The sequence below is a fragment of the Phaseolus vulgaris genome, chromosome 6, assembly GCF_051622355.1.
Source record: "Phaseolus vulgaris cultivar YP4 chromosome 6, ASM5162235v1, whole genome shotgun sequence".
In the NCBI taxonomy this organism is placed as follows: Eukaryota; Viridiplantae; Streptophyta; class Magnoliopsida; order Fabales; family Fabaceae; genus Phaseolus; species Phaseolus vulgaris.
This window is the reverse complement of record NC_143503.1, coordinates 24,161,094-24,233,182: the sequence shown is the minus strand read 5'-3', so window position 1 is coordinate 24,233,182 and position 72,089 is coordinate 24,161,094. Positions and strand designations below refer to the sequence as shown.

General features: G+C 30.4%; 6 protein-coding genes across 12 annotated transcripts; 3 read left to right on the top strand and 3 right to left on the bottom strand.

Annotated features, from left to right (window-relative positions):
- The first annotated feature begins 12,408 nt into the window (after positions 1-12,408).
- Positions 12,409-14,770, top strand: LOC137831453 (transcription factor DIVARICATA). Its single transcript, XM_068639135.2, has 2 exons — positions 12,409-13,570; positions 13,944-14,770. The coding sequence occupies exons 1-2, from the start codon at positions 13,143-13,145 to the stop codon at positions 14,458-14,460; spliced, it is 945 nt and encodes a 314-aa protein (XP_068495236.1). The 5' UTR covers positions 12,409-13,142; the 3' UTR covers positions 14,461-14,770.
- Positions 14,771-22,658: 7,888 nt separating this feature from the next.
- Positions 22,659-29,113, bottom strand: LOC137831452 (uncharacterized). Of its 3 annotated transcripts, none has more exons than XR_016521469.1 (10): positions 28,979-29,113; positions 28,672-28,846; positions 27,533-27,737; positions 27,206-27,296; positions 26,563-26,708; positions 25,914-26,157; positions 24,874-25,210; positions 24,610-24,792; positions 23,693-23,894; positions 22,659-23,355 (listed from the first exon to the last, which is right to left on the bottom strand). XR_016521469.1 is itself a non-coding variant. In XM_068639133.2 (10 exons), exons 2-10 carry the CDS (start codon positions 28,820-28,822, stop codon positions 22,877-22,879), a joined length of 1,806 nt encoding a protein of 601 aa, XP_068495234.1. In that variant the 5' UTR covers positions 28,823-28,846; positions 28,979-29,113; the 3' UTR covers positions 22,659-22,876. The 3 variants fall into 3 exon arrangements, 2 of the variants coding, with proteins under 2 accessions (XP_068495234.1, XP_090159464.1); XM_068639133.2 differs by having other exon boundaries at positions 24,874-24,978; XM_090303338.1 differs by having other exon boundaries at positions 24,874-24,978; positions 28,672-28,904; positions 28,979-29,063.
- A 4,359-nt stretch (positions 29,114-33,472) lies between these two features.
- Positions 33,473-37,936, bottom strand: LOC137833082 (uncharacterized). Its single transcript, XM_068641458.2, has 5 exons — positions 36,489-37,936; positions 35,333-36,213; positions 34,496-35,137; positions 33,720-33,923; positions 33,473-33,619 (listed from the first exon to the last, which is right to left on the bottom strand). The coding sequence occupies exons 1-5, from the start codon at positions 37,663-37,665 to the stop codon at positions 33,473-33,475; spliced, it is 3,051 nt and encodes a 1,016-aa protein (XP_068497559.2). The 5' UTR covers positions 37,666-37,936.
- A 4,513-nt stretch (positions 37,937-42,449) lies between these two features.
- Positions 42,450-53,253, top strand: LOC137831449 (ATP-dependent zinc metalloprotease FTSH 7, chloroplastic). 4 transcript variants are annotated; one of them, XM_068639128.2, is made up of 13 exons: positions 42,450-43,522; positions 46,806-46,871; positions 46,982-47,116; positions 47,264-47,329; positions 48,538-48,723; positions 49,122-49,208; positions 49,305-49,418; positions 49,533-49,657; positions 50,626-50,734; positions 51,042-51,167; positions 51,648-51,971; positions 52,041-52,164; positions 52,702-53,253. In XM_068639128.2, exons 1-13 carry the CDS (start codon positions 42,725-42,727, stop codon positions 52,812-52,814), a joined length of 2,373 nt encoding a protein of 790 aa, XP_068495229.2. In that variant the 5' UTR covers positions 42,450-42,724; the 3' UTR covers positions 52,815-53,253. The 4 variants fall into 4 exon arrangements, with proteins under 4 accessions (XP_068495229.2, XP_090159461.1, XP_090159462.1 ...); XM_090303335.1 differs by having other exon boundaries at positions 42,561-43,522; positions 48,557-48,723; XM_090303336.1 differs by having other exon boundaries at positions 42,620-43,522; positions 49,294-49,418.
- A 3,960-nt stretch (positions 53,254-57,213) lies between these two features.
- On the top strand, positions 57,214-63,506 carry THIC (thiaminC). 2 transcript variants are annotated; one of them, XM_068639130.2, is made up of 6 exons: positions 57,214-57,472; positions 59,036-59,358; positions 59,523-59,650; positions 60,489-61,315; positions 61,796-62,472; positions 63,308-63,506. In XM_068639130.2, exons 2-6 carry the CDS (start codon positions 59,048-59,050, stop codon positions 63,315-63,317), a joined length of 1,953 nt encoding a protein of 650 aa, XP_068495231.1. In that variant the 5' UTR covers positions 57,214-57,472; positions 59,036-59,047; the 3' UTR covers positions 63,318-63,506. The 2 variants fall into 2 exon arrangements, with proteins under 2 accessions (XP_068495231.1, XP_068495232.1); XM_068639131.2 differs by lacking the exon at positions 63,308-63,506 and having other exon boundaries at positions 57,217-57,472; positions 61,796-62,476.
- Positions 63,507-69,280: 5,774 nt separating this feature from the next.
- Positions 69,281-69,880, bottom strand: LOC137831451 (thylakoid soluble phosphoprotein). The gene has a single exon (XM_068639132.2). It carries the CDS (start codon positions 69,775-69,777, stop codon positions 69,502-69,504), a length of 276 nt encoding a protein of 91 aa, XP_068495233.1. The 5' UTR covers positions 69,778-69,880; the 3' UTR covers positions 69,281-69,501.
- Between the last annotated feature and the right edge of the window lie 2,209 nt (positions 69,881-72,089).

The following is a 72,089-nucleotide window of genomic DNA, read 5'->3' as shown; positions in this document are numbered from 1 at the left end:
TCAATACACGAGTCTTCCGGGAGTAGAGTCAAGTGTTATGTGTTGTGAGTCGATAGAAGTCTGACATGAAAAAGATGAATTCTGAAATTTTGATAAACACTTGAGGATTAGGTGGAAATGCGTGAGAATTGATAGTTTTATGTGGATATTTAAAATTATATTTATATTAGAAGTTTTTAAAAATATTTAGCTTACCATTTGCTTTGTTTTGTAGTTGTTTTCTTTAATTTGCGATTATCGTATATTTACATGAGAGCAAATGATGATGTTACAAGTGAAAGAGCTTCTCCGTAAGAAGCTGAATAATGAAAGTGTTTATTTTCTTTTGAATATTTGTTTTAATTTTATTTAAATATTTAAAGTGTTTATTTTCTTTTGAATATTTGTTTTAATTTTATTTAAATATTTAAAATCTTATAAAGAGAAATATATTTCGAATCACTATACGAAAGAATTATAAACATATTTGTATTATGTTTATATATTTATTTTAATATTTAGTGGTTATTAGTTATGGAAAAAATATAGGAATGTGAGATATGTTGTATGTTGAAAAATATATTAAAATTAATAAAAAAAAATAGAGTGTGAATGTAATTTATAGAATTTTATCTTAAAAAATCATGACACAAAACAATTATTAATCTTAATTTGATTGATAGATAATATTCATCATAACCACGAGGAAGTAAAGTAATATATATATATATATATATATATATATATATATATCATTTACATAGTAATTGAAGACAAGTCGTTACAAAATCGAAAATATTTTTTTATAACATAAATGGACCATCGTTTTGTAACAATGGTGTCATCCAATTTAGCAAACATTGATTCTAATGGACCAACAACATCTAGTTGTTTCCTTTCATGATCTCAATGCAGTTTGAGATTTCTCAGTGGTTTAGGGTTTATCCTAGGAGATAAGTTTCAACTCTTATTTATTGCTTTTCAATCAACATAAAGAAAACTGTGTCTAGAAGCATTCTTTAGACAATTATGAAGAACCTCTTTTAATCTCTTAAAATCTTTTTATGTATTTTTCTTTCACCAAATCAAATTGATATGACAAGTTTTGCAATCAGAATTCAATTTGAATGTTGGGAAAACAGGTATAATTTTCTCTCCTATCCTGTGTCTCCTTTTTCTTTTTGTTGATGTTGATTTATGGATCATAAAGAGAGGCAATATAAACAAACAGTGAACTTCACAAAAAAGAGGTTCGGTTGTTGAAATAGAGAAAATTTTTCATACCCATTTTTCGAACAATAATTAAATCTATTTTTATACAAAAAATATCGGTAAGAAAAGAAAACCATAAAAAATAGAAAAATTAATCACAATTACATTATTGATATTGTTTTTAAATATAGACAACAGACATGTATATATAGATAGATAGAAATTAGGATGATAACAACCTCCCCAGTATAAACACACATTTCACATTTTAATAAATTAATATTTTTTTTATTTTTATTTTATTTTATTTTATTTTATTTTTTAATTTCAAAATATTATTATATTATTATAAAAAAAATGTTAAATGTATGATTTCTACTATTCATGTTTTTTCTAAAAAATTAATACTAGCATCACTAGAGTCGACAACAAGAAATTGGAAATACTATATAATTTTATTTTATTTTTGTGAGATTTTTCTTATGAATATTTTCTATAACTTTAAAAACTTACAAATCAACTTTAAAATATTAATTATTACAAAAACTTGTAAAAAAAAGTGTAAACTTAGACCTATGAATCTCTCTTCACTTTCATCACCTGATAATTTCATTTATATGATTTCAATATACCAATAAAGTTAGGATATATTCTTCTATATGAATTTTTAATTCAATACATATCCTAAATAATCTCAACACATTGTTTTCAGGAAAGAAGATATGTATTAAATTAGAATTCGTGTGGAATGAGATTTCCTAACTCTACTGGAGTCATATAGATGAAAGTTATCAGGTGGTAAGAGTTGAATGAGGTTTATATGACTGAGTTTGCAGTTTAAAAGATAATTGATCTAGCATATCATCTGAATTTATCTTGTCATATGAGATAATTTAGTTCTTATGCTCATGTAGGTGCATAGAGAGATAACACGGTGAAGGTAGTATGACAAATGCACATCTTATAGTCAAATTCAATGCACGTGTCTTCCAAAAGTATAGTCAAGTATATATCTATGTATGTCAGTGAATTTCTGGTATGAGGGATATTGAAAGAGTTATTTATAGACACTTGATCGTGTAAGTACACTATAAGAGATGAAGTATGAAAGTTTAAGATGTTTGTAACTTGTTTGAATAGAAATTTAAATTCATGTTGATAATTCTTGTTGTGTTTTGTTTAAAATTTGTGATAATCATGTTTTACACTGAAGCAGAGGATGTTGTAGGAAATAGAACTCTATAGGTTTTTATGTTCTATTTTGACATATATGTGTATATTTGAAAATCCGCGCACATAATTGATGTTTTGTTTTTGCATGTGTATATATTTGAAAATCTTTATAAAGAGTAATATCTCTTTGTAAAACTTTTTTATAGTGATGTAGATGTTATGTCCACACACACGTGTGTATATATATATATGCTCTTCTTGTACGAGGGGTTGAGACACTAATTGTTATCAACTGAATAATTGATTTCTTTTCTTTCGTTGTGCTTCCATTCCTTCCTCTTCCTCTTCAGGCTTTGACTCTTGGTCGAGAGTGACCTGCATAATCTGACTCTCAAGTGAGTATTCAGGTGCAATTAATATTATAATAATAACGTATATTTATCTTAATTGTTACACTTATTTATAGTATCTCATATATCATTTTAACTTTTGGTCTAAATTAAGGCGTGTGTTACAAAATAAATAAATAAATATATATATATATATATATATTTTGATGACATAACTTTTTAAGTAATTTAATTAGGAGTTTTACAATATCTTTATTTAAAATTACAAGAGTGTTAATTACTATATTTTTAAATCATATATTAATCTGCATGTAAATTTTAAATAGTTTACCCATAAATTATAATTAAATTTACAAATAATTATAAAAAATAAATTATTCAATAAAACTGAGAAACATTTTTAAAGAAAACTGTTAAATCAATGAAATTAAATTATGAAATATCTTTAAAAAAAAAATTATATGATCAATATACAAGATCAAGAAAGACAAAACATATAGTAAAAGTAGCTCTTAGAAAAATATTATTCAAGAATAATTCATAAAAAAAAACACCCTTATTCATTAATAAATTCACGCACACTCTCATTCAGATTAAAGAGAAATAATTGTAACTTATAATATAAAATTAAGTTACTTACTTTTATACAAGTGGAACTTTATAATAAGAAAAAAAACATGCAATTATTTGAACTGCTCACACACATATGTACTCACCTTACATCATAATCAAATGATACTGAGAGTTGCAGACATACTTTTTATACACGTGATATATAAAATAAATTATGAAATACATCATCAACACACTTTACATGTGTCAATCATATAAAAGGTTAAAAACTAAACACAAACCCATTTCCATTATAAAACATTTTATTTCCCTTCAATTAATTCACCACCAAACCAATCCCAATTTATAAGTTAACTGTAATACAATTTTTTAACTATACTCTTCAATTCAAAAATTGTACTATAAATGGTTGAAACTAACCTTTATGTCTTACACTTTTATATTTTTTCATTTTTCATATTTCTTAATTTTAATAATATTTTTTTAATATGATAGAGATTGTGGTGTTTTTTTTTCAAGGTGTTAATAATGGTCAATGATAAACGTTGATAATGAAATGATTGATATAAATTTTATAGTATATTTATTTGTTTATTTTATTTATTTATTTGAAAATCATAAAATCCAAAAAAAAGCAGCAAGATATAAATGTAAAGTGGAATATAAAACTAAAAAAAAATGTTTTCACTTTGTGTACTAAAAAAATAACAAATACAATAAAAATTTTCAATAATTTTTTCACATACTTAAATGATAAAATTATTTTAAAAATAAATAAATAAATGAAAATGTTACGTCAAAAAATATATAAAATAAAGGAATATAATTGAATTTATTTAAAGAAATGATATTATCCTTACTCTCGAATAGGTGTTGGGGCCTAGAGAACGATTACTCTTCTACTCCTTTCATTCGGTCACATTCACTTCTAACCTCCTGCTCTCCTTCCTTTACTCGGTCGTCTGGTCTCATAGACTGGGATGGTACCTACAGAAGGTACTCCAACGCTCAAGTTAGTCAGAGTGCCGACACTCGGGTGTCAGAGTACTGTAGATAATGAAGTACCTGGCTCTTGAAATTTGTGCTATTTATATTACCTTAATGAGTCTTCCTTGGTGGGCCGAATTAGGAGGTTGGTTCATGTTTAGAGTTGCGTTAAACAACCCTTAATTGTGGATTAACTTGCTGACTTTGTCAACCCATGACTTGTCGTCATATGTCGGTCGATTGTGTGTCGTCACATGACATTCTCAATGTGGTTGATTGGTCAAATGGTCGAGTTTCTGACCGACTCACTGAGTGAATCGGTCGTCCCAGTGAATACTTTATTTTTGAATTATTTAAATTTTAAAAAAATCATTAACAAAAGAAAGGTATGAATAAAATTAATGTTTTATTTAATTTATTTACAGGCCCGTCGTGTACTCCAAGACCAGACGTAAGACAATTTGCATTTTACACAAAATAGACAGCACAACATGGAAGGTGAGATAAAGGATTTCTGATAATACCAGAAACACCCATGCAATGAAAATGACAATAGATTATTAAGATGGGTAAAAGGGTAAAGTGGAGTGGAAAAGCAAAATATAATTGGAATTAAATGGGAGAAAAGTGTGTAAGTGATGTGAAAAAGGGGAACGCGAGTAGGTGAAGACGCGTAGACTGATTTTCCAAAAAGAAAGAGACAAAGGCAAAGGCAGTGGAGAACTTGGTCACATCTAAAGGGGACCGCCACGCCCTTTGCCCTTCCTTTCCCAACCGCACGCGGTGGAGCAACACTCAACACCATGCCGCGTGCACTCCACGCTCCGCTCCCACTCTTACACATCACTTCTCCCACGCGCAGCTTTCTAGATAGTCATGCACATGCTCTGTTTACTTTTACAATAAATCATAAATAAAGGTTTTACTATTTTCCTATAACGGTTTCTTTTTAATTATCCATTTTAAGAAAAAGTTAATTATTTTTCTTTTATTTAATTTTAGCCTTAATTAACATTCAAGTAAATATAAATTTATTTAATTTTAATTAAATTTTTATTAAAAAAGTTATTTGTTTGATTACTTAAAACAATTTTTTTATTTTTTTATTTTACTATTAATAAAAAATGTGACTTTAATATTTTCATTTTTAACTCGTCGATAATTTATGTATTTCTTTATAACTTGTTCGTTGTTGGAGAAAAATAGTAAATAAAATTAAGTTACAAGATAAAAATTAAATGAAAAAAAATACTTAGACTAACATAAAAAATATTTTAAATAAATAATAAAACAAATTTTTTTTGAAAAAATAACTAAATAAAAACTCATAAAAATACATAAATTTTGTAAGTTACCTAAACTTTAATTTTATTTAGAAGTGTGATTTGTTTATATTTATGATATGAGTAGAAGTAAGTTAGTACTGTTTTATTGAATTATTTCAGTATTTTATTATATAATTATTAAATAAAAATACATATTTAATGTCTTGAAAATAAATTATTTCAAATGTTTTTATTTATAAATCAGATAATTAATATAAGACAATACTTCATTCGGTAGTTTTTTTAAAGAATAAATACTTTATTATTATTTGGAGTGATGGATAACCTTTTTAGAAATACTTCGTGACATTTACCTCGTTCAAGTAGCAAAATAGATAAATATATATGTATGATAAAAAAAATTAATACAAAACATTGGAAACAAAAATTAACTTTGAAATTTGCTTTTGAAATACTGTTAGTTTTATAAATTTTAATTGTTTTAATTACGTTTTATGTAAAATTTTATTTATATATATAATTAAAAACTAATATGTTATATGATTTTCTTTGGTATTTTTAGATTGTTTAAAAATCTAAAATTTTGTGTGATTGAATTGTATAGCAATGTGATATGAAATATGAATTATGTAAAAATATTAAAATGAAAATATCATGTTGAGATTGTTATGATGTGTATTGAACAAGGATTTGTTTAGAGTAATATATCATGACTCTTTTGTTATATTAGAATCATATAAATGAAGATTATTAAGTGATGAGAGTCGAAGGAGATTCGTATGATTTTGTTTACGTTTTAAAAAATAATATGGTCTCGCAGGTCATATAAATTAATATTCTCATATGAGGTGACTTGATATTGAAATTATTATGCACATAGTTGTGTGAATTTCACATTAGGTAGTATAATATATGCAACTCTCTAAGTCTAAGCCAATGCACGAATCTTTTGAAAGTATAAGTCAAATGTTTTTGTACGTTGATCAGTGGAGTTCTACTGTTACTGTAAGAAACATTGATGTGAATTATTTATAGACACTAGACACTTGATTATTTTGTTAAAATGTAATGTGTGAAAAGTGATGAAATACATGTGTTCCTGCTAGGGAGATAAGACCTAGAGAACTATTGAAGTCTTCATCTTCCTACTTCCGTTGGGCAGGTTGCTAAGTGCTTGGTTGAGATCCTTCTCGCCTCTGTGTCTCTTCTTTGGCTCTCGGTCTCGGATGAATATCGAATGGGAGTACCTGCAGTAGGCACTCCGGTGCTCAAGTCATTAAAGCGGGTGATTAACACTCAGATAGGTGTACAGTAATAAATGATGTACCTTTCTCCTTAAAAAATATGTTATTTATATTATTTTAATGAACTTATATTATTGGACCTAATTAGTGGAATTGATGACACTTATGAATGTATTACCAATAGAATTATCTATATTTATATATTTGTTATTTTATTTTTGATATATTATTTGACTAATGTATTGAGGATGTTACAAATTGAATCAATTATGCAAAGTATGAAAAGAGAGAGGCCTTGAGTTGATTGAAAAATAAAAAGGGATTAGAATGACATATGAGTGATGATGAGGACATAGGCCGAACACCTTCACAAAGGACACATGACCTTAGTGGATCCTACTCATTGTCCCTTCCCACAGTTGTCATCATCTTATATTTTAAATCAAACCTTAGAAAAAGTGTTTAATTAAACAAAATACCATGATTAGAGGTAGTTAGTTGGATTGGATAGTTTAATTGGAGATGAGAAGAAGGAAAAAGGAGAGATGAAAAAAATAGTGGGGGAGCTCAGGTGATGGGGGCCAATGAGAAGCTGACACGTGTGAAGGTCGGTTGTTTGTTGTAGGACCCACGTCCTAGAGATCCTAAAGGCACAATAATGGGGAAAGGTGGCGAATGAGAAAAGGGTTGTTGTGTGTTGTGAGTGTTAACTCTGGAACCGTACGTGGGGCCCACTGCCATCAACTTGCGGACTCTGTCACATTTTCCTATCCATCTCTCAACCGTTGCTTTGGCGGCTACCCCTTTTGATATTACCAAAATGCCCCTTTTTCCACACTTCAACTTTTTTAAATTACTCTCACCACCACTTCCATGCAATACAACAACCACATTCAAATTAACATTAATAAACTAATTCAAATATATAATTCAATATTTCTATACAAATATATATCTTCAAACAAACAAACACAAATTTAAAACTTTTGAATAAGGATTTTCCAACTTGAATGATTTTTTTTTTCAAAAATATTATTATGTGATTAAAAGTAATAAATACAATATTATTTACGTAAAAAAATACGTTTAATTTGTTGACTAGTGTTTTAAGATATTATTCACATTTTCCATAAAAAATAGTGGCATTTAGATTCTCATGGATCCATAAGATTTCTTCAAATTAACAAGAAAAGAAGCTTAACATCAATTCGGAGAACTGATTTATTCAAAACATATTTATTTATTGAAAATGCAAAATGCATTAAATGGTTTGCATAAAAAAAATTGCATTGCCAAAATTTAGAATCAATCATAAAATTGATGTTAATAAAAATCTGGTTTTCATATATTTCCTTTAAAAAATTTAAGATTCAATAAAAAAAAGCCATTATTAAAAATCTTCTTCAAAAGTTGTTAATAATGTTAAAAGTCGCTTAATATTTTTTTTAATTCCTTAACTATTATTCGTAAAACAATAAATAACAGCCGAACAAGGATTATATCTTTTTGTTCTACGACGGTAACTATTTTACAATTTTTTATGAGGAGTAAAGGAATATATATATATATATATATTATTTTTTTTTAATTTTTAATTTATGTAAAAATACTCTTAATTCTTTAACACGAGATGATTTTCATACTTGTTTTTTTCACCCAATCAATAAGTTTATTTATGTGAAAATTTGAATCACAATATAACGATAGTTAATATTTCTTTTATTTCATAATCTAATTAAAAACTATTATTTATGATAATTTTATTAGTTTTATAATAAATTAAAAAGAGAAAAAAAATAATGTTTTTTTATTGTGAGTATAAATATTTTTGCACCCTGTACAATAACATTAAATTTTTGTTTTGTTTTTTGAGCCGTGTTTTAATTTTTGTATAATATTTAATTTTTTAGTTTACTTGTGTTTAATTAAATATTTTTTTATTTCATTAAATTCATTATTTCCTCAGTTTCATTTATGTGACATTTAAGATTTTTCTCACACATATTAAGAAAATTAATAAATAAGTAAATGATTAAAAAACTGTTTATTAAACAAATAATTATTATGTCTCTATGTAAATGCATGCAACTAGACATGTTTTTATGAATAATTAAGATACTGAGTTATCCTCTATTGATTATAGCTTGAAATGCATAAATAAATATTAAACACCATTTTCTTAGATTAGTGTGAACATTTATTTTTAATAAATTAAAGTAGAGTTGTAATTGTTATGTTGAAAAATATAAATAGCAAATAATTTTAAAAAATGATGGAATAATTAATACTATTAAACTTTTTAATTATCATTAAATACAATAATTTATAAATATTTTTGATAAAAATAAATTATAAATGAGTTATCTTCATTGTAAAATCATACATAATAAAGTCATAAATTTAAAATTTAAAAATTATAAGAAATTTGATTAAAATATATTTACATCACATAAAATTTAAGATTATATATTTTATTATTAAGATAAGTTATTTTATTTAAATTAGTTAATTTAATATATGTTAATCAACTTTAATTTCTATTTTTTTAAAATTATTCCTCAATTTAAGTTGTTCTTACATTTACAATTTTATATATGTAATTATATTTAATAATACATAAAAATAAACTAAAAGTAATATGAAAATATAATAAATAATAATAAAAATTAATTAAACAAGCTACAAGTCATAAGCTATAAAATTAGGTGAATTAACTTATAACTCACTAATTATAAACTTTTAAAATAAATTATTTTGATATAACTTATTAGAAAAAATTATATTAATTTAATTACCTTATAAACTAATAATTAATCTAATTGAACCTATAAAAAAATATTTTCACTACAAAAAAATCATTAAATAATAAATAATTTAGAGACTAAAAATAATTAATCGTTAATTAACTAAGTTAGATATTATTTTATAAACTACACTATTATTGATATCTAAAGTAGTTTTAATTATTAATAAAAATTTATAAAATATTTTATAAATTGGTATCTATCATTAACTACAAAATTTTTAACTACTAACTAGATTAGATTATAAATTAATCACTAATTTATAGTTAAAGATTAATTTAGAATGTAAAATAATTATAATAGCTAAAATCTTAGTAGTTAAAGTTAGATACCAATTTAAAAACTAATTTTTAAATTTATATTAATAGTATAAATTGTTTTAGAATATCAATAATTTCTTAATTTATAAAATAATATATAAGTTAGTTAATATAATTTTTTTTTTTAAAAATTAATTGTTATTTTTTTTTTTGAAGTGGTTAGTGATAGACATTTAAAAAAAATAATTTTAATGATGATTTTTTTTTAGGAATTTAATATTCTTTTATCCATTAATCTAATTTTTGAGTTTTTAAATTTTAAAAAATCGTAATAACATATGATGTTATAGATGAATTAAAATATAAAATTTATATTTTAATTTATTTTTAAGATTTTATCCAATTTAAACACTTTATAAGAACATACTCACAACAAGAAAAATTAAGTTTAGTTGTCAACAAAAGAGAAGTCACTAGTAAGGGTGAAGTCTACTCAAGTTGAACACAAAATAAATGTCAAATATTGTGTCCACAATGAAGACCTTTAACTCACTAAAAATTATTAATATAATAATAAGTTAGTGCTTAGAATTGGGCGACACAAAGTAAATGCAATAAAAAAATTAAGAGACAAAATAATATTGAGTCTAGAATATAACACAAAGTAGATGCAATTAAAAAAAGTTTCAGAATGATACAACATCGAGGATGGGGATACAAAGTGAATGCAAGTTAATATTTTATTACATTTAGCGTAGGTCTAAGCGACACTAATCTTTGTTTCCTAGACACTGTCTCAAATGACGACAATTTACTCACATTTGTTTTCTCACGTAGTGTCCTCAACAGCGACACTAAGTTTAATTATTGTTGGAGATCCCACATCAATTATGACATTTCATAGTACATAAGTGGGTGCAAACCTCACCTTATAAGTTGATTTTATGAAGTTGAGTTTGACTTAAAGTCTACTTCTTAATAATTATTTAATTTTATATACCTTTTTAGTGTCCTCAAACCTACACTATAGTTAAATAATATATTTTCTTTATGTAGGCTTAGTTAACATTACTCTTTTATTTTTTACATTACTCTTTTAGGGACTCTACCATCATTATTTTTTGTAGTATCTATGAGAAAAAATTCAAGAGATTTAATATTTAATTTGTTCAATTTTAATATTTTGTTTTTAATTTCATTACCATAAAATAAAAAATCCGTATCATGATAATGTAACAAAAGACAAGACATATGTCAATGGGAGTACTATTTTAGAAAAAAAAATCATTTAATAAAGTAAATGTAGAAAAAGTTTATTTATATTTGAGAACAATAAAAATATTCTTTTTACATAAATGTCAATGAGGCAGTATATTTAAGTGTGTATATATTATATAGTAATTTTAATTGATAATAATTTACATTTTTAATGTAATAATTATAATTTTAGTTCAATATTATACGTAATAAATATTTTGGTAATCTAAATTATTTTATTATTAGTCATAAACTAAATATAATTATTTTAATTACTTACAAGTTAAACGAGAAAAGAACTCACTACCTGGATTATTTACAGAACATGCATTGTTAAACGCTTTTATAGAACAAATATAATAATAATTGTTTAAATATGTAGTAACTACAAAAAAAAAAAATGTAGTAAAAATTTTCTATTCACTAATTTATTCACTATATTTCTGAAACAAAAGATAAAATAAAATGGAGAAGAGAGAGTATAACTTTTTTTGAAACAATAAATGATATTACTCAATAATCATAATGCCAATAAATTATAGTTATAGTGGTAGTAAATGAATTTTTTTATAATTAGTAAATAGTAATTAGTATCATTGATGATAATAATTAGGATGATTAATGAATTTGCTTAGCAATTAACTCCTATACCATTTATATTTATTATGAATGTAAAAAGCTTCACACGGTTACATGAAAGGAAACTGAAATCTCCATAAACGAAGACTGAATATGAATGATGCATGTATCTGGAAGTGGGGTGTTACTTCACCATTGCAAAGCAACATAGCCAAGCTTGCTGAGCTGCGAATGAACGTCAATGGAAAAGACAAAAAGGAAATTAAACGAATGAATAAAATAATATTTAGGAGTAAATAATGCATTTATAAATCAGTAATTACTCATTATTATTATTTTTAATAAAAAAAAGTGCACAGAAGCAGGGGTGTGTGTGTGCATTATAATAAGAGGGAACTTTTTATATGGTTGCAGGATCCACACACACACATAGCACCCAATCACAGCTCACCACCTTCAGCCACTGCTTTTTGGTTCTCTCTCCCTTGGTGCTTCTCCTTTCAGGAGAGAGTGCCAAAGCTTGTTTTAAGATTCATTCTTTCAAGCTTCACCACTTTGCTTTTTCTGCTTCCATATAATTTCCCTCTTTTCCATTTGGGGGGGCTCCTATTCCGTTTTTGTGCTAAGTTTCTTTTCAATATTTCTTTCTCTTTTCTTTGTAGCTCAGCATCAAGGAAAAGGATTTTAAAAAAAAAAAAAAAAAAGAGTTTTGTTTTGTGTTTTTTTAAACAAGCTTTTCTTCTTTTTCTTCCACCACCCTCTTCCCTCATAAATTCAGAGTCTTTCTGCTCTTTCCTAATTGGGTCTGTACATTCATTGTCTCAGGCTGCACCCCTTTTGCTGTTCCTTGGCTTCTGATTGCTTTCCCAATTGGGGTAAACTCAAATTGAAGTGCAGAAAGAGTTGTCAGATTTTTCCGCTCTGAAAGTTGTCATTTTTGTTGTGTTGGGATTTGTTTTTTGTCTGGAATTTTGCTGTGTCTCAGTTCCAGTTTTTGGTATGAGGGAGGGATGTTCATTGGGTTTAGATCTCATCATAAATGTTTCTAGGGTTTTCCTTTGGACCAATTAGGTAATAATCTTGAACCTCAATTTGGAGCATTCCCTTTGATTTTTTTACAAAGTGGGTCTTTTGTAGATTCCTGAAGAGCACACCTCCTTTCCTACACATAAAAAAGGCTATTCTGATTCCTTTCAAAAAATGCTTGTTGATTTATCCTTGATAGTGTTGTGGTAAAACCTCCACCTCTGCTTCTCAGATATCTCCCTCTCTCTCCTGCTCTGAATCAACCCTGCTTCCCATAAAATTGTGTAATCTTTCAAGTAAAATCCACAGACACATACCCACACCAAACCAAAAAACCATCTTGAATTGGCTCAAACCTTGTTCTTGATGCTCCCATAGTTTGCGTGTTTCCTTGTGTTGTGACTTTGGTGTCATGAAGTGGGAAATGGAGATCCTCCCTCCTGCCTCACCTTACATGTACAACTCCAATTGGCTTATGGATGATAACAGGAACAACACCAAATGGACCCCTGCAGAGAACAAGCTGTTTGAGAATGCTCTTGCTGTTTATGACAAGGACACCCCGGATCGGTGGCACAAGGTGGCTGAGATGATACCAGGAAAGACAGTTATGGATGTGGTGAAGCAGTACAAGGAATTGGAAGCAGATGTTAGTGACATAGAAGCTGGCTTGATCCCGATTCCAGGCTACAGTACCACCACCTCACCCTTCACCCTAGACTGGGTGAATACTCCTGGCTACGATGGCTTCAAAGGCATCACTGCTAAGAGATCCTCCTCTGGCAGACCTCCTGAGCAGGAAAGGAAAAAAGGTGTGCCATGGACTGAAGAGGAACACAAGTGAGTCATCTTGTTGCTTATTCTTTATTATTACTGTTGCTTTTAAATTTTATTTCCATCTATGAATTTAGTTCTTGAAAATGGGAATTAGTTTGGCAAGAAAAATGATGTATACGAGTTCCGCAAGAATTAATGGATGTGGTTAAGTTTATGATGTACTTTATATGTGAACCTAGGAGTAGGAGCAATGATGCTGCCTACTTTGTTATCAGGAGTTGGATTTTTCTTATTTGTTTTAAGGTCATTATAGCCTTCATGAGGCAAGCTATGTGGGTGGTTAGTTAGGTCAAATAAATAAATTCTTGTGCTATTTATATGAGATGTTGAGTGTGAACTTGGAACTTGATTATGCTTTGTGAAAAATTCTCCACAGATTGTTTCTACTGGGGCTGAAGAAGTATGGCAAAGGTGATTGGAGAAACATTTCACGCAATTTTGTGATTACTCGAACGCCAACTCAAGTTGCTAGTCATGCGCAGAAGTACTTCATCAGGCAACTTTCAGGAGGCAAAGACAAGAGGAGGGCTAGCATCCATGACATAACAACAGTGAATCTCACGGAAACCTCCAGAACTTCTTCAGAAGACAGCAAAAGATCCACTTCACCCCGGCATTCTGTGATGCTCTCACACCAGCAGCCAATTTCCAGTGGTGCCTCATCAGGAATGAATTTCCAATGGAGGAATCAGTCAAATGCAGGAGTGGCCATGTCTCTGAATCCTGCACATGAACAAGTGTTCGTGTCCCCTTATGGCCTTAACTCATATGGGTTTAAGGTGCAGGGCCAAAATCTGCACAGAAGTTCTCTTCATGAGTCTTCTTACTTCGGACCTCAGACACCAAACATGGTTTTCCAAATGCAGCCCTCCCAACACTATTCCCATGCATGATGTGGTGGAGGTGGTTGTGTTGAATTATTTATGGCTAGAAACAGTGTCTTTTGCTCAGTGCACTCACTAGTACAGTGTCTGTGCCTTTTACCATGTTTTATGTGAATACCTTACATTAGACTATTAGTTAGTTATTGCCTTCTTGGTATATGAACTTGAAGGAAGGTGTTGAAATTTGTTTCTTCACCAACCTTACATTTGTGAAAGGTGAGAGCTGCTAGGCAAAAAGAAGTACCAAACTTTGGATTTTCGTTTAAGAATATTGGATTTGAAGCTAAGTTTAGAATGAAATGTTAACTTTAAACAGAAAGGGTCCCTTGTACTATGGCAAGCATTTATGTATGAACTGTTGATGGAAAATTGTATTTAAAGAGCAAAAAAATAGTAAGAAATTGAGAGATCCGTAATCTAGTACCTTAGCAATGGTTCTTCTAAGATAAGATTAAGATGCACGAACATATTTTACACAAAGTGAGATTCATGTGGATTAATTAGTTGTTTAATTAGAATAAACAGAGACATATGGTACAAGCGTGATTCATGTCGGATTAGATGGGTAATATATTCTTAACAAAGAATTTGGTCATGCACGATGTTGAGGCCACTGTTTGTGCACTGTTCACTGAGTAAATCCAAATAAAACATCATAGTCATTGTGATTCTATGTGTACGGACCCATTCTGTTTAACATAATTTTAAATACTTCACTGTTCTCCAAATCTTGCCTCAAATCGTTGATGCCATTTATGGAGACAACCTCAGCCTTTTTTATTTTTCCAAAAACAAATTTTAACCAGATATTATATTATATATTGTGTAACATGAACCATATTTTATTATCATGCTGTAGTTTCTCCCTGGATTATAATTAGATGGCCAAAATTTTATGATTAGATTTATATGTATGTTACTATTACATATCCTTACATAATAAATTTGAGTAAATCACATTATAGATATTGACAGTGGGATTTTAAAACTACCAAACATCCTCTTCATCAACCTTAGAACTTTAGCCAAAATCATTAATTTTATCTTATAAAGTCTATTGTACAAATACAGGGTAAACCTCCTTTCCAATGATATTCTGAACAAAACACATGCACAAAAATATCTCTAAAACATTTTGTATATTGTAATATAGGAAATGGTAATGGCATGGTTGAAAGCATCTTTAGTAAATATTTCATAATGACATTCTAAATAAAACATCTTAAAAATTTCATTGACTTTATGATAGTTTTATTTGGCTTTAATATATCATTTAACAGTACACATTTAATCGTTTATTATATACACAGAAACAAAAGGGTTCTGGATTCTCTCTCTGAAGAGAAAATTCATTGACCACATATTTATTTTCTTTGAGAATGAGAATGAAGAATCTTGCCATACTCATTCTTTTCCCTTTCCCAAAGAGTGCTTTGTGGAGATAATGAGAATAGTAAATAAATAAATAAATAAATAAATATGAATGATAAGTAAACATTGTGGCAGATAATCTTTGACATGAAAATGACTAAAGAAGTTGCTGATACAGTGTGTTTGTGGCTACCTTAAGTAAAGTCTAGATTTTAATATAATCTATTTTGAGGGTCTATTAGCACTTATTCTACTTGATTAGCTTTGCAAAGCTCAGATGATTCCAATATGTGTGCTCAATTGTACAAAGACACGCCTACAAACTTTCCTTGGAAGGAGAATCTACAAATTAATTAATTACACAATTGATTCACAACAACCAAGTAAAGAGAAAGGTGCAATAATTGAAATAGAAGCTTATGTGCATTTGATTAGAGATGCAAATCATCACTATAAGCTTTTTCTTCTTTGCAATAAGGTCATTTTGACCACATCTGCTCCACTTTCTACAAGCCTGCCTTTGGAAAATAGGATATGCCAAGACAAATTCCTTGCGCACAATTCCACTGTTTCTTTGTTTTGGACCAATCTCAGATCGATTTTTTTTTTCAAGATGTAAGCATATATGCTTCAATTTGTGCATAATGCAAAAGTCATGCAGGTGTGGACAAGTTTATTGGTCTGCAAAGTGTTTCGTCTGTTAATGACAAAGTGCTTCCTTCTCATAAAGGAGTGAATGATTGAATGTTGAACATAGCAATGGTGGTCTTCAGGGTACATTTTATAGGCCAAATTCATTTTCTATAAAGTTGACAGATGAATCTAAGTATATATTTATATCAGAATGAAAATTAAACTAGAACACTGAAGTAAATATCTGAAAATGTAAGATGGTCAAACTGAAAAATAAGTTAAATATGACATTCAAAGAAGTTGGTGTTACAAAAGCTTTTAAAAATATGGGTAAGTTAATTTAAATTTATAACATTTTTCTTATTTTTTTACCAAGTATTTATAGAAAAGTTTGAATTTTATCATGTTTTCCATAAAAATGAGAGGGGTGAAATTATGGAATCACATGAAGAGTGATGGAATACAATTCCACATGTAATTCTACCTGCATTAACCAAAGCTTTCTTTTGAAGAAAAAATGTGACCCTTTATGAAAAGTAGTACTTTCACTTTTTTGTTAACTTTATTGTCAATTATTCATAGAAATTCCAAAATTATTGATGCATTTTAAAACGACCCTTGTAACTTGTCCAAGGATATATATAAAATCTGGCTATTCAAGTATAATAAAAACAAGCATACCATGCATGAGGGTGTAAGCCTAAATGGTCCTGCTACTTGGTTTTGCTACAGTATGTGACAAGACTAACCACCATCCTTTACAAAAGGAAAACTTCCATTTTGCAAGTGGAATTAAAAAGCTCCTTCCCCACTTTATTCTTATTTTCCATCAACACTGCACTATAGTTATAGCCAAATTCACACAGTAACTTCAATTCTTTGTTTTTGGATTTTAATTATGGATGGACAATAAGTAATTAATTTAGTGGAGAAATAAAAAAAAACACAGAGTCAAACATTACCTACTACAGGGAAATTAATGATTCTCCTTTATTTGCACACATGGAAATTTCTTTGGTGGATATTTTTTACTAAATAATCTTTATATGCTAAGAAATAAAACCCATCTAGGTTGCTTTTGTTGATATATCTTTGTATAATGCATCATATTTGGTGTATATTTTCAATATTTATACTAACATTTTTGTTTTTATTAGAATATATATATAAATGTTATATATAGCACTCTTCTTTTGGAAATTATTTGGTGATATATGCCTATATATATTTCGGGTGTCTATCTTCCTAATCGATATCTATGTGATACATATTTCAACTTAAAAGGAAAAAAAAATTAATACCACTTAAATGCATACTATATGGGATTAATATAAATCGTAGAATCACCTAATAATTTATCTTTTTAATCTTTCTACTCTTTATTGAATTCTTCTTGAAAATATTTTTTTTTTGTGAACCACCCCTTTATTAAATTGATGATTGGAGAGTGACATACAATACAAGTTACATGAAAAACTTTTGGTATAAAGTGAAAAATTAGATCGATTAAACATGCATTTCATAAGTTTCACTTGTAGTGGTGTGGTTTTTAACAAACTTTAATCATAAAAATATGCTGAAAGATGTATGTTGGTAGCACTCATAGTTATTGTTGAATTAATCATTTTATTGAAGAGTTAGTTAACAAGTGTAAAAGATGTTATTTTAATACTATGGGGTGAAGCATCTTTACACATGTTAGATATTAAATGGTTGGCAGAATCCAAAGTTGTGTCTATGGGGCTATGATCAGAAAGTGGGTGGGATTCCCTCCATGTTTATTCATTGGCCCAGAATCTGAGAATGATGGCAGTTCAATAAGATTTGCATTACACACGTTGGAAAACAACAGAGAAGGACGGAAAGCTGCTGCATCAAATCTCATTATCATTAGGCAATGCAATTGTATCTCAAAGATTTCATATCCTTCAATGGGAATAAACCAGAATATTGGCAACAAAGTTCATGATTTGAGATTATATAGACAAATAGAAAGGGTAAAGGACATGTCTTCTCAACAAGATTTTCAGATCTACTGGGTTCAGAATAGAAAATTCAACAGTAGGTATGAAATATCCAAGTCATGACATGGGACCCAAACCTACCCAACTCTTGCACTTTATCTTTATTTTTTCATGGAGTTGTGACAATCCTCAAAATCCTCAAGTGTATGCACACAATGATCTTGTTCTTTAGAGCAAAAAAGTTTTAAGTGTGAATGTAGTTTCCATGCTAATTGTAAAGGGCAATCAATTTTTATCGTACGTGCATGCTAGGGATAAGAAAACTTGGTCTTATACATTAGCCTATTGGGTCCTTTATTTAGAATTTTGTAAAATTAATTGGATCTTTGAATTTGATTGTGATGTGTCAAAGTTAAGAGATTTCACATTAGAATGTGTGTAACGTGATCCTTGAAACTGATATTTTGAAGTAATGATCCCAAATAACAAAGCATGGATATAATTTATGTCGGTCATAGACTAGGGACATCAAGATATGAAAATAGCTAGGGTTAGGGTTTGGATTGTTAGCAATAACTTCTATTATAGATCACCAAGGGCTAACTACAACAAGAAAATGATTAATAGTATAATGAAAATACCTAAGTTTGCTATCACTGTCTTAGACTATAGGTCCTACATATATGATTAAGCATAGCATGTTAGTCTACTTCAAGAAATATATGAAGTTTTAACTAATACTTATGTACCCTTTATAGTTAATCCATTACTAAGCCTAATATTTTTGTCTATAACCAAACCTAGTATTTGAAACATTTATAATCAAAACAACCAATTTATCATGAATATAAAGGGAAGATGGAAATTAAACATTTATGTAAGAACAATATTTTTGACATCTGCCTAAACCATGGACATCAACATAGTGAAACTCACTACAATAATTTTCTGCATTATAAGCATTGTAATTTAACCCTAGTTTAGAAAAAGCCATCCTTGAGAGTCTACAATTTCAAACAATAAAAAACAAGATATGATTAAATTTTTATCTTTGTGATAACAATACAATGAGACTAACCCTCAACTAATTACTGGTTTTTGTTTTCAATTTCATACACACAGAGGCTTTTTTATTGTGAAAGGATTCTAATGTAATAGCATTTTAAAAAAGCTATATTTTTACTACATAGCTTTAGGTAATATTCTTTGAATTCATGGTTTGGGTTACCATCCATGATATACAATCTTATCTTACTATATACAATTAAGTTACCTGAAAAAATAATCTAAAGATAATAAGTATTAAATAGTGATGCTATTTATAATGATTATTTTAATATATTTTTCTTGTTTACAACCTATTTGAGAGATAGACTTTTGTAAAAGGCAGTGATTGTCAAATAGGACTTTCTCCCCCATCATCTCCAAAACATATCGACATAAAATTGAAATACCAATGCTCAATGGTAGAGCTAAAAAATGAAGGGAGTATAAGAGAAAAGAAATAAAAAGTAAAAAATGTGTGAAAAAAAATCATTTCGAAAAGTAATGAATGAAAAGAGAAATTATTTATTTATTATTAACAATTATTTATTATATTTTTTATTTATTTTAATAAGTTAATATTATAAAAAATAAAGATATAAATTAATTATAAGAGTCTTATAACTATTAGGGAGACTTAAAACAACTATCAACATAATCTTTTAAGTATAATATTATCCATTATGTATATAAGATAATGTGTGCTTTTTTTTTCTTGCACTTCAATTTTTTTTTTAAATACTCAAATTATTCTTGATAGTTTTGGGTGGTTCCAAAATAGGAGGTGTTGCGTAAAAACAAAAAATGTTTATGGAATAGAAAATCTAGAAGACAAAAGAATATATTTTTTGGAAAATATTTTTTTATTTCTAGATTGATAAATCCATAATTTATAAAACGTGTTTCTAAAAGGGTATTCCGAAATGATTATTGACTACCCTTTCCAGAAACAAGTTACGTATTGTACTTTCCAAAAATGTAATTTGCATACACTCCTCTATTTCATTCCAAATTTTCAATTTCCATAAATATTACGAATTATCAATTCTGGAAGAAAAAAAAAACCTAACCTTTCTCTCTGAAGATCAACACTTCCTAAACCATCTACTAATCACCGCAATGCTGTCAAAAAGCGCACTTGTCGATATATGTTCAATGAGAATGAACTAAAATCATCAAAATTACCCCAAATATTCATCCTCGCTTGCTCTAAACAGTAACAACGAAAATAGTATAGAAAAAAGAGTTGTTGTGCTTGAGTTCTTAAAACATCCTAGGAATAAATTTGTCAATTCACATTTATGATAGGGTGAAGGAAGAAGCACCCTAAGATAATTGAGGGTATTGGATTAAAAACCCATGTTACAGAAGCTCACGTTTGTGAAGAGATTTTTTTCAAACATATTTCACAAAGCTTTATTCTTATATTGTCTATGTTAAATCACCCTATTTCCTTAAACAAAACAACAACCACCGAGTAAACACAAAGTGAAAAAAATTTGGATATTTGAGACTTATGCATTGTTTATTTTCGATTATTTACTTGTGGAGATTTTTTTTAGATTATTTATGAGAATTGTGTATGTTTTAGTATAAGAAAAATTTAAAAAAAGGAAAAATAGTGTAAAATCACTAGAAGAAACTTTATTCTTATATTGTCTATGTTAAATCACCCTCCGCTGAGTAAACACAAAGTGGAAAACATTTGGATATTTGAAACTTATGCATTGTTTATTTTTTATTATTTACTTGTGGAGATTTTTTTAGATTATTTATGAGAGTTGTGTATGTTTTAGTATAAGAAAAATTTTAAAAAAAGAAAAATAATGTAAAATCACTGTAAGAAAATTATTAAATAGAAACTAATTTTAGAGATCAAAATAATTAGTTAATATTTGATTAAATTAGAAATTATTTTATAAACTAAAAAAATTATTGGTATGTAAAGTAGTTTCTATTATTAATAAAAATTTATAAAATAGTTTTTAAATTGGTATCTAACAATTAACTAACAAGTTTTTAAATTGGTATTTACCGTTTTATATTCTAAATTAATATCTCTTAATCTTTTAGAAACTAATTTATAATTAAAAATATTAGTCGCTAAAACTTAGGTAGTTAATTTAGATATAAATTTAGAAACCATTTTATAAATTTTTATTAATAATAGAAACCACTTTAGATATGAATAAATTTTTAGTCTCTAAGTTAGTATCTAATTTAGTTAATATAGTGACTAATTAATTTTTTTTCTTTAAATTTGGATATTATTTAATGATTTTATTGTAGTGAACGAGAAGAAAGTGGTAATTTTGTGAAAATTTTTTGGTAAATTATTTATTTATCCTTATATCCAACATTTGATTTTTTAAAAATAATTCTATTTATTGAGTCTTTTTTTAATTTTTTTATAATTATTATCAACAGTTAATAAATAATATTTTAAATATTATCATTTTTAAGAAATAATTTATTTTTATTTTCTCAACTAATTTTTTATTCAAAATAATATTTATATTTTAAAAAAAAATACATCTAAGAGATAATTTTAATATATTACACTATAAAACAACTTACCAACTTTCATTAATTCAATAAAATCAATTACATCTACCAATAATTTTTTTCTACTAAAATTCAGTGTCTTCTTATAAAAAAAAGTCAAAATTAATTTTAGGCTGAGTTTTTATCTTGAAAATTGATTGATTTGCATCAATTTTACTTATTTTAAAGCGGTGTTACATCATTATCATATTTTAACTAAATTGTATTTATGATATTTTTAAAATTTGTTTAGTAATTTTGTGTTGTCTCTTTTTGTTCCTAACTTTGTATTCATATATATGGTATTAAATATTAGTATGCTTAAACAATTACTTTAGATATTATGCTGGCAAAAAATTAATACTAATTATTTTTTTTTAATTCAGTATTTTAAAGTCATAATTCAGTATATTATTAACAAAAACAAAAGTTGATCAACCAATCCAATCAAACTGTGTAAATCTTGCTTAAACTGGTTATTATTTGTTTTCTCCCTGAAGCCAATCCATACTAAATTGTGAACATTTTTACCAAACACTTTTCATTGATATTGATATAAAATATGGGAACCTTTGGGTATATTTGGAAGCTCTAATCAAGTAAGCTTCACACCATTTTCTACCAATCTCAACTTAGCCTTGTACTCACTAATTTGGAGAACAACAAATACTCACAATTTATTAAAAAATAACTTTAAGTCTAACTCAACCTTATAAAACTGACTTATAAGGTGAGCTTTACATCTACTTATATATTATGAAATATTCTTATTTTTAGTCGATATGGATATTCAGCATAATGTGTTTCTATCAAGTCCTTCTCTATCTATCTAAGGGTGCTTTAGATAGCCCTTGTTCATGTTAATTCTTCTACTGATATGTCATACCAAAACCAAGAGGAAATAATGGTTCACATGAATTAACTCCATCAGTTGGCTGATCAAGCTGTTCAACTCTTCTGAACCAATTCACTGGTAATTTACCTTTGAACTCATGACTGCCAAAGATAACATCTGTGATTCCCTCCCCTTCACTACCTGGCAACCAAGCAGCAACAAGAGCATCAATCTTTTCCAATAGCCATGGCTCTAATAATAAAGGTCTTCCAGATATCAGAATAACCAGAGTTGGGATTCTGTCAGCAACTAGCCTTATGATATCAACTCCATTTAAGGGGATTGTAAGCTCTGAATTGTCACCTAAGGTCTCAGCATATGTTGCTTCACCAACAGCTACAATTGCAAAAGAGAATTCGTTACTTTCTATGGTGTCCTTTGACGGATATTTCTCGTATATAACTTCTGTTTCAGCTCCCACAGTTGCCTTCACAGCATCTAAAATTGTTGTCCCTATAATGGTAAGTGTAAGATACATGTAACAACAATGTTTAACAAAGAATACTATAAAGAAAGAAAGATAGAGTATTAACATTGGTGATTTATTTTAATCAATCTTCGTGTTCTCTGTAAATATGCATTCAAGGACAGAGAAAAAAACTATGGTTGAGTCTTGAGAGGGAAGGATGGACCAAATGAATTTCTAGATTTATAACATCAGAAACCATTACTCTACTACCAAAGATGTCACATAAGTTTATCCGAATACTAAACTACCATGGAGAAGCCATAAAGTTTCTGTTTTTGAGAGTCAACAAAAAACAAAAAGCAGCACAAAAGAATGTCCTACCAACTGTGATTCGCCCGCTCAATCCGTACCAAGTTTTAGTCCAACCTCCACATTGATATCCAAGATTATCCGCATGTGTTCCGGCAAGAAGGATTCTCTTAGCATTCTTGTTTAATGGAAGAAAAGGTTTGCTAAGATATTTTCCATTTTTCAACAAAACCAAGGACTTTTGAACTGCTTCACGTGCAAGATCTCTATGTGGCTGCAGAAATAGTATTATGTGATGAGTTAAAACATGATACTAGCAAACAATTAATCAAGGCACATACAACATCAACATGCCACGAAATGGGAACTTGGAAGAAGTACATAATTGTAATATAAATGTAAAATGGAATCCGAGTAGTTTTGTTAAAGCATTTATGGTTCCTAAAGCTCTCAAAAAAGTTTAGTTTCCATCCCTTTATATATTTCTAGTTTAGAATGATGAACCAATAGGTTGGTTAATCATAGAAGGTTACCATAATTGCTTGATTAATCATTTTCCTAAAATATGTTCAATGGCATACCATAAGTTGTAATTGTCACAAGAAAACTAAATATAAAGAAAAAAAAGAAAAACAGTCTGACTAAAAGTGTCATTCTTGAACACTGCAGTATTTCCACACAAGAAGAAGAATACAATATGGTATGGAGTGGGGCAAATTGAATCACTAACAGATACGGGTAGGTTTTTTCCATATATTAGAAGAATTTGTGAAAGCAATGAATACTGAAACCAGAAGTACTCCATCCATAAGTAACTAGAGAAAATAATCTTCCTGGTGATGTGGGAGAAACTCTTAAAACTCCGGCTACTAAACTATGATTATGATCTAACTTTCCTGATTAGAAATAGAAATATTGTAAATCTTCAAATGAAAACTTGGCCTAAACAATGGAAAAAGAAATTCACTATGTGCTGAGCTATTGATTACCTTGCAACCAACTGTATCTAACAGAGATCTATCACTAAAAGGAAACTCAAAAAGCCCAGCAGCGAACTTTACTCTCAAAATTCGCTCAACAGCATCATCAATTCTGCTTAGAGGTACTTCCCCTGATTCAACTAGAGAGGTCAACTCTTCAATGAAAACTTTGTATCTTAAAGCCACCATCACCTGCATATTTTATTGAATAGATTAAAACAGATTAAGAAAAGCACACTATGATAAAAGATTCCTTTAACAGAAGATTCACACCATGTCAATTCCAGCATTGACGGCAGAGGAAATGCAGTACCGATAATCTGACCCGTGAGGCTGGCAAAGTCTGTCAAGTCCCTCCCAGTCAGAAATCACAAATCCCTATAACAGCAATGGTCTAGGAATATGTTAAAACAAATATTATAATAAAACCAGAAACACAAGTGACAAGAATATGAAAAACAATTTCAGTCATTATTATCATATCTTATTACAACTTTCCAGATATTGTCAAGGTCCATTTGTTGTAAAAGCTTAAGTTGCTAGGTGGAGGAAGCTTGACAATTATTTTTAATTTAGAAGAATATGGGTGGTCCATTCGACAGCGGATGACCTATAAGACAACAAACTCTTGGTGAGATAGACAGTAAATAGCTCTGATAGCATATTAAGAAATGGACTTTAAGCCTAACTTAACCTCACAGAATCGGATGTGAGTTTTGCATCCACTTATACATTATGAAATGTTCTTATCTCTAGTCGATGTGGAATCTCCAACAAAGTAAAATGATTTTATGTTTAAAAAAATTTATCTCAAAAGAATGTTTGTTTGTAGTATAACTTAGTGTAAAAATCTGCACCCAACACAAAAGCTATAATCTTTTACTTATAGTCTATCATGATTTTAGGAACAAAATCACGATTGAAACAATCGAACATCCGTTTTAGAGAAACTCAGTGTAGTCTGTTAAACAGGGGTCTGAAGCTCCCTTCCACAAATCCAAACATGCTATTAGTCAATGCCCACTATGGTATTATGTTGAGGGACAACTATACTAAAAGCTAAACCTAATAAGTGGAGCCTCTTGAATAGTTTTTTATCTGTACTAAAAAGAAAACCTGCACATCCTCCATCTTTTCAAAAATAAAAAAGCAGAACATATAAAATGGAAAAATGGTTTGGGTATTCATCCATAATGTACTGAAAATATCTGGTAACACATAAAATCAGGTACATACTTTTCAAGCATATTGATACAAATGCAACTTGAAAGTTATCCAATGAGAAGGAGATAAATTTATTAGGGTTATTTTACCTTAAAACCTAACTTGTCCTTCAAGATTTCAGTAATAAGAAAACGGTCAGCATGGAGTTTGCGTCCATTCCAGCTAGAATAGGAGACCATAATGGTTGAAACTCCCCGAGAAATGCAGTCTAAGTAAGGTGTCATGTGAATTCGCTCTAAGTCTTCATAAGGTATTATTGTATTCCCCTCGTTCACACCTTTATGAGTACCTCCATCTCCAACAAAATGCTTGGCACATGCAATAACATTGTTCCTGAAGTATAACTCAAACACAAGACGACAATATTGATAAAGAAAATGTATGATCAATAATTAGGAAAAGTTATTCAAAATAATTACAAGTTTAAGCCATGAGCAGAATGAAGTAATAGGAAAATATAAAAATCAGAAAATAGGTAACAAAATACCAATAGCATAAAAATTTGAGGGAAATCATATTTTGCAACTGAGCAAAAGGGGACAAAATCCTTTCCTAAGATGCGAATTATCGAAAATGATACATAAAGAAAACAAATAGGAAGAAGATAAAACAAAATGCTGTAGTCATCCTGGCGTCAAATGTCAATAGAAATAGTTATTGGAACAGAAATAATTAGTTTTCAATACTTTTTTTGATGAAAATATTTTGTTAAAATTTTTATATATGCATTTTGCATACTTTCCAGCTACAAAAGGGTATCCATGTTTATGTCCTTCTGGAGACTGGCCTTGCAAACCTGATACAATGGAAGTCATCTTTCTAACTATTTCAGTATCCTCACTATAACACTCATAGCATCTTCCCCATCTAGGATCTTTGAGAACCTGCATATTGAACCAAGTATATTGTCATTCCTTTATTGTTTAGATACCGAAACTTAAATGGGAAAAAAATGAAACGAAAAATATGCAAAATATAGTTATATTTAGATCATTCTTTGCGTTTTAACTCCTACTAGAAACTGATTTTAAGATAAATATGCAGATCTTTTCAGCAAAATATAATAATACCCATCTAGAGTTTTTAATGAAAAAAATCTTAAATCTCTAGAACTGGTAAAATCTTTGAGAGTTGATTGAAAAGTTCAAGATTCTTGGGAAGTGGTGTCGTTGTCATGCTACCAGCCAAGGGTATGCAAAGTGTATACTAGAGTCACTTATGAACATCAAAGACTGATAAATAATGAATGCACCCGGGGCAAAACTTCATTAAATTGCAAAATTTTCAAAACTGAAAAAACTTGCACAAAATGGAGATCCAAGTGATTTTACTTTGCAAAAGCGGCAGGACCTATAAGGACTAGTTGATTGCAATTCCTTACCGCCACACATGGAGCAAAAGTATAGTGAATTCCACTTGCTTTAACTTCAAGTGCCGTAGCAGCTCCAATTCTTTGAACTAAATCACTGTCCCTATAAGCATGCCAGCAGTGAAACTTAAGAATTGATTTCGAAGGCGGAAAAGAGTTACATAAACTCAAAGGCCAATGCAATTCAGCACATCCAGCAAACCATTGCAGCACCATTTCTCATGATGTTAGCATCTTTGTTTTTTTTATCTCTTCAGTACAAGAGAACCATTCCAGTAGTGTAATACTATTAAGCTTTGCTAATTAAGTTTAAAAACATAGGGAAAAGTGAGTACTAACCTAGTAGCTCCAAGACCAACATTGTGAGGAAATATGGTAGCGCCATAGACGCTATTATTTCCATGAACTGCATCAATCCCATAGATAAGAGGTATCTCAAGTCGCGACTGTAGAGCAAGTTTTTGAAAGCCATCAACCATATCAGCCCAATCACCCGACTGGGCATTTTCAAATGGTGAACTGCCCCCAGAACTGAGTATGCTCCCTATAATGTGCACATATACGTAATCAACTGCCAAAGAATGGTCCAATACAAGCACATACAGAGATATGGATAGAGCATTTGGTTTAAAGGAGGGAAGGGGAGGGAAATCATGAGAAGATGAAAGAAAAAATAAAAGCTCAATTATAGACCACTTTTCCTCTCCAAAATTTCCCAACATTGAAGGAGGGAGGCAAAGCTGGAAGCAGAGGGATTTTAGCCCCCTCGTTTTCCCTCTCATCTAAGTTGTTCAACCAAATACACTGCAAAGTTCCCATTTTTTAAGGCACACTCTCAATTGGGACCTCTCAAATTGATTTGAAATTCCAGCAAATTCAAAGTTGAACAAAATGTAACACAAATATAGCGATGTCAAAGTTCCCATTTTCAAGAGGCACACTCAATTGGGGTCGAACAAATAAATTCTTTTCAAATTCAAAAAAGTTCAAAACTTATACAGATGGGGGCATAAATACCAGAAATTTACATGGTTTGGGATCACCAGGTGCCCATGTTTCAAACAAATATGAGAAATTATCAGATGGCCTGGAACCACCAAATGTTCATCCGGAAAAGTCAGTGTTTACTTGACATAATGAGATTTTAAAATTACAAAAAAAAGTTATTAAGATTCAATTGTATGTTATGCAAAGATTGCATAGGATTCTAGTGGTCTTGAACTATGTAATCATTTCTTCACAAATACAAACATAATTGAAGTTCCCATTTCCTAGACACTCTCAATTGGGTCCCTCAAATTCATTTCAAATTCCAAAAAATTCAAAGTAGCAGAAACACACGCCAGCATCAAATTTTCCATTTTTAAAACAAACTCTCTAATGGGGTCTCTCAAATTCAACCCAACCTCCAACAAGCTCAAACCCTTAAGAAATACCAAATTGGAAAGGCACATCACAAGAGGTATGTTGAAGGGTACCGATGGAAAGATCTCTAATGGCAGAATCGCTTGCAACGGTGCGCTCAATTTGGGTCATCTGACCAATCTTCTCCTTCAGAGTCATGCGGGAAAGAAGATCCTTCACACGAACTTCAATGGCCTCGTTGGGATTCTTGTACACGCAAGCCATGGTTTGCTGCTGTGTGTTACGTTTCTGCAGATAACAAACAAATGATGAACGCAACAACACAACACACTAAGTTTGTGTCCTCCTAACACACAACAGAAATATAAGGTAGTTAGATCCAACTGCCATTAACGGATAACAAAAAGATACACTACTTACCAGTAAATATCTTGGCCTGGGATAATGTTCTTCCTCCAAATGTTTCTTCACATTCTACTTCGCTCTCGTTTTGGATTGAGTTGACCAAATAATCATTAGTCTTTTATTTTTCATATATTTTTGTGTTGTCATAATTTGTTTTTGTCTCACTGTTTTACAAGTTTTTAATTTTGATTTTTTTTATTTCAAATGTTCTTAAATTTAGTAAGTCAGACTCATAATATTAGTAACAGATGATATTGAGTGATGAATATTTGTGGATATCACTTTTATTAAGTAAACTTTAAAAGATAAGGTATATTACATTAATTTAACCAAAAATTTAATAGAATAACAATTACTAAAAAAATTGATTTTAAAAATAAAATTATTGATTTCTAAATTAACAAAATTAATCATTAATTTAATTAAAAACTATTTTAAAATCTAATAGTAACTTGGTAGTTAAAGTTAAAGATCAATTTAGATTCTAATTCCCAAACGAATTTAGATTTTGACATGCAATCAATTTAGTTACCATCATATAAAAATTAATTTAGTTACATAAACCATATATGAGTGTATAAGTTATATAAAAATCAATTTAATAACTATATTATATATAAACCAATTAAGTGACCATATAATACATAAACTAATGTAGTGATAAAATATGTAAAGACCAAGAGATGATCGTTAATATAGGTCTTTAAATAATAATAACTTATTTTAAATATTGTCTTATTTATTTACTTAATTTTTTATATATATTTATTTGTAAATTTGTGTTTGCTAATTCTAAAATAAAATATTAATAATTAAAATTTACTTTTTATTATAATTTAAATTATTTATCACAAATCTAAAATATAAGTATTCAAATATACTTATTTATTATTAATTTTAATTTAACTTAATTTGTATATAATTTAAAAAATATTTCCAATAAACATAATAAAACCTACCCAACCTTACTTAACTCCTTGTAATAATCTCAAATCGGGTGTATCAATCAATCTTTAATAACATATACATAAATTCAGTGTTTATTAGAAAGAATTAATAACACTTGATTACATGTCACGAGGAGATTGGTCGGGATCATAAATGAAAAGAAGTTAATTATTAAATATTTTGTTTGTACAATCACACATTAAAATTATTATAAATTGTTCCGACCTCAATTCCGAGAGATAACATCGATAAGATCAATTACCGCATTCGAGGTATTGTCCGTTGTTATTGGTCTCAACTCCTGATCGATATAGGTAGATCCAACAAATGTTCTAAATGACTTTGATATCATATTAAAAAGTAAACTCTCAAAAACTCAAAATCTCTCCAAAAACCAAATCACTGAGAATTCTCTCAAGCTTTGAAAACAAGTATGTATGTGTGTAGTAAAGAAATATTCAATTCAGAAACCAAGCCTTCCTTTTATAGATTCAAAACAGAAACATAATTCAAAACAATTTTAAAATATATTAGGAAAATAACAGGTTGAAAAAGGAAATAACATGTTGAAAAAGGAAATAAGAGGTTGATTTTCCAAAAAACACTTAGATTTAAAACATATTTTGAGTAGTTGAAACTGAAAATGAAAATTAAACTAACTCAATAACAGTTTTTAGAAATAAACTTCATCAGACAAAAATTAACAAATTATTACAAATAATCAATTGGTAAACTATACTTTTCAGGTAAGAGAAATTTAAATCAATTGAAAACAGTTTTAACCCATTGAAAAAGCTAAAATGTTTTTCAAAAAACGAAAGTTAAAAACACTTTTAATTGATTGGAAAAACTTTTAGTTAAGTAAAAACAGTTTAACTCTTTTGAAAAGATTTTGTGCTTGGACCCTTTCATCATATGTTTGAGATAGAAGATAAATCAAGATACAAACACTAGACTAAGCTACCTAGACTCTCATGAGGCAACAAGTCTTCTCTTCAGTGCTTATGGCTTCATTAAACATATTTAGTTGAGTAACTTGAGATATCCAATAGAGTCTGGTGCTCGTCTTCACCTAAGTGCTCGGTGCTGAGACATCTAAAGTGAAGACATTATAACAAGAGTTTTCCGAGTCCACCAACTTATTGAAAGTTTTCTTGGAAAAAAATGCCTCCTTCGACAAACCCTAAGAAAGTTAAGGTTGACCGAGATTCGATGGCTGTCGAAAGGGCTTCTTGAAGGGCATGATGACTTATCTTAGAGAAAAAGAAAAAGCTTTTGACTTTGAGGTTAATAGTATGTCAACTGAGATGAAGGAGATTGAGTAGAACCTTATCAAGATGACTTTAGCCCATAAGGAGGTTGTCTCTCAAAAGGCTATGGTAGAGGATAACTTTCATCCTTTAAAGGTTATGTACTTGGGATAAACGTCATGGGCTTTAATCAAGTCATTCGCCAAATGACTTTTCTATATGGCATCTCGACCACCAATGGGCACTTTGACATTGACAAAGATGTCTATTAAGGTCAGTTGATACCAATCAAAGATATTCCAACAAGTGTAATGGAAAATCTTAAGTAATCAATTGTCCTTAGGTTTATTTGGTGGTTGAGGTCAACTTAATTTATATTTTTCTTTAGGCTTCTCAAACCCACCCTCGGCTTGAACCTGACTTTGAAATTCATGAAGTTCTACCAGTTGCATGAATTTTGTGGCTCTCTTTTTCAACTCATCCAAATCGACATCTTTTTTACCTAGACTATCTGTGAATGATTCTAGTCTTAATGTTGTCACCATGTGATGAAGGGTCACCTCCAAGTTGAGGTTTCAGATATTTAAGGCTACCTTTCTGAACCTCACCATGAAGAGCCTCAGTGACTCTCCTTTCTCTTGTCGGATATTATTAAGGGTGATTGATGTCATGTGGTGTGGTCAACTTGTTGAAAACTACATTGTGAATTATATGACATAATTTTGAAAGACCTCACATACATACACATATGTTAAGAAACTGTAGTAAACCGAGCAAAATACATGGATGAAAAAATTGTGTAACTAGCCCTAGGGACGAAAAAAAATAAAAATAACACACTTCAAACACAGTTGGAAATGGTTCAACTAATTACATAAAACTAAATTTAACAACTCACCTTTAGAATATCACGAGAAACGTAAAGAACACCTTCCTAATACCTTTACCAATTTGGGCTAGTGCGAAATTAAAAACAATGAATTGATAATTTGTTAATAAGAAGAAATCTATTGAAATTAAAAGGGAGAGAATTGAGAGAAACATGTGAAGAAGGAAAGATGAGTGTGAAGAGAAAAAAGAAGGACTCAAAAGAGACGAATCCTATGATATCGTTAGGTGATGACATGAGGAGGAAGAAAGAGGGCTCTAAGAAGATTAGGAGATGTAAATACTACTTTATTGACATCCCCCACCTTTAATTTGCACCCACATAACTTTGATCTTTCACGAAAGCTTTTATTTCAATAAGAAACAATTGGTTTTGCAATGTTGGAATTACCTCATGGAGCCAAATGCTTGATGGTGAAAGGTTAAATTCTTGTTATGGCTTGCGTTAGTGTTTGCAATTTTTTAATTGATTTTTTTAATTAAAATATTGATTAATTATTTCATATAATAAAAATAATTTTGATATTATATTAAAATAAAATTAATTAATATAATTTTTAATTTAAATAACTTTTTGAATTTATTATTACTAATTTAAATTTATGTTCAAATGAAATGAAAATATTACTTTAATATTAACTATTTCAATGTTATAGTAAAATTAATAAATTATTAAATTTATTTCTATTAATTTAAAATATGTTATAAATTTAAAAAATTGAGAAAAAAAAAGTTTATAATTTAAAGAAGTTTAGTTACTCTAAAGTTAGTATGTAAATCTAGATAATATTGACTAACAATTTAAGTATGTAATGAGATGATAATTAAAAAAATAATAATAATTTTATTTTTTTTTATAAAAAAAGTAGTCTTTAAAATAAATTAAAAATAACTAAAAAAAATATATTTCTAATTCCATCTTAACGAAAGACTAAAAAAATTGTCTCTAAATAAACAAATACTTTTTATGATTATTGATTATTAAAAATATAGTATATAATTATATTATAAATTTTTATTATTAATAAAAATTATTTTACATACCGATTTTTAGTTTATAAAATAATATCTAACTTAATTAATATAGTAAATAGCTTTTTTTTCTTTAAATTAATTTATATTTAATAACTTTTTATATTGTATATATCATTATGTTTTATTAATTTATTTACAGTAATATTTATTTATTGATATTTTATCCAAAATATCAATTTATATAATAATTGAAGTACACACAAGTAAAGAATAAATAGAGAAGCCTAAAAGGATAAAAAAAAGTAATGGAACTCTGAATATGTAAATTTGCATTTGTGTTGTACATGTCATTTACCTCTATAGTTATCCTATTAATACACAAAGGAGATTAAGATAATGCATAATTATGACCATTATTTGTTGGTATCCCTAAAATTTGTCATTACAATCAATCAAATATGTCAGATAAGTAACCTGAATCTCTGTTTTGAGACCTTGCCTTATTGGTCCTTTGTTTTGACAACTCATCATTCACATTGTTGCTACTTGATGTTTTCTCATTCTTATCATCTTTAAGCATTTCTCTTGATGCCACCTATTCAATTTACAAAAAAACACTTTTATATCTAATTTCATATAATATAGGATAAATTAATGTACAATAATTATAAAAATGTTAAAGAATCAAATGTTACTTCATCATCCACTAAATCTCTTGATTTTTCATTCATGTCCTCCAAATTTGTTGTCTCACTTATTGTGCTTGTTGATTTTGTAGTAGCTTCTTCACTATTTAGGTGGTTAGAATTGTCTTCATTGTTTTTGATGTGTTCATCATTCATATTGCCAAAGATATTTGATTCTTCCCTAAAATTCTCTTGGGGACTAATCTGCTGCTCCTGGTCAATACAAGTAATATGCAAAATAAGGTTTAAAGCTTTTCTTATTTCATTTGATAGAGAAAATTTAAAGTTTGTTTGGTTTTAATTTTGTAAAACAAGTGCTAGGTCCAAAAAATAATCAGAGACTAAATTTAAGGAGGCCTAACAACAAATATTTTGTTGTCAATAACTAAAAAACTGAAATTTTGTAGGTATATTTAAGGAACCTGAGCATTTCTCTATTAAGGTTTTTGTTTAATTTGAGAAAACATTTTGTATTTTAAATTTTTGTTTTCACAAATAATTATGAAAAAATTGTCTTGTTTTTACTTGGTTTCTGTTTAAAGAAAGTAAAGTGCAAATAATAGAACATTTTGAAATTACTTGTGGAAATTTAAAAGGGAAATAATTTTTTTTATAAAACATATAAACTCTTAATTTCAATGACTTCTGAAAATTATAATTTTTTTATTTAGTTAGATGATATAAAATATAATAAATAATAAATAAATTTTTCGATTTGGTTTAATGTTTGGAAGTTAAAAAGTCTTTAATGATGAAAGTATTTAAAAATGTTCTAAGAGACATACCTCTGATTGATTGAAGTTAACATTATGTAATTCATCATGCGGAGTTTTCGTTGTTAAAGTTTCTGAGGTCACACCCTCCGTAGTGGATTGTTGAGGCTCTATATCCATGTGTTGATCAAAATTTGACAATGAAATTTCATCTATTATATCATCCATCATTGGTTGCATTGTTTGAGGCATGACATCATTTGAACTTTCGTTGTTTGAGCTTTCTTGGGTCATACCATCCACGATAGATTGTTGAGGTTCTATATGCCTGTGTTGATCAAAATTTGACAATGAAATTGCATCTATTACATCATCTATCATTGGTTGTCTGGTATGAAGCATGATGTTAGGTGAATTTTCACTATCTAAACTTTCTTGTGTTAAACCCTCAACAATAGATTGTTGACCATCTATATGCATGTGTTGATCAAAATTCGATAATGAAATTTCATCTGTCATTGCTTTCTCAGGTAACACAGACCTTGGTGATGATAAAACTGAGTAAATGGAGGCATCATCAATTGATTCTTGTCGCACTACTGATTTGTTAGGATCTTCATTATTTCTTGAGTTCTCTATATTATCTTGATTAGTGACTGCATCATTGATAAATTGTGCCTCATTTGTTACATTCTCAGTCATGTTGCACCATTCCTGAAAGTAGAAAAAAATAAGAAGAATATTTGTATCCTCCTATAGTGTCTTTCTAATGAAGCAAATAAGTAAAATGTAGTGATTAAATTCTCACAAACATAAAATGACATGTTTTTTTTAATTGTATGTGAATTTATAAACATAAAAAAAAAATTGCCAACAATTTTATTACAAAATAACATCAAGGTAACTTACGTTCGGATTTTCTGAGTGTGTTTCGTTTGGAAATTGATCTAGAGTACGAGAAAAATTGGAAGATTGTGGTGCTTCATTTCCCCCCATAAAATGTTTCGTATAACCAAATATGTTATGATGACTATCTATTGCATGGGTTGGAGTATTTTCAGGCACATCAGATTTTGAGGATGATGAGCACACATCAACTGCATTTTCTTCATCTATATGGCATGGATCAAAGGGTGAAACAACATCCTTTGAAGAATTGTTCACTTCTACGTTATCCCCATCATTTTTAACTTTTTGTGTTTCTTTTACTCCATGGAAAGAGGCTCCCCATAATTCTTCACTGCCAGAACTAATATCTCTATCAATGTCCCCATCATATAATATAGAGTCTCTATCAGTGGATGAGTTTATCTCATCATTCTCACCAACTGTTGATGTTGGTGAACCAATTTCAGAAACCTCTACTTGTAAGTCAGAAGCTACTGAATATGTTGGGGTGTGACAAAGTCTCCCACTAGTTAAAAACATATTTTCTTGTCTTTTATCAATTACTGATGTTACAGTCTCATACATAGCTTCGTTTATATTACTACTAATAGCACTAGTGCTACTTGTAGATATTGGTAAATTGAAAACTCTCTCATGAGGCTTAGGAAACTTAGGCCATCGTCCTGATTTCTCAAGTCCTGAATCACTTATTTGATTTGATATGGATTTTGTTTTATGCTTCATTGTCTCACCTTTCATGTCATTCATATCAATTTTACATTTTCCATCTTCTTCGTGTGTTGATTCATCTCCCTTTATAGATGGATTGGATGTTTGCAATCCACTTTCTTCACTTCCACTGTAAATCAATTGATCAATTAGCCAGTCATGAGTTCCCTTATCTGCACGAGTAAAATACATTTAGTTTTCTTGAACAACTTTCAACATAATTTTATTTTTTTTATTTGGATATATTGGATAAAAAACTTAATAAATCACTTATTCAATAGGAAATTAATTATGATATTTCAAAAGAGTTAAAAAAAAGGACTTAAAAATGGTCAAAAACCATTTTTCATAAGTTTATTTTAAAATTTATAGTTATCACCTTATTTTGAGAGTGATAGAGAAATATGGGGAAGAAAGAAAAATGACAAGGAGAAAATGTGACTCTTACCCATATGATTTCGTCTAAATCTTGAATATGAATATCTATCAGAATACTTCCTCCTTCTATTAAGGAAATAATGCTCTCTAGCACCTTCATCTTGTTTTGTTTCTGATGGGAAAGAGTGGTCTGAACTGAAGCTTTCATGCCTGCATAATGGCATGTCATTTTGACTTGAGAATTCTTGAGGAAAACTATCTCCTGTGAGATTGGGCCTCTCTTCAGTAAGATCATAAGGAATGTCATAAGGACTTCTTGGCATGAGAGAAGGGGCAGAACCTGGCATTTCTAAGTCATCGTCAAACTCTTTTGAAGAATTTAAAGGGTCATTTCTTTTCATAAGCAATGGTGCAATTGGTTTTTTATCATTTAAAACCTTCTCAGGTTGCCCCTTAAATAACTTTTTTTCTTTTCTTCTAGCTATGAGACTCTCTAGCCTTTTATTTCTCTCCATTTCTGAAATCCCAAGATACATTAAGTTTTTTTGATCATCTTCTGTCCATTGTATAGCTTTGTTCCTATCCTCTTGTGTTTCTTCCTCATCATCCCCATCCTCTATCTTTCTCTCTATATCTAAATCACCACATTCCACCAAGTCAACCATTGAAGGTTCAGATCTTAATGGTTTCCTTTTATGAACTTGAGTATTTTTTGCAAATAACCTATTTTTTTCCAAAGAACTTTCTCCTTTCTCAAAATATTTGCCCCATTTGTTCTCCACATTTTTTTTAGTGAACTCATTATGAAAAACTGTTGACAAATCCTTGGCATTTTCTTCTAAACCACCATACACATTCCAATTCTTATCACTAAAGTTTCTCCTTCTACTTGTGGCATTTTGTGATGGATACTTATAAAGTATATCTGGTCTTTTATAGTTTGGTATCTTTGGACATTTTGGTTCAACCTTCTTCTGCTCTTCTTTTTCATCCTTGATTTTGACATACTTGAGTTGTGTTTTCTCAGAACTCCAAAAGATTTTTATAAAAATAATAGCACATACAAAGAAAGGGGAGATGTAAACTAAAAAGTTGTAAATATATGAAAGGAATATATATAGAATAAAACATATCAACAAGACACTTGAAATTATTGGATGTCTTTGTATGAATATGTAACTAGACTTGCTTGAATCATGAATCACTTTAAACAAACAAAGTTGAATGTCCTTTGCATTCAAACCCATATCTGTTGCTCTAAATATTTGCACAAAGAACAAACTAAAATGCTTCTAAGCTTGTAGGCAAACGTATTTGTCAACTGTGAAAAACATAAATTATAAACACTTTATGAATTTCTAGGTTCAAGAAAGTAATCATAATTATTATAGTAATGGATGATAATCATGTTTGTTACAAACTTGATTAGAAAAATGTTCAAAGAAAATATATTTTTTTTTCAAAAAAAAAAATGGCAAACAAGAAGAACAAAGAAAGGTAACCAAAATTTAGCATGAAAGAGGTTTTTGTATAAGTTGATAAAAAACCATTTTGAAAAGTGAATGTTGAAAGAACAAAAGAGAAAAACAAGGTCAACTAGACCTCCAATAAGTGGTTAGCAATTAACAAATGTTTGATCTTCCCTAACAAATGGATAGTCATAGATAACTATGAATATTTAGTCTGTCTTTTTTTAAGAAAACCTTTTGTTGGCTAAACAGTTCATAGATCCTTTTATTTAGAAGCTCTACTTACCATAGAAAAAAAAAGGAGAGAAGGATTTTAATTTTACAAGTCTTGTAATATTCACTTGTTACATGTTTTAAAAGATAATAATAATGAAGAAATATTTTTTATCTGAATCAAAACCATGAACCATTTTATGTCTAATGTTATATATATAAATCAAAGATTGATCTTTGAAGTTGCATAATTTTTTATTCAAATAGATTAGATATATCACAAGTGGGGTTTGAAAATTTTAAAAAATGAATGTCTGTAAATCTAGAAAAAAATTATAATTTTATGTCTAATTTAAACTGTAAAAAAATTGTTTAACACATTTTAAATATGATGTTATATGAAATTTACATTTTTTTTTAGCTAATTCATCAAATTGTGCATATATTACTAGAAACGTTATTCTTTTTCCTTAAATTTAATGTCTCAAGACACAAAATAAAGTAAATGAACAAATCAGTTGTATTTACTATTTAATACCTTATTTTAAATATGTAATTTTTTATATTCATTAATCTAATAAGAAATTATTGATGCCAATGTACATTAAAGTGGCTCATTGACATTAAATGTCAGGTTAAAAGGTGAATCAAAATTTTATACTTAAATGTGTGGAAAACAATTTGGAAAAAGTGGAAGTGAAAAATTTGAGAGATAATAGTAAAAATAAAAAAATGTAATTAAGTTAAATAAAAAAACTATTAAAAATCACTCGAGTAACTTCTACTCAATAGAATGTCCTGTATCGGTAACTTCTACTCAATAGACATGTGTTAGATAACTCATAAGAACCTAAGATTGTAATAATTAATTAAATTACTTCATATATTATTAAGTTAAATGTTAATTTAGTGAGTTCTCCGTTATTAAATGATAATTTGTTAAGTTATCAAAATGTATTTTTAATTATTGTGGTTTAAATATTTGAATTTAGAAAATAAATATTTTGAAATATTTGTTTTATTTTATTATATACTTTTTTTAATTATTTATTTATGGATTTGTGTTTGATTTTATTAGAAATTAAATATAATGATATGAAACAATTTTTTTTAAAAAAAAAACATGTTACTTTCTTTGAAAATTTTATTGTAATTATTATTATTATTACTTATATTATTTATTATTATTATAAAATTATATAACAGTAAATTTTTATATATATTATTTGTTATATTTTAAATCCTTCTATTTTTATCAAACCATGTAAGGACAAAAAAAAATAATCTTAGATTAGAAGTATTACAATTAAAATGATGGAAGCTTTTATAAAAAAAATGTACAATTAAAATGATACCTAAATATTTTATTATTAAAGTGAAAAGGGTATATAAATAAAAAATTAGTTATTCAAGTTTCATTTTAAAAGAACCATCATCTCTCTAAAAAATCTTTTCTCCTTTCATCTGCCTTGTCTCTAAGATTCTGACGATCGAAGCTCGCCATTAGACTCCTTGACTTTGACAGTAGTGGATAAAATGTTATATTTTTCTTTCTTTTTCATTTTGGGGTAGAAAATTACAAAAGTTATTGGAGTTATAATTTCTTTGAGACTCCTTTTTGGTCTAGTTTTAGGATGAAAATACAAGATGTTGGATACGATATTTTCCGTGTAATTTGGAATAAATAATAGTAGATATGTTAGGTAATGGGTAAGTAAATAATATTGGAATGTTGATACTTGGATGATGTAACATTCAATTAATGTTTGTTGTTGTATTAATCCTAATGTCTTTGTTTTTTATAACAATTTTTCAAGACAAAAAGAAAAAAAAAATCATTCAATTTAAAAAAAAAATTAAAAAATTGAATGCGGGCTGGCCCGCAAACCCGCGGGCTAGTCCTTATGCGGGGCAGGACGAAAAATTTAGCCCGCATTCACTCTGCGGGACGGACTGACCCGCTTTGCCATCCCTATTGACACATAAGCAGCACTTGATGTCGTTTGGTGCGACTTAACATAAATGACCATTTTAGATACATTTTAAAAAATATAAGATCAAGTTGATTTTTTTAAAAGCCATATTTTTTAAAAAATAGGGTACTAAATTGAATACTGACCCTAAATATAGGAACAAATAAGAGAATTATACCTATGTAAATATTTATGTTGAAAATTTACGTATATTATAATATTGAATGTGGAAAAAATATAGAAATATTAAAAACTAAATTTATATAATAAATATATTATATTTTTAAAATAAATCACATTACACAATAAGATAATTATACCTATGTTGGAAATTTACGTATATTATAATATTAAATGTGGAAAAAATATAGAAATGTTAAAAACCAAATTTATATAATAAATATATTATATTTTTAAAATAAATCACATTACAAGAATAATATATATATATATATATATTTATAATCATCAAAATCATCCGAGGTTTAATTTAAACTTAATATTCGCGCGGGCCGAAAGTTTTGACTATTAGCATTAAAAAAAATCTATTAAACTATTGATAAACAATAAATTAGTGTCAATGATAACAAAAAATTAATCACCATGTTAAAAAAAAATAGCCATTTTGAAAAAGTCTGGTTCAAATTCGTCAAAATATAACACCATCCACGTTGAAAAAAAAAGAGGCTAATATCAAGCTATAAATAATACTAATTTACAACAATAACAATAATAAAATGATCCCCAACAATATAAATAAAAAACAATCCAACATTAATAAATAACTCCTAATTCACATGACTAAAAAATATTATTCCAACAATATTTCAATTTTAGTTAAACTATAATGTTTCAATTTTAGTTAAATTAACGACACTTTGATTGAAATCGAGTTGATGATGAGAAAATACAAACGAAAATATCTGAAGAACATGAAAAGTTTAAAATTTTTACTTTTCTTTATGAAATTTGAAATGCTCAAATTTTAATTAATTCAATTATTTATTTTGAAATTTCAATCTTTTATAATATATTGTCCTGAAACATTTTAATTTTTTAAAAATGAATTAGTCTCTTTAAACAAAAAAAAAAAATTAACCATTTTTACAATAATTGAAGTCGGTGTATTTAGAAAAGAGTTTCTCTAAAAATAATATGATAAATTCTTAGATTTTGTTTCAACTTTAAATTTCTTAAGATAATATGTTATGAACAATTACTTATATATACACATATATATATATATATGAAGAAATGTTTTTTTGAGAATGTGTAATTTTTAAATTTAAAGAATTATAAAATTAATTAATTTATACACCAATCTTTCCGTATAAATTTTTTTAAATTCATAATCATCTCCACGAAATTTGATAATCACGTCTTCAATATCAAATACTAATCCAAAAATATTCATGGATTACTATTAATAACTTTTCATCTTTACTCAATCAAATCAAACTTCACCATTTAATAAGAATGAACAACATTTCTTAATCTATTACTAATAAGATGTTTGAACAATGACCAACATCTCTTAATCTATTATTAATTAGATGTTTGAACAATGACCAACATCTCTTAATCTATTATTAATTAGATGTTTGAATAATGATTAATATCTCTTAATTTATTAGGATTAGATGTTAGAATATGTATTGAAAGTCATGTTTAATGTGAAGTTTATAGTTTTCATCACATTTCTTAATCTACAAAGTAAGTTTTCTTGAAATTTAACGCTAGAATTCACATTTTTTTATTTATATTTATATTTTTATAACTCAAAATCTTATTTAAGATATAAACTTAAAGATAATATTCTCTACTATAATTTAAGCAAAATAAATTAGGCTACTTTCCACACTTTTTTTTGAACCGATTCTCAATGTAACGTCAATTTATTAACTTTAATAAGAAGAATGATCTTCAAATTCTTACTGTGTTTATTTATTTTAAATTTAATTTAAGTTTCAAGTAAGTATCTAGGTTAAATTGAATATTTTGTCTTTATTAAAAAAATTAATTTATTAAATACTCAAAATTCTATATTTTCAAATCGAATCTTCACCTTTTAATTTTGTTATTAACTTTGTTTAGTTACCATATTTATTTGTCTTTAATACTATTTTTTGTATTAATATTAAACATACTATTAACAATAAAATTAAATAATAAAAAATGAATTAAAAATATTTTTTTTAATACTCAATATATTAAAAAATTAAATTTATCCTTAAAGCTTAATTAAACCTTTATTTTATTTAGAATGACACGAGCCATTTTATTTATAAAACAAAGCACAAGTTTTGTTTTTGACAATAAAAAATTATCAAAACGCATAGTAATCTCATGCATAGTCCATGGCGTGCGTATGAAATTAAGAAAAAGAGTACAAAAATACAAAACGCACGAGAGAAACAAAACATGAGCGATGGCGAGTATTATTGACCATTGACTAGAGTGTCGGCTCAGATCTTCCAAGTCCCCCTCAATCCAACGGTTTTCATTCTCTTTTCAAATAGCATTCTCTTTCTTCTTTCTTCTTTCTTGTTTCTTCTTTCTTCTTCACCCACCATTGTTGCAACCCTGCAAACTCCAATACCCACGTTTTAAGTTCCGATATTTCGTATCTGGGTCTCTCTCACTCGCTTCGAATGTTACCTTTAGAGTATCACTATCACTATTTCTCAGCTTTAACCCACACCAAATTAAAACCCTACCAACCATTTTCCCGCGCAAATTCTAGGGTTTCCCTTCCCCCCCTCGACGACACCCTCCGTCGTTTTCGATTCCCAAATTCGCCTAACGATTCTCTTAGGTACGGTTTGTGGGGTCACCACCGATCATCATGGGCGTGTCGTTCTGCCGGAGAACCAGATTCCGCGGCGGATTCCGGCGAGGAGAAGACCGGCGACGATGACGCCGGTTCGAACCGGGGGAAGGGCGGGTGGTGGTCGCGTTGGCGAAGGTGGCGGTGGCAGCCACTGATTCAGGTTCAGGAAATTGGAATTCTGCTTTTGCAAATAGGGATTGGGTTCTTCGTCATGCGGTTGCTCCGACCCGGAATCCCACTGCCCGGGTCGGATCCTAAGGCTGCGACGGTGTTTGTGAGTGTGCCTTATAGTGAGTTTTTGAGTAGGATCAATAGTGACCAGGTGCAGAAGGTGGAGGTGGATGGGGTCCACATCATGTTCAAGTTGAAGGCTGATGTTGGAACAAGCCATGATGGTGTTGGTGATGTTATTGCAGGGAATGGTGGTGGTGGCAGTAGTAGTATTACTAGGTTGCAGGAATCAGAATCTTTGGTGAAGAGTGTTGCACCAACTAAGAGGATAGTTTACACTACCACAAGGCCAAGTGATATCAGAACTCCCTACGAAAAGATGCTGGACAATAAGGTGGAGTTTGGGTCCCCGGATAAGCGATCTGGCGGATTCTTTAACTCTGCACTGGTAAGCACGTGGCAACACTTGTGTTGTGTGTGATTTTAGAGATATATGAAGTTTGATAATTAAACTAGAACTAGGCATTATTACTGTGGTGCTGGAAACTTTTTAATGTAAGTTCTAGCTTATCTGGATTTAGTTTGGAGCCATGGCGCCATACGATCCATTTAGCCGACTTCACACAGCGGGACAGGGCTTTTGTTCTGTGAGGAGGTTGATCCCGGAATTGGATATCAAGAGCCTCTGATAGAACACCAATTGATTAAGTAACAAAGTATAATGATGAACATTGAAATCATACACAATCTAACAATACACCTGCTTTCCCAAAAACAAACGTTTCCTATAGTGGGTATTCTTTTACAAAACCTACTATCAGATATATACACTTAATACGTATCTATACGTGGTTATTTTCTTCACAGTACTACCATCCTGCAGTTTCTAACATGGAACTAACTAGTAACTACCAGCATTAATTTTCTACACATAGTTTTCATCCTGGAGTTTTAGTACAAAACTAAAGGTAGGTGTTTTCTACAAATAACTACCTCAATCTCTCACTTACCGTCAGTCTTACACCACCCTAGTTATTTTCTTTTACCTTATTTTGGGGGCAGGATGGTGTTTTGAAGCTTAATGTTCTTGTTGCAGTGTGTACAGTTGTTTGAATAAATAAATTTGAGACCTGAAAGAGGAATACAAATTATGCTTATTTCTCAGAATGAAGCTACAATGATGGGGGTGGACTAAAAATCTAGGTATTTAAGTGTTTCCTTCTTCTTGAAGAGAGCAGTTAGAGTGGTGGATGCAGCTCCCATCCTTTGTAAACCTTTATACTATTTGGGAAGGATAATTTTCTGAAAGCCACCATAGCCCCGTTTGGAGTATTAATTTCTTAAAGCATCAAATTACTTTGATTGCTTAATAGTAGCTAGCTTTTTATTGGATTCATAAGGATCTGCACAAAATAATACAAAAAACCATCTGAAATTTGTTTAGTATGCAATATTCTATTTGAGACCTGAAAGAGGTACAATAATTATGGTTATTTTTGTTGGTTTAAAAAGAACAAAAGCAGTGGCTAACAGAAGATAAAACTGTGAAGTTGCAGAACTTGATGAAAGAATAGAGTGCAACAGAAAGTGCTTTCTCTAGCATCTTACTACCTTAATGCAACTTAATTAAAATACATTCTGAAATAACTGATTCTAGTAATCACACTAATAACTTAGCTAGCTAATCTACTAATGGCTAATGAAACAAAACAAATTAATTTATTCAAACTGAAACAAGCAAGAAACGTTCCTAAATATATGCAACATCCAAAGGCACATTCTCAACACTCATTCTTGTTTTGGAGGTGGCAAACTCCTAGCTTCTTCCTTAGGAATTCAAACTGCTGAGTGGATAAGATTTGGTGACCATGTTAACAGCTTGGTTTGCTATACGGCAGTAAACCAGGCTTGCATCACCATTTTCTTGAACTTCTCTTAAGTGAAACGACTTCACATTAAAATGCTTGGTCTTCCCATGAAACACAGGATTAGTCAAAATTGTTGCTTGGTTATCAACAAAAATGTCTATGCTTTTATCTTGCTTCTGACCAAAGTCTGTAAAGTATTGTTCAACCAAATAACTTGATTCACAGTTGCAATAAACTCAGTTGGATCACCAAGAGAAAACACCTGAACCAATAATTTGAAGTCTTGTACTTGGTAGTACTTGACACCGCCCCTTTGATGTATCCCACAACTTTTTTTGCTGCCTCAAAGTGCAGTTCACTAGCACAGGGCATGAATCTTGACAACACACTAACTGGAAATAAAATGTCAGGCTTTGTGGATGTAAGATACATTAGACATCCAACCAAGCTTCTAAAATGTGCTTCATCAACTTTATCAGCTCTATCCTCCTTGTTGAGCATCTACTTTTGATTCATAGCAGTTTTCATTATTTTACGTTCATCTAGCTGAAACTTATTTAGGATCTTCTTTGCATATTCTTTGGGACAAATAAAAATCTCACTCTTTCATTGCAGCTTACCATTTTGCTCCATAGTAGCTTCTTCAAAACTGTCTGGTTCACACAGCTATATTGCAGACTTCTGCATTGCTTCTCTGGTAGATGTCAGAAAGCAACCTTGTCCTCGAACGGGTGTATCATCTACTCTATCTTTAACCTCCAGTGCAACAATTTGTTTCTTCTTTGAGTCACTTCGACACCATTTTTCGTCCTCCGTGAAATGCATACCTCTGCTTTTAAGAATTTTCCCAGTTTTAGGCTGAAAAATACTATAAGCTTTAGAGATTGTGCTGTAGCTTATAAATATTCTTAGTTCAGCCCTTTTGTCAAGCTTGTCACGCTTAACTTGAGGTACACATGAGTAGCACAAGCAACCAAATATTTTTTTAAAGTTTAGGGAAGGTTTGGTTTGATCAAGTGCTTACCGCAAAGCCAAAAATATAGTTGTAGGGTACAACTCTTTCTACTTAAGAGTGTAGCAGCCCAAACACTACAATTTGGTTGTAACTTGGCTCACATGACCTATGGAACAATTGATGCACCTTGCAACAATCTTCCCCCTTAGCAATTGTCCAGTTGGGAATCAAATTCTTCTATTGTGACTTGACTCACTTGGTCTATGCATAATTGATGCAACTTTCAAAATCTCCCGCTTAACAATTGTTCCACTGAAAATTGAACTCTTGACCTTGAATCTGTACCAATTGTTGAATCAAACTCTTACTACTAGGTCAAAAGTTATAGTTGATAGTTAGAAGACAACTCTGCGTAGTAGTTCAAGTGTCAATATCAATACCTACAGTGAAGGGGCTGGACTAAAATGTTAGCACTTAAGTGTTTTCTTCTTGAAGAGAAGTTAGAGTTGTGATTGCAGCTCCCATCCTCTGTGAATCATTATGCCAGTTTAGAAGGATAATTTTCAGAAAGCCACAAGAACCCTATTTGGAGTACTAATTTCTTAAAGCATGAATTACCTTGATGGTTTAATAATAGCTAACTTTTATATTGGATTCATAAGAACAATCTGCACAAAATAACAAAAGCCATTTTGAAATTTGTTGAGTATGCATTATTGTATTTGTAGTTTATGACTAGGTTATTTTCGCTTTCACTAGTATTGAATTATCAATTCAATATTGTCACTGGTTCAAAATATTGATCTGCTTATCCCAATTAGTTATACATTTCCTTGATTTTCGAGGTAGATTCCATAACTATATGACACATCACACGTGGCATACTGACTTCATTCTCATATTCACAGATAGCCTTGTTTTATGCTGCTGTGCTTGCAGGGCTTCTCCATAGAGTCCCTGTGAGCTTTTCTCAGGTGTGAGTTTGCATTCTGTCCCTTCTTAATTCCTTGGACCTTCTCATACAACCTAGGCTTCCTATAACTTTAAAATGATATTTTTTTCTTAATAATTTTATGCTGCACAGCATACAGCCGGTCAGATTCGGAACCGCAAATCTGGCACTTCTACTGGTAAGAAGTCATCTGAACAAGGAGAAATAGTAACTTTTGCTGATATTGCTGGTGTTGATGAAGCTAAAGAGGAGTTAGAAGAGATTGTGGTAAGCTGGAATCTTTTATCATTTTTCACCACTTACAGTCTGTTGGATTAAAGGCTTTTATTGTTCAGCTTAATCTTATATTCTATTTTTCCGTTTTTCTGGTGGTACATGGTTTTAATTTTGACTATGCTGATGTTCACTGGCCAGGAATTTCTTCGAAATCCAGACAGATATGTAAGGCTTGGTGCTCGCCCACCTCGTGGTGTTCTCTTGGTAAGTTATAGTTAGAATATCTGAAAAATTATACTCATATACCAGGATGGAACCATATGTTGTATTAGCCAACTCTATAGTTGTGAATAATTATTTGAGAATGGGTCACGTATGTCTAATTTTATTTGGGAGAAATTCCTGGGTTAAAAATCCAGCAGGATTGTCTACTTCCTGACACTAAGGCAGTGTCTTGAGATTTTAAAAGACTATTTTAGCATAAAAATGTCTTCTGGATTTTAAAAGACTACGTAGTAATGTTAAGACTTAAAAGATTAAGACCTTTATGACCAAGATTTTTTAGTTTAGATTTTATTTGATTTATATTGTAAGAATTTAAAATTTTAAATGATTTGAAAAGACTCCATGGATTTTTAGAAAACATTCAATATTACCAGAGTCAATGAAAAAATAGTGAAGAATTGATAGGATTGACAAGGAAAAGTGAAACCAACACAATTTTTTAATAGCTAATAGATTCTAGCTTTATGTTCGTCTAAACTACATTTGTCCTACATATATAAGCTGTACTAGCCTTCTACACATTAACATTTTCTCACTTTGCTCCTGGATATCAATAATAGGCTCAATTTCATTATCTATTAATGCGGAAGTTGAAAATTTGTCAACTGGTTTAACTGAAAATCTGTCAACACGACCATGACACATCTTCAATGAAAAGAGAAAAGATATGTGTGATGGGAGAAAGAAAACTCTGACAACTAGTTGGAATAGAAAGAATAAGTGTCTATGTAAGTCTCGTATTAAAAATCACAAAAAATCCATAGTAAAATGTATTCTATTGAAAGTTGTAATTTTTGAATACTAGAAGACTTTTATAAGTTGCAAGTATTTTTTATTGAATATTATGGAATTTTGTTGTCCTCCTAAAAAATTCTGATAGTTGTGACTGAATAACACAAGACTTCTTTGTATTGTTTAAAAGTCCAAAATTAAATACCATAAGAATTGTTTATCCAAAAAATCTTTTAAAATCCTTTCAAATCCTAATCCGGTACCTTCTAACATATTTTCTCATATTTAAGTGATGATTAACTTGCAATATAGAGGACCACTATCGTGTTGTGCATGGCATAGATAGTCTTGGGCATAAATTTTTTAAATGTTTTAACTTCTGTTCATGTGTGAAGATTTTTAATATTGCTTTAGATTGTCATCTAGGCAGTGAATATCTATTGGTTATCTTACAGGTGGGTCTTCCTGGCACAGGTAAGACTTTACTAGCAAAGGCTGTGGCTGGGGAAGCTGATGTGCCATTTATAAGTTGTTCTGCTAGTGAGTTCGTGGAATTGTATGTTGGTATGGGTGCCTCTCGTGTTAGAGATCTATTTGCAAGGGCAAAAAGGGAAGCTCCGGCCATAATCTTTATTGATGAGGTATATATATGTGTGTGTGTATTCTTCTTTTGTGGTTTGGGAAAGATTAATTAAAGATTTCAACTGTTTTTGGGATAGAAAAGTTGTTTGCAATTTCAGCTGCATGTATGAGATAGTAGCTGGAATTTGTAAAAGATTTATTTTTTTTCTGAAAAAATAAACTAATTTTATGAATATGTTTGTAACTTGTGATTATTTCTCAACAGTTTATTTTCCTTTTCAAGCTTTGTACATATTTTTTGTTTTGTCCAAATGAAATTACACGTCTTGAAATAACTTTTTGGCAGACTTACCACGATTCTAATTGTAATAATTGAGTATTCAAATAATTTCATTTTTACGGTTATCCTAAACACACCTACTATATTAATCAGATCAACATTTCTTTTGGTATGCAGATAGATGCTGTAGCTAAAAGTCGTGATGGAAAATTTCGCATGGTCAGCAATGATGAACGAGAGCAAACCTTGAATCAGTTGCTCACTGTCAGCATTCTTATGACATTTTTTTTCTTGTGAATGTAAAGAAATAAATAAGTAAAACTACCCTAATAAAACTAATTTGTTAAAGTTGCTTGGCAGGAGATGGACGGTTTTGACAGCAATTCTGCAGTGATTGTTCTTGGAGCTACTAATAGGTCAGATGTCTTGGACCCTGCACTTCGCCGGCCAGGAAGATTTGATCGTGTAGTTATGGTCTGTATTCTATTTTTAATTTTTAATACATGACGTCCTATGGTTTAAACATTGATATTAATTGACAATTATCAACATTATGTATATCTTTAATAAACTTCCCATAATTATTAGGTAGAAACACCTGATAGGATTGGAAGAGAAGCCATCCTAAAAGTTCACGTTTCCAAGAAGGAACTTCCTTTAGCCAAGGATGTTGACCTTGGTGACATTGCTTGTATGACCACTGGTTTTACTGGGTAAGTATGCTGCTCACGCTCACCTACTCTCCCTTTTTTGAAAATATAGATTGGAATTTCAGTTGGAAACTTGTTCATCATTACCTTCCACCCAGTGGGATAAAACTATTGTTGTACTTTTTACAATGCTATTAAAAACATCATATTTTAATCCCTCTGAAAGATTCAAACAACCAATGAAATGGGGATTCAATTCGTCAAATCACTAAAAGCATGTGATTTTTTTAATTGAACTGGTATGCTATGAAATGTTTTTACATGATATTTTTTACCCGCTTTAAAAGTTAGTGACCCCCAATTTGGTTCAACACTGTTTGAAGCTGCTTTCATTTTGTTCCATTGGGGAACTCTAACATTGAACTACCCCTTCTTCACTAGGCATCTGCAACAATGAAAACTGAACTGCAGCTTCCGCCCATCATTTTGTCTCTGTTCTATTTTTTGCTTGAACTTGAATTTCTTTGTTTCTCTGTTGAAATTGGGTTTTTATGCTTTTGCTGTTTCTGTTTGAATGTACCCTCTTGCTCTCTTCTTGTTCCCCACACCCACCTTCTTTTCGTTTCCTTGTTCCCAGTTGGCGGAGCTGAAGATGAGGATCAAATGTTGGATCATTGTGATTATAATGCGGCACATTTGTTAGATTAGACATCTAGACTCTAGGATTAGAATATTACTATTTGCTTGAGGTGTTCAAATTTTATGCCTTGTTAGTTATAACTTGACATGTTGTGTACTTGTGTTTTGGAGTTGTTAAGCTTTTACTACTTTATGGGCTATGACTTGTGAATATGATGCATCACATTTATGGAATATGGGTTATAAATAGACTGACTTGCATATATATGAATTTATATGAATATGAGCGAATGTATATTAATTTTGGTAAATCTTGTGATTCTATTTACAATTTTTATCCCTTCCCTAAAGGTAAAATTCATGATTTTGAATACCTTGTTACATTGTTACAGAGCAGATCTTGCAAACCTTGTAAATGAGGCTGCTTTACTGGCTGGAAGACAAAATAAAATTGTGGTGGAAAAACTTGATTTCATCCAAGCTGTAGAAAGATCTATAGCTGTAAGTCAAATGTTCTCACGATGGCCTATAATTCACTCTAATTAGTTGGTCTTTACTGCCCTACTGACAGTTGTATGTTATGGATAAAAGTAGTCTAGCTTGGATTCGAGTAACAGCCGACATAGACTGTTTTGATGACCTTTGGTTCTTTTAATGTTCTTGGATGTTTATGTATCTAATTTTTTAATACTTGACTGTTACCATATGTAGTTTGGTCTGATTTTTCTTGCTGTCAAATTAACATGAAATTAAAAAATTCAGTTCTGCAATTGGTTGTGTTAAATATGAACTGAATTATTTGTTTCAGGGCATAGAGAAGAAGACTGCCAAGTTGAGAGGAAGTGAGAAGGCTGTAGTTGCACGACATGAGGCTGGTCATGCTGTAGTAGGTACTGCAGTTGCAAAGCTTCTTCCTGGACAGCCACGTGTCGAGGTAAATGGTTGAAGATGCTATGTTACTGGTAACTAAAAAATGTCACTAACTTGTTTTTGCTTATCTTTATTGGGTTGGGGATGAGAGATGAGGTGATTGGGTTAATATTCAAGCATTTTTGCATTGGGGATGATATTTGGAAATTCTAGCTGTTATGGTGAATAATAATGTATAAAGTTCTGGAGATATCTGATAAATAGAAGTGAGGTGAAATTGTGAAAATCTTAGATAGGAGGCTTCTGCAAGCAAAGTGTTGTATTTACCGTGCTCCATTAAGTTTGGGTTGTGCTTCATTTTTTTTTATGGATCGTCATATTATCTGTAAACAAACAATCACAGTTGTAGAAGTTACTCTTAAAATTTGCAGCCTACTTGTGTATATGTAAGTTATATCTTGGAAATCTATATGTTGCTCTTCATTAATCATCATTAAATACTTTTTAAGGATATTCAACGCCGTAATATCTTGTATGTCATCAGAAACTAAGTATATTGCCAAGGTCAGGAGGGGCTTTGGGCTTTACTTATATTCCTCCAACAACTGAGGATAGATACTTGCTATTTGTTGATGAGTTGCATGGTCGCCTGGTGACCCTTCTTGGAGGACGTGCTGCTGAAGAAGTTGTTTTTTCTGGTCGAGTATCAACAGGAGCACTTGATGACATACGACGAGCAACTGACATGGCGTACAAGGCTATAGCTGAATATGGTCTTAATCAGACCATAGGCCCTGTGTCAATAGCCACTCTTTGTAGTGGTGGAGTTGATGAGTTTGGGGGAGCAGTTCCTTGGGGAAGGGATCAGGTCGTGCAGTTCTGTGACTTTTTCTTATTCAATTTTTTGCTTATGCTGATTTTAGTTTGAATTCAACAGGGACATCTTGGCGATCTTGTTCAAAAAGAGGTGCAAACATTACTGCAATCTGCACTGGCTGTAGCACTCTCCATTATTCGAGCAAATCCTACTGTTTTGGAGGGTCTTGGTGCTGATTTGGAAGGTAATATGTTTACTGTTCTTAATGTTAGGTGATTTAGCAGTTCGGCCATTACAAATCAATAGTGATTAATACATGCAATATCTTTAAACATACTTAAATGATTAATTGACATGTTTAGGGTTAAGGGTCACTGTTTAAATAAAGAATATAATCAATTATACTTGAACGTGTTCAAGTACACAACTCTTGATATCAATGTTACATGCCCCCTATCTGTTTGGCCTGAAATGTGAACGAAGGCTCATCTGACGATATACATGCATGTGTTGCTTGTATCTTCACTTGTGTCATTAAGCCATCAGTGAAATGGCACGAAGAATTATGTTAGGTTTGGATTTAGAACTTCTGTAACCAATCAAGTAGGAGTGGAGATTAGATTTAGGCTTACAAGTTCATTCCACCTGGAGTTTATTGGTCATGTAAGGGATTTTAATTAATTTGGGATGTATTATTTGCTTTCGTGAATGTATATGATACTGATGTTGAAACTCGTCATTCTAGCTTAGTTCTCATGTTCTAGTGGTGCTTATTCTTCAGAAAAGGAGAAAGTTGAGGGTGAAGAGCTACAAAAGTGGTTAAGAATGGTGGTAGCACCAACAGAGCTTGCCACCTTTGTCAAAGGTAAACAACAACCTCTCCTCCCACCGTAGACTGGTTCCTCATAGTTGAGAGCTGTCTACAAGTTATGTGGACTGTAACTTAGGATATGAATTGACATCATTTCCCTGAAGCCGGTGAAGTTATATCTCAAATAGCATGAATTCCACCTTTACAACTTTGTACATTCCTCCTGTAAGGTGAATTTTGGCATCGTTTTTAACAAATAGCCAGCCTGTTGTCTGCGTTATAATTCACTCAACCAAATCTCCAAAGCTATGGGAAATGGAAAGCTTCAAAATTTACGCATCAATGCCTCTTCACCGGTTCCACAAGTCTTGGTGCCACCTTTATTACATAAATGTTGTTAGATGAATGTGTTTTTACGCTGACAATTATTGTGGTCACATGTGATTGCCTGCAAATGTAATTACTTCTGTACAGTTTGATTCTGTGAAATATGAAAAACTCTGCTATGTGTTACTCCAAAAATATCTTGGCAGAATTGCTAGTGACCCATTTCCAAATGGTGGCCTCTTTTCTTCCAAAAAATAAAACAGCTCTGGCCCCATAAATCATAATCAACTGCAGTCGAATTGAGGTAACATCTTGAGTGTAGGGGTAGAGTATATGAAACATTGACCTTTGGATAATAGACGAATTTATTATTTTGTTCCTAGTCCATTTTTACAGGCATGAATGATAGTGATGATTTTGTATTGTTATGGTAAGATAATTGATATTTTGAAGCAAGTCTAAAATATCTGTTGCCGTCTGAATGCAACACTCCGTACCTGCTAAATGTTTATGTTTATGGTGTCATTTCATTTCATGTCAGTGACGTTCTCCTGCCTTTCCTCTGCTCTAAAGAGTGAATACAAAAAGTAGATAGTTTCAGTTCTCTTTTGATTCCATCCAAAGCTTAAGTGCTAATTTTAAATTGCATTATCTTTGAATTGAGTCACAATTTTATGAAAATTAAAATATATTGAATTATAATTTTGTCAAATTTGAGTTGTTTTATTTGTAAAATGTTATGTCTTGATAATGTATTTTAAAATTTCTAATCTAAATATAAGTTAAGAGTATTCTGTCACAGGAATGGAAGAATAAAAAAAGCGAGTGAAAAAGAGAGTTGTTTTGTTAAAAAGAAATGAGTGAAAATAAAATTTGTTTTATTTGTTATTAATAATATATATTGTTAATAATGTTGTTATTAAAAATAAATAAAATTATAGTCACATAATCAAATATAAGAATATTTTCATTTATACAAGTATTAAAAAATGCATATAATTATGTTATATATTTCGTAAGAGTTAAATATTAAATATGTTTTTTTTTTCTGTATTATAATACAAAATTAATTTTTTTTCTAATTCAAATTTTAGATTGTTCAGTACTATGGAAATGATTATGATTAGAATGAGTATTTGAAATTATTGTTAATTTTTTAAAGATTGTTAGTCTTTTTTCAAAAAATTTGTTTTAATTGCAAACTCTTCATTGTAATTATTTTTTTAGTGGGTTTATGAAGTAGAATTTTAAATTAAATTAGTTATAGATATAATAAAATAAATTTCAATTATTTTTATATTACAAACATTTAATTGATAAGTTTAGATCTAAGATGAAAATCAATTTTATATTATAGCATATTAAAGAAAAACATAATTAACTCATTTGGTAAAGAGTAAAAGTGGTTTGTCAGTGAACCTGTTGTACCAAAGCAACATAAATAACTCAAGTTTTTTGTTCATTTGTTCTTGTAAGGAAGATAAGATAAAAGAAAAGAAAAAGTTGAATTTTCGCATGTGAGGTAAAGTGGCGACAAAGCATTGCATTGGACAAACAAGTACTGAGAAAGAGGAACATGTGATCCCATGCGCCATACTCTATCATTCTCCAATTATATCCATCTTTTCACCCATTCATTCCCTTCAATCAATAATACTTTTTTCTACCAGAAAGGGAAAGGTAAAAAAATTTAAATATTTATTTAAATTAATGATTTTTATGAATTTATATTAAATCAAGTTATCACATAAAAGTACTTTATTGTAATAATTAATTGATATAATGAGACAAGAGTTAAGTAGCATTTGATAATAATTATAAGTTTAATTTGATGTTTTAAAATAGCATTTTTGTTAAAAATTATTTGAGATCTAATTAAAGATTATTGTTGATATGATTTTTACGTTAATTATTATAAAAACTTTACAAATTCACTATAAGTCAATATATGACTGTAATTTTATAAAAAAAAAATTTAATTATATTTCTTAATTCATGTAGGGAAATTCAAAATGATAAACAAAATGGGATAGAGGAGTAAATGAAAAATGTTAACAAAACAACACACTCTTTAATATATATTTTCGAGCAAAATTTTTATTATTCACTAGCTTACTAAAAAATGTTAAATATAGTAAGCCTTACTTCTTATGTAATAACATTCAAACAAAATAGCTTTAAAAAAATCCAAACATAGTTTTCTGTATAATTTAACCAACAACAACAACAACAATAATAATAATAATAATAATAATAATAATAATAATAATAATAATAATAATAATAATAATAATAATAATATAAAATGTATTGCTAGCACTTATCGAGAAAAAAATATTAATAGCATATTTTTTAATACACCTTTTAAAATAACTCTGTATTATTAATTAAATTGATTGAAAATATTTTTTTTACGCACTTATTTAATTAAATTTTACGAATATATTTTTAAGCATAAGAGCATTTCTAGAGCTAATATTCTAATGTGTTTAATTTGAAAAAAACAAAAATCAAATATTGAAGAGATCTTATCTTATATACATCCAGTTTCTTTCGCTTAAGAAAATTTTGTGTATAAGAAACAAATTCTGTAGAATAAATATATGAATTTTAAAGTAAAATTTCTAAGTAAATTTTTTTAAACATTATTAAGTAAACAAATATAAAATATATAATTTTTATGAATTTTTTATGGACGTCTTTTGTATACGGGTTGATGTATTGAAATATCTCGTATTTATTAATTGGTTTTCTTTTTTATAAAAAAAATATAATTTTATTTTATAATTAAAATAAAATTAAATGTGTTTTGATATAACACTATAAAAATGAAAAAAATATTGGGGAGATTATAAAAAATAATTTAAGAAACTCTTCTAAAAAATGTCTTTTTGAAAACGCCCTTTTGAATTTTGGATCACTTCATTACATCCATCTTTATTAATATTAATAACTCCATTTATTATTTTACACTCCCTATTTATTTACAATAACGATTTAATGTTTTTTTACTTAAATCATGAAAGTTAATTAATTTTTATTTTTAATGTAATTTTAAGATCATTATTTTTATTGTAGGTTTAAATGAGTTATCAATTATATGATTATATCTCTTTCAATTCTCTTGGTTCAATGCATATTTATTCGTTATTAGTTTTTTCTCTCTCTCTATATATATTATTATAACTATTTTTATCCTTCTATGTTAAAAATGTATATTATCAAAGTTTTAAAGGAAGTAAATTAAATATATCTTACAGTTAATTAATAACTCCACTTACTATTTTGTAAACTACAATAAATTATAGATTATAGTAGTAATTAACAACTATGAGTTTCAGACACTTCTTCTTAAATGACGTATCCGTGTCGGACACACGTATTCATGTCGACTCGATGAAGTGTTCAATTCAAAAAAATATTTATTAAATTTTTAAAAATTCTAGCACGGTTCTAACACAATTTTAAAAGATATAAATACAATAACTTTCTAAAAACTCAAATTTATTGTATAAATTATTATTATAATTATAAAAATAAGAAGAAACTCTTTTGAACCAGTCATGAAAAATAACTATTTTTATCCTTCTATGTTAAAAATGTATATTATCAAAGTTTTAAAGGAAGTAAATTAAATATATCTTACAGTTAATTAATAACTCCACTTACTATTTTGTAAACTACAATAAATTATAGATTATAGTAGTAATTAACAACTATGAGTTTCAGACACTTCTTCTTAAATGACGTATCCGTGTCGGACACACGTATTCATGTCGACTCGATGAAGTGTTCAATTCAAAAAAATATTTATTAAATTTTTAAAAATTCTAGCACGGTTCTAACACAATTTTAAAAGATATAAATACAATAACTTTCTAAAAACTCAAATTTATTGTATAAATTATTATTATAATTATAAAAATAAGAAGAAACTCTTTTGAACCAGTCATGAAAAATAACTTCCGGTTCTCAAAAGAATCTGAAACATACTTTTACACATAAATATTTATTTTCAATTTATATAATTCAAAATTATATAATATATAAATTCGTGTTCCATATCTTACATTTTAAAGATTATACGTATCTTTATGTCCATATCCGTATCACTGTGCATGTCATATCTATGCCACATACATTAACAATAAATGTGATAAAAATATTGTGTGAAATTAGAGAAGATGGGCGCATGCTGTTTCCTTACATGTCATCCAATTATTAGTGGATTTTAGAGATTTGGTTGGAAAATATCTAAGCTGGAATCACGAGTCCCACCTCACTCACTCTACATGCAACCATCTCCACTCTGTATAAATGCAACACTCTCTCTCACAATTCAGTTCAACCATTCACTGCACAACTCATTCTGCCATTGCCTTATTGCAGATAAGATCAACCCTTTTTCCTTCAGGTTCTCTCTCTTCTCTCTCTTCCCATCTTTCCTGTGTTTTTCACTTCTTGCATGTGTTCTGGTCTTTTTTTTACATCTATACACACACATATGTATTTGTTTTCTTTTTTGTGATTTTTTGGATAATTCTGCATTATGGGTTGTTTGGTTGTTGAAATATATTTTGGAAAGATGGGGTGTTGCTGGAAGGAAAAGGGTTAGGTGGATATAGTGAAAGTCTCTGGCTTTGGCTTGTTATGGATGAATCCTCACTCAACCCCTGGTGATTTTGGATGTGGATTTCTTTTGTTTTTATAATATTAAGTTTTAAAATGAATATTTGAGAATTGGAACGAATGTCATTTATATGTGGAAAAGATGATATCACTTGCTTCTATTTCATCATTACTATTTCTAGCAAAGAATGTTTGTTTCTTTCCCTAATGATTTTTGTTGTTGTTGTTGGTGTTTTAAGGATTTGGGCCCTTATTAAAGGAAGGGCCGAAAGGGTGTGTGTACTTTTTAAAGAGGAAATTGTGGAATTATAAATTTGGTGAAAATAGAGTTTTGGTCCCTTATTTACATTTTAGGTTTCAATTTTGGCCTAAAATGGAAAAAGGGACCATAGTGGAACTTTTTAAAATTAAGGGATCAAATCAAAACCTAAAATGTAGATTAGAGACCAAAATTATATTTTAGCCTATCAATTATAATGTTAATTGAAAAATGGCTTAAGTAGATTTTAACAACTTTATATTTTTATTATAAAATTGAACATCCTTTTAGTCTCCTTATAAAATAATGTTTGGCTTTTTTCCGTACGGATAAAGTACTTTCAATCCCTAAAAAAATAGTATTTTTTTTAAAATTGCATGATGTAAGATACCTTTTTCCATAAATGGGGATCGAAAGGAGGTTTTTTGTGGAGAACAAGCACCACATGTTACCTTTAGATAAAGAAAAACGATTTTTTATACCCCATTTTTCCTTTGCTCCAAATTACACATTCTTTAAATGTTGGATTATATATGTGATAGGGGTATTTTTTAAAATAATAGATATAAAATGAATGTAATTTGGAGCCTTGGGTGTCAAATTATCACTTCTCTTAGATAAATGAGGAGAAAAGGGAAATAATTTATTTTTGGAGGACTAAAATTGTTCATATTTAGAAGATTAAAAACATATTTAACTTTATATTATATATAACTGTTTTGTTGATTACTAATCAGCACTCTTTTTAACAGCTTCATAATTTTATCCTTTGGTCACTGAGGATACTTGGTACTTTAGCCTCTAAACATCGATTGCTTTAGAGGAGTTAAATCCTTTTTTTTAACATTTTCCATAAAGAGGATGAAAAACCAATATCACTGGTTTTGAAGTGAATTTTCTTAGGGTCAGATTCCATTTCTAAGCGGCTCTCTAATCTGATCATCACCCTAAAGAGCATGATTATGAAGTTAATTGAATAACTAATTTGTAGAATTCGTATGAGTATTGAGATAAACATATTTAGACATTGTGCTGCAGGTTTGTTGTAAATTAACTAACATTTTGTCTTTCAAAACATGAATACTGTAGCTCTGTGTCAAGATGGCATCAGTGCATGCTAATGTGACATCACTTGTTTGCAAGAATGGCAACCATGCTTCTCAATCGAAATTTCCAAGTTCTACATTCTTGCCCGGATTTGATGTTGTTGGACGTGTTTCAAGTGCTTGGAAGAAGGAACTTGTTCCATCTTCCATGGCCTTGGTACCTAGAGCCACATTAACATTTGATCCTCCAACTAGCAATTCAGGCAAAACCAAACAAAAGAAGCACACTGTTGACCCTGCTTCTCCTGATTTTCTTCCTCTTCCGTCCTTTGAACAGTGCTTTCCAAAGAGCACTAAAGAACACAGGTAATCTTTATCTTCTTCTTTTATTAGTTTATACAATTAGGAGAATTTAATTACAGATTGCATGGCTTTCCATGCCTCTTTTAACAAACTGGATATGGACACAACTCACTGGGGGTCCTTGGACAACTTACCAGAATTAATTTACGATCCATTCATGTGCACAGGGATGTCATTCATGAAGAAACTGGTCATGTGCTCAAAGTTCCCTTTCGTCGAGTTCACCTGTCTGGGGATGAAGGACACTTTGACACCTATGACACTAGTGGTCCCCAAAATATAAACCCAAGGATAGGTATATATGTAATGTTAATATTTTTGTGCATTTATTTTCCTTGTGACTAATGTTGTGGTAATGAATTTTTTGTGGCGTGAATGAAACAGCTATAATTCCTTTCATAGATACATTCTTAGATTTTATTATTATTACTGTTATTGCTGTTGTCGTCTGTCTAGCAGCATTTGCAGATCCTCTTGATGATATTTAGGCAGAAAGCATTTCATAATTGTAAATGTTCATATCTGGTTTCATAAATTAAAACTGTAACAAGATAAGTTATCCCGTCTGTTCTTCAATCAATGTTCTGTCTATAGCCTATCAAAAGTGGTTCAATCTGTCTTTTCAGAGTACTTGTGTGGTGACTACCTTAAAATGCTGAGCCACCTTAATTCGTTCTGCTTATCTTGCATTTTGAAATTTCCTTTTATTGTTTTTCATTAACAGACCATATATAATATGCAATCTTGTTCCAGATGGTATTTCTTTTTCTGTTGTGTATTTTGAATCTAGTGTCAGTTTATGCTAATCCCAAGTTTCTCCAACTTGCTACCATTATCCATATCCATACGTGCTTATTTCATCAAGGCTTTTAATTTCAGCAATTGAATTAAAACATCATACTCTTGTTTTGAAATGTGTTGTCAGAAATGAATTCAGCCAAATTAACATTTTCATTTGTATGTATCCATTAATTTACCCTGGCTCATATTACTTAAACAAAACCTTAAAGTGATGGAATAGTATTCAGTGCAATCATTGAAGAATATAGTTTTGGCCTTTTATCTATTCTTGCACTAAGCTTTTGGAAACTTACGTTGTTTAATTGATATGTTTTCATGGATTTGATTATTAGGACTCCCAAAGTTACGCGAAGAGTGGGTTGATAGGAGGCAGAAATTAGGTTCACCAAGATTCACTCAGATGTACTATGCCAAGCAGGGAATCATCACTGAGGAGATGCTTTATTGTGCTGCTCGTGAGAAGCTTGACCCAGAGTTTGTGAGGTCAGAAGTTGCTCGTGGACGTGCTATCATTCCTTCAAACAAAAAACACTTGGAGTTAGAACCCATGATTGTTGGAAGAAACTTTTTGGTGAAAGTGAATGCCAACATTGGAAATTCTGCAGTTGCAAGCTCCATAGAGGAGGAGGTTTACAAGGTTCAATGGGCAACTATGTGGGGAGCTGATACAGTCATGGATCTCTCAACTGGTCGTCATATTCACGAAACTCGAGAGTGGATCTTACGCAACTCCTCTGTACCCGTTGGGACTGTACCTATTTATCAAGCACTTGAAAAAGTTGATGGAATTGCTGAAAATCTTACCTGGGAGGTTTTCAGGGACACCCTGATTGAACAAGCTGAACAGGGTGTAGATTACTTCACCATCCATGCAGGAGTTCTTCTGAAATATATTCCATTAACAGCAAAACGCATGACAGGAATTGTGTCCAGGGGAGGATCTATTCATGCTAAGTGGTGCTTAGCTTATCACAAAGAGAATTTTGCTTATGAGCACTGGGATGACATACTTGACATCTGCAATCAGTATGATGTGGCCCTATCCATTGGTGATGGTCTAAGACCTGGATCCATCTACGATGCAAATGACACAGCTCAATTTGCTGAACTCTTGACTCAAGGAGAACTGACCCGTAGAGCATGGGAAAAGGATGTGCAGGTGATACAAATATAACATTTTTCATAGCTTGATACTCATCATGGCAAGATGAAATGATTTAGTCTCTAATTTCAATTTTTATTTTGACATCACAGTTTCTGCATACATATCTATTTAATGTGTTAATTTTTATTCTTAGTAGTTATTCAGCATGTACAATTAGGAGTTTCTAGGGATAATTGTGGTCACATTTTATTATTATTAGAACTAATCACTTCGATGGAGATAGACTAACAATCCATCGTGAGAAGTATATTTTAAATGCTGTTGAATTTACCACTGCTTTGATGACTAATGAAGTTCCTAGGTGGTCACTTGAAACTAAATATAATGCACAATGTTTTCATGTTTATATTGTTATATGGTGATCCTGTCTATTTCGTATGATTTTCCGCTATCATCATCTGATCATGTGATATTACCATCGATTTATCTCTTGAGACGATGAGTGCTTATTGTTTACTTTGAGTTACTTTACAGGTGATGAATGAAGGACCTGGACATGTCCCAATGCACAAGATTCCTGAAAACATGCAGAAACAGTTAGAATGGTGTAATGAAGCACCTTTTTACACTCTTGGTCCTTTAACAACTGATATTGCCCCTGGCTATGATCACATTACCTCTGCAATCGGTGCTGCAAATATTGGGGCACTTGGTACAGCTCTTCTATGTTATGTGACTCCAAAAGAACACCTTGGGTTGCCAAACCGGGATGATGTGAAGGTTGGAGTTATAGCTTACAAGATAGCAGCTCATGCAGCTGATTTAGCCAAAGGTCATCCACATGCTCAAGCCTGGGATGATGCATTAAGCAAGGCAAGATTTGAATTTCGATGGATGGATCAGTTTGCTTTGTCATTGGATCCAATGACTGCCATGTCCTTCCATGATGAAACTTTGCCATCAGATGGTGCGAAAGTGGCCCATTTCTGTTCAATGTGTGGCCCTAAATTCTGCTCTATGAAGATAACAGAAGATGTTAGAAAGTATGCTGAGAAATATGGCTATGGAACTGCTGAGGAAGCTTTGCAGCGTGGGATGGATGCTATGAGTGCTGAATTTCAAGCTGCCAAAAAAACTATCAGTGGTGAGCAACATGGTGAAGCTGGTGGAGAGATTTACTTGCCAGAAGCTTACGTAAAATCCAAAGATAGGTGAGACTGGATAAAATATTTTAGTTTTTTAATAAGATGTGCCTTTTCTCATTTCATTTGACATGGATTGTAATGGCATGCTGTGAATCATTCTTTGAATATGCTTTTAAGAAACTTAATCTAATTAAAAATCTCATAAAATAATCCACATCATTGCACAAAGTATTGGTCTCCTGTAGTGACTACAACATGAAGCACCATCCTGTCCTGCAGAATGTTGACATTTCCTCATAGAAGCCAATTTAATTCATGTTATTTAAATGAAAATGACCACAAAAGGGTAGCAGGGTGAACAGGGATCCTATTATCATGGTTTGGGAAGAGTTAAACTTAGACCATCATAGCAAATGAGAAGGGCTATTCCCATCAGTAGAACTGCAGGCTACAAGTTAGCAACCTTACAGTCGCATCAAGGCTCACCTTCTATTATCATAATGACTAGATGTGGGTAAACTATATTTCCACTTTCATTGTTCACCATATAATTTTTATGACACACCAAATTACCATTTGAATTCATGTCATAATAAGATGAATTAGTTTATGCTCTAGTACTTCTTAAGTCTATACTTTAGGAAACTTCTTACCTTTTGGGGTAGGGGGATTAAAAACTAAGGCATCTTCATCTTACCAGCGTCCTGGGCTGGTGCTGTTGAGTAGTGAGCCACAAATGGCACCATATCACTTTCCCTTCTCATGCAATTATACAGTTTTCCCCCCACATGCAATTACGCGCACTTAATGGCTTACAGTTATGAAAATGTTTGCCAACCATTTGCCTTGTCTAGGTGTTTGTCAGCGGAAAATGGAATATCTTATGCATATTATTTTGCAGGACTACATAAATGGAGTAAATCATTTGGAAGAACTTGGAGCTAGCTTTCCAACTGGCCTTTCAGGGTGGGAATGCAATTTCAAGCAGTAGGAGTAGGAGAATAAGTTGTTTGTAGACAGCATTTATGAACTTCATCTTTAGTCAACTTTTGTTTTGTTATCCAATTATCAGCAATAAATTGCTCTAGTATCTTGTTGAATACCATCTTTATCTTTTGGCCATTTTTATTAACCTCCGAGATGCACCAGGGGTGCCTGAATTTGTATAAGCTCTCGCTATCAAGCTGGGAAGCTAGCAGATCAGGCTGAGACAGTCCCTTTGAACCTGATCAGGGTGATGCCTGCGCAGGGAGCGTGCATTTTTTCTTTTTGATGCTTCTGCAGGGCGTTGTCTACGCGATTTGGACCAGCTAATACTGGGAAACAGCAGATACAGCACGTTGGCCATGCCATTTGGTCATGTTTAGAAGTAGTTAAAATGGAAGAGTACTGCTGCATGATCTGAATTAGTATATACCGTTCTTAGATTCAAGATCTTATAATTCAGCATAAAATCCACCTTCACATATGAGAAGAAAAATACTATCAACAAAAAAAATTATCAATCGAATCCATGTGGGTCCTACTATTGTAGCTCTATTTTTCATTTAGTTTTAGTCTCTTATTTTTGAGTGAGCTTCATATGGTTTTCCCTAAAAAATAAAGAACGTTTTGATAGAATGTCATGTTTTCTCAAGTCTCAGATGAGAGAAACATGCTAGTTATAATCAGGTTATGTCTCGAGCAAGATCTAATATTATGCAGAAGACTTGGGGTAAACAAAAGAAAAGTACAATGTTGCTAGCATTTCTTTCTATGAAGAATAAGATTGTCTCTGATAAGACCATGAGAATGCAAGTGCACTCACCATTTTAATCCAACATGTGGTAAATGGCATGAAAATTGTACCTTTAATGAAATTTCTACTGTGGGATAATAGTATCCGGCAGCAGTTCTGGATCCAAAGACAAAATCTAGTTGTTGACTTGAATTTATTTTGGTTGTCTCCTCCCATGCTTGGCATGAAATCTGACAAGCATGGTCTTTTGAAACGATAATGAACAATATTAACCGAAGGTTTCCATCGAATATGAACATGGTGTTTAGTTTAATTATGTGGGAGTCATAGTTCATGATTGAGAACCCGTCAAAACCATTGGCATGTCACGTGGAGGTTGAAAAAACTAATAATTAAAAAAGCTCAGAATAGATATTCTACTTGTGAGAATAACTTGATCGATGTAATCATACTCTTGGCACTTTTGAAGACAATCTCAACTTTCTAATCTTCCCTTAATTGCATAAATATGTAATGTTGTGTTCTCTTTAAAAGGAAATGGAGCTGGTGGACTTTCATGGATATTTCCATCAGTAATACTAGTTTTGCCCAATTGTTCTGGCAAACTATCGTTTTAAAATTATAACAAACGTTTTAGTTTTCACCTAAGTAGCCTCTGGTATTATCGCTCCCCAACAAAGATTTTGTACAAGGTAGTAGTATTGAAGACTATTTATATATTACTTCTGAATGGGTGAACATGTTGGACAAATAAAAACATACAGAGATAATATGATAGTGAAGATTGATATGGTGAACATGCTGGAAAAAAAACATTTGGAGGTAACACGTCACTGAAGATTGATATGGTAAACATGTTGGACCAAAATAAGCATTTGGAGGTAACATGACACCGAAGATTGATATTGTGAAGCGTTTTATACTTTTGATTCAGATTTCCTCCTTAAATGTTTTTATACCTTTTAGATTGGAAAATCCAAAACTTGTTCTTAGATTTTGATAAATATTTTGGATCATTCAATTCAGAATACAACATTTTATTACGGATTGGATTGACCAATTTGAAACATTTCTATAGATCTGAGAACACATCCCAATCCAAAAGATATAAATAAATTTCAAATTATTCTAGATTGTGTAATCAGATAGATGTTTGGATTAACAATCTCTAATATAATCAAAACTACACCAGAACTTATACCAGAAATGAAAAAACTCACCATAAATGTGCACCTCCAACCATCCCCACCATGACAAACAACTACGAACCACCATGAACTACCTTGCAACTCACGATGAAAGCAACCACCACAGTGGCCTTCTCCAATTTCTTCATGTACTTACCCCACTCACATCCACAACGAAAACTCCATAAAATGGCAAATTCTTCCTGCACCATATCAATTTTAACCTCCATCATATCAATTTTTTAAATTTTCAAAACTACCATCCTGCACCATATCAATTTTTTAAATTTTCAAAACTACCATCCTGTACCATATCAATTTTTTAAATTTTCAAAACTACCCTTATTCCAAATTGAAAAATCCAAAATAATAATTATAATTGAGAAATAAAAAAAATACATGCTGGAAAAAAAAACACAAAACTAAAAATACATTATGAATAAAAAATTTCAGAATTCAAAAATATGTTCCGAAAATTGAAATCCAAAATATTTCAGATAAAAGTTTCAAAAATAATTTTTCCATTTTTGTGTAAGGTTATTTTCGTCATTTAAGAGAGGTATTTTTTTATCATTTTCTATAGTGATTGGGTGCATGTTGAAATTGATATGGTGGAGGGAGAAATTGCCCCATAAAATTGAACTATTTTATGTAAGGGTATTTTTGAAATTAAAGAAGTTGTGGGGTGCCAAAAGAAGGTATTGAGGTGCGGGAAGAAATAGCCTTTTTTAAGTCACTCATCTTAGTTTAATGATAATTTTTAGCTTGTTGATCATACATAGTGTTATTACAGGAGTGTTAACCTAATTGGGATCGTCTTTTTGCACCATAACATTAACATAAACATAAACACAGAAAATTACAACATTAACATAAACATGAAATTTTCTTGTTGATATTAAATTATCTAATTTAAAAAAAAAACTAATAAAATTTCATGTTTATGTTAATGTTGTAATTTTCTGTTCTGTGTTTATGTTAATGCATTGAAAAAAAAATTATTTTATGCTTATGGGGAATTTGGCAAGGGTTACACTTTCAAATGTTGAATCTTACACAAAGTGAACTTGGATTCAGATATCATAAGTAAGGTTTTGAGAAGTTTTATCCTTGAAAAAATATGAGTAAACATGTTTGTACATTTACAATTTTTAGTAGAGATGAGTTTTTGGTAAAGATTTTGAATGCTCTTGTAAAATGCCAAAAGAAAATAAAATTTGACTCTTTTAAACCAAAGTTATTCCTACTTTGTTTAATTTTATTACTCAACCTAGATACCCTCCAGCCGAATTTTCCTTGCATGGATACCTACCTTATGAACACGAAGGTTTAACGTAGGACCCACATAGGTATGTTTTTGCTTAAGTAAAGCATCATGAAAGTGTTCTCTACAATGTTTGACTGCATAGTCAATGGTGCAGTGCATCAGAAACAGAAAATAGAGAGAGCAAGTGTATCTGCATAGTTTTGTTTTTACTCTTTCACCCATCATCACGTATTCCTCTTTTCTCACCTCCTTAACCCACCTTCTTGCTACACACCTTTGCATCTTTGACAGCTTTTTTATCACAAACTTACTCTTATCTGAAACTCTCCGGACTCAGATTATCTTTGTTTTCCAATAAATCCATACACCATCTCAACTAAACCATTGAAAAATGTTTTCTTCAGTAGCCAAAGAAATTGTAAACACCACTAAATAAATATGATTCCTTGGATTGAACACTTGGCAGTCTCATAGTTACATAACTCTCTCAGTAACACAGTATAAAGACTAGTAATTTCGTAATTACACTCTTGATAATCTGATGAACTGTGTATCAAATTAACTGCATCACATATGACACAGGATATCTTTCAAAGGAGGTCTAGTTATGATGATGTAAAAAGTGATGAATTGTGTACCTACACAAACTACAAACTTGTGCCTTTATGACATACTTCATCATCAAAGGTGGTAAAGGTATAAATACTTAAATCACTACATTACGTTCAAAAGGCCAAATACTTTTCAAAGTATTTTAATAATCATGTAAAAAAGTCATGAATAATTTAACAAACTTGTACCTGTATCACATACCTCCGTGATAAAGATAAATATGCAGTACCTGCTATGTGGTAAAGGTATTTGTAGGTAATCACAAGATTATTACAAAACCTTTACCATATACCTGGTAACTATGGTCAGTTTTCTCACTTAAGCACACAACACCTTCCTTATTTCAAATTTCCAACCTTTCCAACAACTGTGTTGTTGGGTCTTACCTACAATTCCTTTTGTCTTTTACCACATCACTTCTGGCATACACTCTCTCTTGCTTGCCTCCCTCTTTTGTATATAACACTATGATTATGCAAAGAAAGAAAAGAGAAGCACTCAATGAATCACGCAGGCTGCTTATTTGATAACACTAGCTTGTCCTGGAGAAAGAGCATCAGGAGATCATCTACGAACAAGCATGGGAGAAGCTGCAAGTTCAGGATTCCTTGGCGGTCTGAATTGTCCCCCATTGAGTTTCTGAAGGTTATTGCAGATAAAGTGACAAAAGCTATATGCTTGAGGTCTGTGAGAAAATCTTCTAACCGAGGTTCCTCTTCCCACGGAAGATCTAAACCAATTGGAGTATCTATTGATTATTATAGGACAGAAGCTGTGGAGGACTGCATTGAGTTCATCCACACCTCCTTCTCCAGATCAAATTCAGTAACCGCAACACCGGGAGAAGATTTTTCACATACTTTTTTGAAAAACATTCAATCATAGACTGTTTGATTGATACATATGTATTGTCTGTCTCTTGATACTATATTTCAGTGTCTATTCTCTTGAATGTGTTCAGGTTTACAAAATATTAATGATGTCCCCGGAAGGTTATTGGTTGATATACATATGTGTTGTCTGTCTCTATGCAATAATAATCGGTTATGTTTTCTTTTGATGAGCTTCTAACAACATGCATTTCATTTCAAATGAAACAGTATGTGTGACTTTCAATATACTTGCAGTAGTCCTTTCCTTTTAGCATTCATCTTTAATAGTTAACTGACATATTATGAACAATGTTACAATGGTTAACGAAAATCTTATGTTCAACCGTGCACATGAGTAATTAGCAATATTTGTTTAAAACCATTTAACAGGTCGTTTAAATTTCCTTTCTTCTCTGGATCTTTAAGAAACACCTATGTATGACAGTAAATTAGTAGTTTCATGCCATTTTCAAATTAAGTAATGGTCTTACAAACCATCATTAATGGTTCTTGACAATCTTGAAATCTGAATGGTTTTGTGCTGTCCATTTTGCAAGAGATAATAGTGTTACTGTGGAGGTTATCTGACTCCAACGTTAGAGTCTAACCTCAAATTGAAGGTTCAATATGTTCCAAGTCCACGGGGTGACAGCTATTTAAGGTTGAACTTCCAACTTGGGTCAATTCCATCTAATCATTGGAATTTGACAACATTCCCTGAATTGCAAGTTAACATTTTGAAACCATTAACAAACTAAACAGAATATAATCGTTTATTTTCTTGAAAGTATCACCTACATCACAGACCGACAACAATATGATGTTTAAGCTTATCATAAGGTCATTTAGAATGAAATATTAATACTTTGTATTTGATTTCATTGAATGTTCATCTTGGCTGCAAATTCTATAAACTCCGCCTTTTCTGTTGTAAAAAACACAAGGAAATTGGGTGAGCTAGTCCTTGTATGTTGTCACACACTACTTCACACTTTATCTCCTTTCCTTGTCACCCCTCATGATGAATGAAGTTTTTCTATTCAAAGTATTGGTGTTCAATCTCAAGTCAATTGAGATGACATCACATCAATAACTTACGACTCGAAAGATTAAAAGAGTTAAAAGAAAAAGATATATATAATGATTTGGGATTATAATGAGAATTTGTAACTTAAAAGATATATATAAGTGAAGTAAATAACCAAAAAACTCAAAATATAACTAAATTGTCAACAGATTGTACCTGGACTGGATGGTATCTGATCCAAAATGAATCGATGTAATTCTGTAAATACAATGACCCAGAAGAGCCAAACATAAAATATTCTATAAGATCAAGAGATTGGAATCTAGGTGGACAAGACAACAATGCATGAGTTTGAGAAGACAGGTAAAATAAATGTAAGGTAAATCACTGCTTCAGTTCTTGGCAAAGAGGCCTCCAAAGCCTCCTTTCTTCTTTTGTGGCACTGCCACAGAGTTCTTGCGGCCATTGGAGGTGGTGGTGCCTCCATTCTTCTCCTCCACCTTCTTCAGGATAGGATCAGTCTCTAGCAGCTGGTCTTCCTTCTGCAACCCTCCAAGGATCCAATCAAGGAAACCCTTCTCCTCTTTGCTTCCACCAGCACCCTTTGCAGCAGTGGCTGCAAAAACTCTTCCAGTGGCTGGAGAAAATGACATGATGATAGAAGCCATGTTCCAAGCCAATGAATCTACCACTTGTTTTGGTGATGAGAATTCAGAAGACAAATGGGGTGAACAAGTTTTGGTGAAACTTTAGAATAAAATGTCTATGTGATGATAATATATATCATCTCTTGTGGCTGCACCTCACAAGTGAATGTGAGCCGTTGGATTGAGTTATAAATGATGATATGGGACACTGGCATGAGTTCTCCACAAGTGTCTTATCTTGATAGTGGCTAATTTTTTTGGTACATAATTTTCTTCCCAAGGAGAGCAAAATTATGCATGGCAAGTTGAATGTTCATCCTCACGTGAGGCTGTGAATTTGACGTGTGGATGCACCATATCCATTGCCTTTTCCCACCCCTTTTTCGGTTCAACACTGTCTCCATGCAGTAGCCATTGGACACTTTTCTGTTTTGGAATATCTTCTTGCACCCCCTTGTTTTCATCTTTGCACTATAACATAAACACTGACATGAAAATTGATACGATATGAATATGGACACGGAGATACGTATAATCTCTATAAAGTAGGATACAGATCTATATATTATATAATTATGAATTATAAATTGATAATAAAGATTTATGTGTACAAATATATTTAAGTTTTTTTAGTAGGAAGATCTCTCATAGCTAGTTCAAAAGAATTTGTTCCTTATTTCTATAATCATAATATACAATAAGTTTGAGTTTTTAAAAAATTAATATATATATTTTTTTAAATTATGTTAGAATTGTCAAAAATTCAACAAATATATTTTGAATTGAACATTTTTCTACAAGTATCATATGAATATCAGTGTCCAATAAATATGTTTGACACGGACACTCGTTCGAGGGTCATACACCCATGTGAGTGGTAAAACACCTCTTTATCCATAATGAAAAAAATAAATAAAACCATTTCTTCTTCTTTCCCACACTTTTTCAACTGCGCGTTCTTCTCCATAGTAGTTGCACCCGCTCTTCTCCTCATGCTTGCGTTTTTTTGTTGGTTCAAAATTTTAAAAAAAAATGTAAATCGAAAACTCACCCAAAATGCAATGCAACACCACCACCTACCACCACCACCAAACAGCAACACCATCCACCAATCACCACTAAGCACCATCAACCACCATAGATGGATAACACCACAACCTTCACAACAAACTGATCACTTTATCACACACCAATGCCTAAATTAACTTCTACAAGGGTAATTTTGGTATTTTGGGAAGTATAAGGTGCAGAATGAAACACATAGGAGTGCAGAAAGCATTTGCCTTCTGTTTTTGGTGACAAACCACTGGGCACTTGAAAATGGGCCTCCATTAACATGAGGTTTTGTCTCTTTCTCACTACATATTTTTCTTTTTACACCTTGCTATTTTGTAAAATTTCACCTTCGTCTTTTTCTTTTTTTAAAGCATATCATCATTCTGAATTACACACTCCTATAATGTATAATCCCAAGTCAGGAATACCTCTCCTTTCCTTATTCCAAAATATTGTTAATATGTTTTGGATAACATTTTTCGTAACATCTCAAGGATTTCAAAAGGGTATTTTTTGCATCAAATATATTAATGTGAAAAAAAAGAGTATGGAGGTGTAGGAAGAAATTTCCTCTTTTAATTGATGACCCTTAGCCCATTAGCCTATGTCCATTTGTCTCTGACTGCTTACTTTTGAGTACAAACCAGAAAGGAGAAAGTGTTTAGGTTCTTTCTTTTTATATGTACCTAAGATTTTTAAATCCTCAACTTCGGTTTAAATAATTGGGGTTTCAGAGCATATGTGCGATATAAATTGTTTAAGTAGTTCAGTAACTAGAAATTCAGCATAAATTTAATGAAATAGGAAGGATTTTACAGGAAATAAAGTTAGGATTTTAATGAAATATAATTTTTTTACATTATTTTAATTTTAAGTAAAAAAATTGTACTTTGATGGATAGATTTTAAGTATATGAGAGTTTATAAAGGTTGATTGAGTTGAAAAAAAGTGTATAAAATAGTAGAATAATGTAGTTGTAATAATTAAAAAAGGTTATCAAGAAACAAAAATCCCATTTATTATTAACCAATTAAAGAGGTGATCAAAAGTAAATCTCTCTTTCATGACATGTTTTTATATATGAAGTGTAATTCAATATTATAAAAATAAGTTGTAAGTTTTAAATACTATATAATTTAGAACAAATATTCTTCAAAGTGAAGATATTATCCAATAAAATATTCTCAACGTTTTATTAGTATCCAAAATAATGAATATTTTAGTTATAGAAATAATTTTTTTATTTTAAAAACAATGACTTCTGTTGTATAATATTT

Coding starts and splice junctions, on each gene's coding strand:
- LOC137833082 (XM_068641458.2), bottom strand. CDS start 37,665: ATGGGTTTGAATGCAAAGGACATTCAACTTTGTTTGTTTAAAGTGATT. Junction 36,214..36,488: donor ATTTAGACGAAATCATATGG/GTAAGAGTCACA, acceptor TTACTCGTGCAG/ATAAGGGAACTCATGACTGG. Junction 35,138..35,332: donor CACACTCAGAAAATCCGAAC/GTAAGTTACCTT, acceptor TTCTACTTTCAG/GAATGGTGCAACATGACTGA.
- LOC137831449 (XM_068639128.2), top strand. CDS start 42,725: ATGTTACCTTTAGAGTATCACTATCACTATTTCTCAGCTTTAACCCAC. Junction 47,117..47,263: donor AGGAGTTAGAAGAGATTGTG/GTAAGCTGGAAT, acceptor TTCACTGGCCAG/GAATTTCTTCGAAATCCAGA. Junction 49,209..49,304: donor CCTTGAATCAGTTGCTCACT/GTCAGCATTCTT, acceptor GTTGCTTGGCAG/GAGATGGACGGTTTTGACAG.
- LOC137831453 (XM_068639135.2), top strand. CDS start 13,143: ATGAAGTGGGAAATGGAGATCCTCCCTCCTGCCTCACCTTACATGTAC. Junction 13,571..13,943: donor TGGACTGAAGAGGAACACAA/GTGAGTCATCTT, acceptor AATTCTCCACAG/ATTGTTTCTACTGGGGCTGA.
- LOC137831452 (XM_068639133.2), bottom strand. CDS start 28,822: ATGGCTTGCGTGTACAAGAATCCCAACGAGGCCATTGAAGTTCGTGTG. Junction 27,738..28,671: donor CATTAGAGATCTTTCCATCG/GTACCCTTCAAC, acceptor TGCACATTATAG/GGAGCATACTCAGTTCTGGG. Junction 26,158..26,562: donor TACCCTTTTGTAGCTGGAAA/GTATGCAAAATG, acceptor GTTATACTTCAG/GAACAATGTTATTGCATGTG.
- LOC137831451 (XM_068639132.2), bottom strand. CDS start 69,777: ATGGCTTCTATCATCATGTCATTTTCTCCAGCCACTGGAAGAGTTTTT.
- THIC (XM_068639130.2), top strand. CDS start 59,048: ATGGCATCAGTGCATGCTAATGTGACATCACTTGTTTGCAAGAATGGC. Junction 59,359..59,522: donor AAGAGCACTAAAGAACACAG/GTAATCTTTATC, acceptor TCATGTGCACAG/GGATGTCATTCATGAAGAAA. Junction 59,651..60,488: donor AAATATAAACCCAAGGATAG/GTATATATGTAA, acceptor TTTGATTATTAG/GACTCCCAAAGTTACGCGAA.